At 38.4% G+C, this 72,089-nt stretch overlaps 1 protein-coding gene and 1 pseudogene across 3 annotated transcripts; one reads left to right on the top strand and one right to left on the bottom strand.

Moving 5' to 3' along the window:
* Nucleotides 1-13,801: 13,801 nt before the first annotated feature.
* LOC100400458 (calponin-3 pseudogene) lies at nucleotides 13,802-14,787 on the top strand (annotated as a pseudogene).
* Nucleotides 14,788-22,410: 7,623 nt separating this feature from the next.
* Nucleotides 22,411-71,745, bottom strand: SUCLA2 (succinate-CoA ligase ADP-forming subunit beta). 3 transcript variants are annotated; one of them, XM_035298197.3, is made up of 11 exons: nucleotides 71,290-71,745; nucleotides 67,566-67,746; nucleotides 60,920-61,019; nucleotides 60,581-60,743; nucleotides 50,488-50,616; nucleotides 46,475-46,613; nucleotides 39,433-39,594; nucleotides 39,178-39,320; nucleotides 34,113-34,233; nucleotides 33,614-33,702; nucleotides 22,411-23,187 (listed from the first exon to the last, which is right to left on the bottom strand). In XM_035298197.3, the coding sequence occupies exons 2-11, from the start codon at nucleotides 67,660-67,662 to the stop codon at nucleotides 23,113-23,115; spliced, it is 1,218 nt and encodes a 405-aa protein (XP_035154088.1). In that variant the 5' UTR covers nucleotides 67,663-67,746; nucleotides 71,290-71,745; the 3' UTR covers nucleotides 22,411-23,112. The 3 variants fall into 3 exon arrangements, with proteins under 3 accessions (XP_035154088.1, XP_017826983.3, XP_035154095.1); XM_017971494.4 differs by having other exon boundaries at nucleotides 71,608-71,745; XM_035298204.3 differs by lacking the exon at nucleotides 67,566-67,746 and having other exon boundaries at nucleotides 71,608-71,745.
* Between the last annotated feature and the right edge of the window lie 344 nt (nucleotides 71,746-72,089).

Genomic DNA, 72,089 nt, shown 5'->3' with positions numbered 1-72,089 from the left:
AAGAAATCTAACTTAAATAATCCAAAAAGTGATACAGGATATGAACAAAAAAATCTCTAGTGAAATTGAATACCATAAATAAAAATCAATCACAACTTCTGGAAATGAAGGACACACTTAGAGAAATCCAAAACTCACTGGAAAGTCTCAGCAATAGAAACAGACAAGTAGAAGGAAGAACTTCAGAGCTTTAAGACAAGGCTTTTCAGTTAACCCGATCTGACAAAGCCAAAGAAAAAAGGAATTTTGGGCCTGGCGTTGTGGCTCACGCCTGTAATCCAAAAACTTTGGAGGCCAAGGTGGGCAAATCACCTGAGTTTGGGAGTTCAAGACCAGCTTGACCAACATGGTGAAACCCCATCTTAATAAAATAAAAAAGGAAGAAAAAAAAAAGAATTAAAAAAAATAAACAAAGCCTCCAAAAAGTTTGGGATTATGTTAAACAACCAAATTTAAGAATAATTGGTGGTCCTAAGGAAGAAGAGAAATCTAAAAGTTTGGAAAACACATTTCAAGGAATAATCAAGGAAAACTTCCCTTGTCTTGTTAGTGATCTAGAGATGCAGATGTTATTAGTAAATTTTTGGTGCCACAAAAGAAGTAGCACTCAAATATAAATTTCCTCAGCAAGCAGTTTACTTCTAATAGAAGGATGCACCTCACAGATGGAACAATGGCAAGAATACACCTGGACGAGGGAGAGGAAGGGGTTCTTATTCCTGATGCAGGTAGCCCCTACCGCTGTATTGTTCCCCTATTGGCTAGAGTTAGACCACACAATCTAAGCTAAAATAGCTAATCTAAGTGGCTATTTTAAAGAGAGCAGGGGTACAAGCTAGAGTGGCAAGGTGGGTGGTTTGGCGGTTATGGGACAGGTCAGAGCAGGTGACCAGGGAAAGTGACCAGAGCAGGTAACTGGGATGAGTCAGGATGGAGCAGGGGACCAGGAAAACAGATGTGAACTACTGATTAGAATGGATGGAAAAGGTTGTTTACTGAAACGACAAAGAAGTTAAACGTTAAAATGGAGAATTAAAGAATAAGAGACCTGAACGTTCTGACGTACTGATTCTTTGAAGAGAAACTTGGAGTTCACTATACCTAACACAGATATTAATACTGGAAGCTCAAAGAATGCCCAGGAAATTCACCACAAAAAGATCATTGTCTAGGCACATAGTCATCACATTATCTAAAGTCAAAACAAAGGAAAGAATCTTAAGAGCTGTGAGGCAAAAGCATCAGGTAACCTATAAAGGAAAACCTATCAGATTAACAAGAGATTCCTCAGCAGAAACCCTATAAGCTAGAAGGAATCAGAGTCCTATCTTTGGCCTCCTTAAACAAAACAATTTCTAGCCAAGAGTTTTGTATCCAGCAAAACTAAGCTTCATAAATGAAGGAAAAATAGTCCTTTTTAGACAAACAAATGCCGAAAGAATCACCACCACCAAGCCAGGACTAAAAGAACTGCTAAAAGGAGCTCTAAATCTTTAAAGAAATCCTCAAAATACACCAAAATAGAACCTCCTTCAAGCATAAGTCTCACAGGACCTATAAAAAAAAAAATAACACAATTTTTAAAAAGGTATTCAGGCAACAACTAGAACAATGAATAGAATAGTACTTCACATCTCAATACTAACATTGAATGTAAACAGTCTAAATGTTCCACTTAAAAGATACGGAATGGTAGAATGGATAAGAACTCACTGACCAAGTATATGTTGTCTTCAAGAGACCCATTTCTAACAGAACAACTTGCATAGACCAAGTGTGGTGGCTCATGCCTGTAATCCCAGCACTTTGGGAGGCCAAGGTGGGTGGATCACCAGAGGCTAGGAGTTCAAGACCAGCCTGGCCAACATGGTGAAACCTCGTCTCTACTAAATACACAAAATTAGCCAGTCATGGTGGTGTGTTTCTATAGTCCCAGCTACTTGGGAAACTGAGGCAGGAGAATTGCTTGAACTTGGGAGGTGGATGCTGCATTGAGCTGAGATTGTGCCACTGCACTCCAGCCTGGATGACAGAGTGAGACTCCATCTCAAAAGACAAGGAGGGTGGAAAAAGATATTCCATGCAAATGGATACCAAAAGTGTGCAGGAGTAGCTATTCTTATATCATACAAAACAGACTTTAAAGCAACAACAGTTAAAAAAGACAAAGAGGCACATTATATAATGATAAAAGGACTAATTTAATAGGAAAATACCACAATCCTAAATATATATGCACCTAGCACTGAAGCTTCCAAGAACAGTTACTACCAGACCTAAGAAATAAGATAGATGGCAACACAATAATAGTGGGGGGCTTCAATATTCTATTAACAGCACTAGGCAGGTCATCAAGACAGAAAGTTAGCAAAGAAACAATGGACTTAACTATACCCTGGAACAGATGAACTTAGCAGATACTTACAGTAAATTCTACCCAACAACAGCAGAATAAACATTCTATTCATTAGCACACAGAACATTCTACAAGATAGACCATATGGCAGGGCACAAAACAAGTTGCAATAAATTTAAGAAAATCAAAATTATATCAAGTACCCTCTCAGACCACAATGGAATAAAATTGAAAATCAACTCCAAAAGAAACCCTCAAAACCATGCAAATACGTGGAAATTAAACAACCTGCTCCTGAATGATCATTGGGTCAACAATGAAATCCGGATGGAAATTTTAAAATTCTTTCAATGGAACAATAATAGTGACACAACCTATCAAAACTTCTGGAATAAAGAAAAGCAATGCTAAGAAAAATGTTCATAGATTAAATGCCTACATAAAAAAAATCTGAAAGAGTACAAATAGACAATCAAAGGTCACACATAAAGGAACTAGAGAAACAAGAACAAACCAAACTCAAACTCAGCGGAAAAAAAGAAATAACAAAGATCAAAGCAGAACCAAATGAAATTGAAACAAAAAAAAAGCAACATTCAAAGCAGAACTAAATGAAATTGAAACAACAACAAAAATACCAAAGATAAATGAAACAAAAAGCTGGTTCTTTGAGCAGAAACAAGAAACCCTAAAGGAAATTGATAAATTCCTGGAAATATACAACCCTCCTAGATTAAACTGTGAAGAAATAGAAACTCTGAACAGACCAAGAACAACCAGAAAGATTGAAATGCTAATTTTAAAATTGCCAACAACAACAAAAAAGTCCAGGACCAGTTGGATTCATAGCTGAATTCTATCAGACATTCAAAGAAGTATCAGTACCAATCCTGTTGACTCTATTCCAAAGAGAGAATCCTCCCAAAATCATTCTATGAAGCCAGTGTCACCCTAATACCAAAATAAGGCAAGGACACAACAAAAAAAAGAAAAGTACAAACCAATATCCCTGATGAACATAGATGCAAAAATCCTCAACAAAATTCTAGCTAACCAAATCCAACAGCATATCAAAAAGATAATCCACTACAATCAACCGGGTTTCATACTAGGGATACAGGGATGATTTAACATTTGCAAGTAAATAAATGTGGTACACTACATAAACAGAATTTTAAACAAAAATCACATGATCATCTAAATAGACACAGAAAATCATTTAACAAAATCCACCATCCATTTAACATTAAAACCCTTGGCAAAATTGGCATAGAAGGGATATACCTAAATGTAATAAAAGGCATCTATGGCAAATCCCCAGCCAACATAATACTGAAGGGGGAAAAATTGGAAGCATTCCCCTTGAGAACTGCAACAAGACAAGGATACCCACTTTCACCACTTTTATTCAACATAATACTGGAAGTCCTAGTCACAGCAATCAGACCATAGAAAGAAATAAAGGGCATTCAAATTAGAAAACAGGAAGTCAAACTGTCACTGTTTGCTGATATGATTATATGCCTAGAAAACCCTAAAAACTTATCCAAAAATCTCCTAAAGCTGGGCTGGGCACAGTGGCTCACACCTGTAATTCCAGCACTTTGGAAGGCCAAGGCAGATAGATTACTTGAGGTAAAGAGTTTGAGATGAGCCTGGCCAAAATGGAGAAGCCCTGTCCCTACTAAAAATACAAACTTTAGCCTGGTGTGGTGGCACATACCTGTAATCAAGGCATATCTGAAGGCTGAGACAGGAGAATTGCTGATACCCAGGAGATTGAGGTCGCAGTGAGCCAAGATCATGCCACTGCATTCCAGCTAGGGTGACAGAGAAAGACTCCGTGTGTGTGTGTGTGTGTGTGTGTGTGTGTGTGTGTGTGTAAAATTGCATTTTAGGTTCTGGGGTACATGTGCATAACATGCAGGATTGTTGCATAGGTACATACATGGCAATGTGGTATGCTGCCTCCATCCCCATCACCTGTATCTGGCATTTCTCCCCATGTTATCGCTCCCCAACACCCTAACTACTGCTGACCCTCTCCTAGTTCCCCCCAAAAGACCACAGTGTGTGATGCTCCCCTCCCTGTGTCCATGTGTTCTCATTGTTTAACAATGGCCTATGAGTGAGAACATGCAGTGTTTGATTTTCTGTTCTTGTGTCAGTTTGCTGAGAATGATGGTTTCCAGATTCATCTATGTCCCTACAAAGGACACAAACTCAATGTTTTTTATGGCTGCATAGTATTCCATGGTGTATATATGCCACATTTTCCTTTTCCAGTCTATCATTGATGGGCATTTGGGTTGGTTCCAGGTCTTTGCCATTGTAAACAGTGCCACAATAAACATATGTGTGCATTTGTCTTTATAATAGAATGATTTATAATCCTTTGGATATATACCCAGTAATGGGATTGCTGGGTCAAATGGAATTTCTATTTCTAGATCCTGAGGAATCACCACACTGTCTTTCACAATGGTTGAACTAATTTACACTCCCAACAACAGTGTAAAAGTTTTCCCATTTCTCCACATCTTTTCCAGCATTCGTTGCCTCCAGATTTTTTAATGATCGCCATTCTAACTGGCATGAAATGGTACCTCAAAGTGATTTTGATGTGCATTTCTCTAATGACTAGTGATGATCACCATTTCTTCATATGTTTCTTGTCCTCATAAATGTCTTCTTTGGAAAACTGTCTGTTCATGTCCTTTGCCCACTTTTGAATGGGTTTGTTTTTCTTTGAGATGGAGTTTCACTGTTGTTACCCAGACTGGAGTGCAATGGTGCGATCTCGGCTCACTGCAACCTCCGCCTTCTGGGTTCAAGCAATTCTCCTGCCTCAGCCTCCCAAGTAGCTGGGACTACAGGTGCGCACCACCATGCCCAGCTAATTTTTTTGTATTTTTAGTAGAGACGGGGTTTCACCTTGTTGACCAGGATGATCTCAATCTCTTGACCTCGTGATCCACCCGCCTCAGGCTCCCAAAGTGCTGGGATTATAGGCGTGAGCCACTGCACCCTGCCAGGTTTGTTTTTTTATTAAATCTGTTTTAGTTCTTTGTAGATTCTGGATATTAGCCCTTTGTCAGCTGGGTAGATTGCAAAAATTTTCTCCCATTCTATTGGTTGCCAGTTCACTCTAATGATTGTTTCTTTTGCTGTGCAGAAGCTCTGGAGTTTAATTAGATCCCATTTCTCTATTTTGGCTTTTGTTGCCAATGCTTTTGGTGTTTTAGTCATGAAGTCCTTGTCTATGCCTATGTCCTGGATGGCTCTGCCTAGGTTTTCTTCTAGGGTTTTTATGGTGTTAGGTCTTATGTTTTAAGTCTTTAATCCATCTGGAGTTAAGGTGTTAGGAAAAGGTCCAGTTTCAGCTTTCTGCACATGGCTAGCCAATTTTCCCAACACCATTTATTAAACAGGGAATCGTTTCTCCATTGCTTGTTTTTGTCAGGTTTGTCAAATATCAGATGGTTGTAGATGTGTGGTGTTGCCTCCGAGGCCTCTGTTCTGTTCCATTGGTCTATATCTCCATTTTGATATCAGTACCATGCTGTTTTTATTACTGTAGCCTTGTAGTATAGTTTGAAGTCAGATAGCATGGTGCCTGAAGATTTGTTCTTTTTGCTTTGAATTGACTTGGCTATGCAGGCTCTCTTTTGGTTCAACATGAAGTTTAAAGTGGTTTTTTCCATTTCTGTGAAGAAGGTCAATGGTAGCCTGATGGGGATAGCTTTGAATCTATATATTACTTTTAGCAGTATGGCCATTTTCATGATAGTGATTCTTCCTAACCATGACCATGGAATATTTTTCCATCTGTTTGTGTCCCCTCTTATTTTCTTGAGCAGTGGTTTGTAATTATCCTTGAAGAGGTCCTTTACATCCTTTGTTAGTTGTATTCCTAGGTATTTTATTCTCTTTGTAGCAATTGTGAATGGTAGGTCATTCTTGATTTGGCTCTCTTTAAGTCTGTTATTGGTGTATAGGAATGCTTGTGATTTCTGCACATTGATTTTGTATTCTGAGACTGTGCTGAAGTTGCTTTTCAGTTTCAGGAGATTTTGGGGTGAGACAATCGTGTCTTCTAAATATACAATCATGTCATCTGTAAATAGAGACAATTTGACTTCCTCCTTTCCTAATTGAATATCCTTTATTTCTTTTTCTTGCCTGATTGCTCTGGCTAGAACTTCCAATACTATATTGAATAGGAGTGGTGACAGAGGGCATCCTTGTCTAGTGCCAGATTTAAAGGGAAAGCTTCCAATTTTTGCCCATTCAGTATGATATTGGCTGTGGGTTTGTCATAAATAGCTTTTATTATTTTAAGATATGTTCCCTCAATACCTAGTTTATTGAGAGTTTTTAGCACAAAGGCTGTTGAATTTTGTTGAAGGCCTTCTCTTCATCTACTGAGATGATTATGTGGTTTTTGTCTTTGGTTCTGTTTATGTGGTGGATTACGTTTATAGACTTGTGTATGTTGAACCAGGCTTGCACCCCCAGATGAAGACTTGATAGTGATGGATAAGCTTTTTGATGTGCTGTTGAAATAAGTTTGCCAGTATTTTATTGAAAATGTTTGCATCTATATTCATCATAGATATTGGCCTGAAGTTTTCTCTTCTTGAGTCTCTGCTGGGTTTTGGTATCAGGATGATGTTGGTCTCATAAAATGATTTGGGACAGATTCCCTCTTTTTAGATTTTTTGGAATAGTTTCAGACAAAGTGATACCAGTTCCTCTTTTTACGTCTGATAGAATTCAGCTGTTAACCCATCTGGTCCAGGGATTTTTTTCTTTGGTAGGCTATTAATTGCTGCCTCAACTTCAGCCCTTGTTATTGGTCTATTCAGGGTTTTGACTTCTTCCTGGTTTATGTTTGGGAGGGTGCAAGTGTCCAGGAATTTATCCATTTCTTCCAGGCTTACTAGTTTATGTGCACTGAGTTGTTTATAGTAATCTCTGGTGGTAGTTTGTATTTCTGTGGAATCGGTGGTGATATCCCCTTTATCATTTTTATTGCATCTATTTGATTATTCTCTCTTTTCTTTTTTATTAATCTGGATATTGGTCTGTCTATTTTGTTGATCTTTTCAAAAAACCACCTCCTAGTTTTATTGATTTTTTGAAGGGTTTTCTGTGTCTCTATCTCCTTCAGTTCTGCTCTGATCTTAATTTTTTCTTGTCTTCTGCTAGCTTTTGAGTTTTCTTGATCTTGCTCCTCTGGCTTTCAATATTGATGATATGGTGTCAATTTTAGATCTTTCCTTGTCTCTCATGTGGGCATTTATTGTTAAAAATTTTTCTGTAGACACTGCTTTAATTGTCTCCCATAGGTTCTGGTATGTTGTATCTTTATTCTCATTGGTTTCAAAGAACATCTTTATTTCTGCCTTCATTTCATTGTTTATCCAGTCAACATTCAAGAGCCAATTGTTCAGTTTCCATGAAGTTGTGTGGTTCTGAGTTAGTTTCTTAATCCTGATTTCTAATTTGATTGCACTGTGGTCTGAGAGACTGTTTGTTATGATTTCCATTCTCTTGCGTTTGCTAAGGAGTGATTTACTTCCAATTACGTGGTCAATTTTAAAGTAGGTGTGATGTAGTGCTGAGAAGAATGTATATTCTGTGGATTTGGGGTGGAGAGTTCTGTAGATGTCAATTAGGTCCACTTGGCACAGGTGTGCATTCAAATCCTAGATATCCTTGTTAATTTTCTGTCTTGCTGATCTGTCTAATATTGACAGTGGAGTCTTAAAGTCTCCCACTGTTACCTTGTGGGAGTCTAAGTCACTTTGTAGGTCATTAAGAACTTGCTTTATGTATCTGGGTGCTCCTGTATTGGGTGCATATATATTTAGGATAGTTAGCTCTTCTTGTTGCATTGATCCTTTTACCATTATGTAATGCCCTTCTTTGCCTCTTTTGATCTTTGTTGGTTTAAAGTCTGTTTTATCAGAGACTAGGATTGCAACTCCTGGTTTTTTTTGTTGTTGTTGTTGTTTTTTGCTCTCCACTTGCTTGGTAAATCTTCCTCCATCCCTTTATTTTGAGTCTATGTGTGTTCTTGCACGTGGGATGGGTTTCCAGAATACAGTACACTGATGGGTTTTGACTCTATCCAATTTGCCAGTCTGTGTCTTTTGATTAGGGCATTTAGACCATTTACATTTAAGGTTAATATTGTTATGTGTCAATTTGATCCTACCATTTTGATGCTAGCTGGTTGTTTTGCTCATTAGTTGCCTTCTACTCAATACACAACTTAGTCTGGCTCAGTGAATCTCCACTTTTACATAAACAAAAGGGCAAAAGAAGGAATCAGATGTGCATTTTTCTCAGGCGAGCCTCAGAGGGATGACTTTGAGTTCTGTCTGTCCTTTGTCTACAGGGAATTTCCTTGTGGACAAGAAACTGTGGCTGATTGTGAGGGAGGTATGTAGCTTCTTATCTTTGTTGCTATCTTATTTAGGAATAAAATTGGAGGCAGGTTTGCCTGACACAGCTTCCACTTTGACTTTTCCCTTGGCTTTGTGATTTATTTTCCTTTCATATAAGCACAGAGGAGAATGCCATGGATAGGAGCAATAATAAGCACTGAACGTCAGGAATGCTGGGAGGGGAGTAGATAGGGCTCCAAGTCTGTTCAGTGGCCTCCACAAGGCTTCCACAAAGGCCAAAAGTTTCACACTAACTTAGGATACCAAACACAAGAGAACCAACAGCCTGGGCAATTTAAGTCTGTGGTTTTTTGTGTTGGCCCATAATGAAAACTCTCTCGCAGGCTGAAAAAATGTTCTATATCAATCGAATCACAATGTTTAAGAAAGCCATGACCAATTTGCTAAAAACTGCTCCTTCAGCTGCCCCTCTTCAGCATCTCTCCCAGAGGAAGAAAAAGCATTACACAAAAATATTTGATCAACACTGCCCCACTTCAATAGAGTCATGGCACACCAGACACAAAGCAGGAATCACCTGTCATTTGTTCTAGTTCTTCCTCACCAGCCCACACTGTCATACATCTGGTATCAAATAGTATCGCTTTTTTTCCCTAGTAGACTCAGAGTCATTCAATTGAAAGTTGAAAGTTAGGGAAATGGAAATTTTAAATTTTCTACAAATAAACAAGGATAACTTTGACAGGTGAATGACTGGAAAAGAAAACAGTGCTTTATCTGTGACATTCTCTGTCATGGTTTCAAGAGATCACTTTCCTACCTCCTACTTTAAATAAAAGTCAAATAAAGAGTCCTCCTGTATGTGTGAGTTTCTATACACCCAAGAACATACAGGAAGTTAGCATATGACAAAGATGATATTTTCAAATCAGTGGGAAATGGATCAAATAGGGAAAAGTAAATCTCTTAAGGGATAAGTAAATGGTGTTTGGGAAAGAGATTCGCCATTTGGCAGAGAAAATTTGCATTCATAACTCAAGTTCAGACTTTATAACAAAACACTTAGGCCTTTCAAAATATATCATGAAAACTAGAAATCACAAAAACTAATACATTTGATTATATTTAAAATGACATATGACATATATATAAAATATATAATAGGCAAAAATGGTCAATCTCAAATATACAAAACCTTATTAATATTGGAAGAATAAACAGTTAATAAACAAAGAATATAAAAAGAAAGTCATACACACACACACTTCCACAAATGCCCAGTAAACAGATAAAAGTGCAATCAACATTAAACAGTAAGGACATGGTTTTTGCACATTGGAATTAGCAATACAGTATTATCAAGTATGAAAATATTATTGTGCATTGTGAATGGAAGAGTAACAAAAAGAGACTTTCTGGAAAGCAGTTCATGCTTTTATACAGCTATTCCACTTACAGATTTTTACCCTAAGGAGAAATTATCCATGTGTTGAAAGACATGCACCTGAGTATTCACCTGTTATTTATGTTATAGACATATATACCAAATGTCAATAAATGCAAGACTGGCTTAAATAAACCATGATATATACATTCTCTTGTATGCACAGCTATTAAAAACTATATAGACCTATATTTGATGTCAGGGAAAGATGCTTATTTGACTGAAGAAATGCAGATTATAGAACATTATGTATAATATAATTCTATTTATGTAAAAGTGTATTCATATCTATGCATATATGCTCATATGTAGAGTCAACTAGAAGATTGTTTACAAAACTGTTAACACTGGTTATTTCTGGGTTCTGGCATTGCAGGTGATTTTTGCTTGTCTGCACTTCTTTGTATCATTCCAGTTTTGATGGGGTTTATTTTTTCAATGAGTATGTGTCATTTTGACCAAAACAAAGATATTTTTTTCTAAAATAATGCTAGTTTCATCAAACAAGGATATCAAAAAACTAATAAAAAGATGCTTCTCTGCTTTAAGAATGAATCATAGGTATAATCATAAAGTAGTTGAAGCTTTTCTCCAGTTTCCTTCTTATTACATGCTCAGCTGGCCACTCTGGAATTGCCACTCTCAACTGATGAACTGCAGGGTTTCCTTATAATTTACCCAGTCTCTGGTATGTCTTTATCAGCAGCCTGAAATGGAGTAATATAGTAAATTGGTACCAGAAGTGGTGTGCTGCTGAAAAGTTACCCAAAAATGTGGAAGCAACTTTTGAACTGGGTAATAAACAGGGGTTGGAATAGTTTGAAGAGCTCAAAAGAAGACAAGAAAATGTGGGAAAGTTTGGACCTTTTTAGAGATTTGTTGAAGGGCTTTGCCCAAAATGTTGATAGTAATATGGACTGTAAAGTCTATGCTGAGGAAGTCTCAGATGGAAATGAGAAACTTGTTGGTAACTGGAGTGAGGGTGAACCCTGTAATATTTTCAGCAAAGAGACTGGTGGCATTTTGCCCCTGTCCTAGAGACTCGTGGAACTTTGGACTCAAGAGAAATGATTTAGGGTATCTGGCAAAAGAAATTTTAAGCAGCAAAGCATTCAAAAGTTGACTTAAGTGCTATTAAGGGCATTCAGTTTTATTAAGGGAAGCAGAGCATAAAAGTTCAAAGTATTTTCAGCCTGACAATGCAATACAAAAGAAAATCCAATTTTCTGAGGATTCAAGCTGGCTGCAGAAATTTGCATAAGCAATGAGAAGCTAAATGTTAATCACCAAGACAATGGGGAAAATGTCTCCAGGGCATGTCAGAGATCTTTGTGGCAGCCCCTGCCATCACAGACCCAGAGGCCTAGAAGGAAAAAAAATGGTTCCATGAGCCCAGGGTCCCCATGCTGTGTACAGCCTAGGGACTTGGTGCCCTGCATCCCAGCCACTCCAGCCATGGCTGAAAGGGGCAAATGTAGAGCTCAGGACATGGCTTCAGTGGGTGCAAGCCCCAAGCCTTTGCAGCTTCCACGTACTGTTGAGCCTACAAATGCATAGAAATCAAGAATTGGGGTTTAGAAACCTCTGCCTAGATTTCAGAGGATGTGTGGAAACACCCGGATGCCCAGGCAGAAGTTTGCTGCTGTGGTGGGGCCCTCATGGAGAACTTCTGCTAGGGCAGTGTGGGAGGGAAATGTAGGGTCAGAGTCCCCACCAGAGTTCCTACTGGGGCACCACTTAGTGAAGCTGTGAGAAGAGGGCCACTAACCTCCAGACCCCAGAATCTACTGACAGCTTGTACTATGTGCCTGGTAAAGCTGCAGACGCTCAATGCCAGCCTATGAAAGCTGCCAGGAGGGAGGCTGTACCCTGAAAAGCCACAGGGCAGAGCTGCCCAAGACCATGGGCATCCACGTCTTGCATCAGTGTTACCAGAATGTGAGACCTTGAGTCAAAGAAGATGATTTTGAAGTTTTAAGATTCAGCCAGGTACAGTGGCTCATGCCTGCAATCCCAGCATTTTGGGAGGCTGAGGCAGGTGGACCACTCAAGTTTAGGAGTTCTAGACCAGCCACTCCAATGTAGTGAAGCCCCATTTCTACTAAAAACACAAAAATTAGCTGGGCATGATGGTGCATGCCCATAATCCCAGCTATTTGGAAGGCTGAGGCATGAGAATCGCTTGAACCCAGGAGGCAGAGGTTGCAATGAGCCAAGGTCATGCCACTGCACTGTACTCCAGCCTGGGTGACACAGCAAGACTCTGCCTCAAAAAGTAATAATAATAACATTTGACTACCCCTCTGAGTTTCAGACTTACATGGGGCCTGTAGCCCCTTTGTTTGGGCCAATTTCTCCCATTTGGAATGGTCGTATTTACATTGTATCTAGGAAGTAACTAACTTGCTTTTGATTTTATAGACTCAAAGGTGGAAGGGACTTGTCTCAGATAAGACGTTGGACTATGAACTTTTGAGTTAATGCTGAAATGAGTTAAGACTTCGGGGGACTGTTGGAAAGGCATGATTGCTTTTGAAATGTAGGAACATGAGATTTGGGTGGGGAGAGGGATGGAATGATATGGTTTGGATTTGTTCCCACCCAAATCTTATCTTGAATTGTAGTTCCCACAATTCCCATGTGTTGTGGGAGACCCAGTGGAAGGTAATTGAATCACAAGGATAGGTCTTTCCCATGCTGTTCTCGTGATAGTGAATAAGTCTCATGAAATCTGATGGTTTTATAAGGGGGAGTTTCCCTGCACGAGCTCTCTCTTTGCTTGCTGCCATCCATGTAAGACATGACTTGCTCCTCCTTGCCTTCCACCCGGATTGTGAGGTCTCCCAGCCATGCAGAACTGTGAGTCCATGAAAACTCTTTCCTGTGTAAATTACCCAGTCTCAGGTATGTCTTTATTAGCATTTTGAAAGTGGACTATTGGCAACAAATGAACCAGGAAGCTTAGGCCACTCCTGGCCTTTTCAATACTTTCCCCAACTTGCTAAACTTAGTGATTTCTGTGTTACTATATTAGTGCTGATTAGACAGAAGGACATGCAATGGTCATGACTTCTTTAGTTAATGGCAATTGCTTCACAGATTTACATACCTGTGAGTACCATAATGTTAACCACAACTATTCAATGCTGAGTCTCTTATCCCTAGATAGCTGTTTATAGCCTACTTCCAATTTGTGTGTTTACATCCTCAGAAATTGGAAGTAATGGAGCTTTTTTCAGTCCTACTCAAAATGTTATCTGTAGACTGATGCCAGTCCACAAACAGTTTACAAATCTGCAAGGGATAGACAGGTATTTAAGAGCAAGTATTGGGGAACTGCAGTGTGGGCAGCGAGTGAGGTGGGTGGCAACTGAGGCAGCCAGGCGCTTTGGAGGGACCCCAAGGCTCTGCAGCACCCAGTCTCACCCAGTTGCCCAGGCACCACCCACACCCATCTCCTGTGCTACTCAGAGGAGTGAGTTCCAATCATCCCCCACAGTGGCCACTTCTCAGGGTAGAAGCCAGGAAGCAAAGTGCAAGAGACCCTGGACCCCAGCATAGTCTCTTCCTGCTGCCCAAGCCACCATGGCTCACTTCAACAAGGGCTCTTCCCACAGGCTCTCAGCCAAGGTCAAGAGCAAGATTGCTTCCAAGTATGATCATTAGGCAGAAGAAGATCTTCACAATTGAATAGAAGAAGTGACAGGCATGAGTGTTGGCACCAACTTCTAGCTGGGCTTAAAGGATGGCATCATCCTCTGTGAACTCAGAAACAAGCTAGAGCCAGGCTCAGTAAAGAAGGTCAATGAGTCCTCATTGAACTTGCCCCAGCTGGAGAATACTGACAACTTTATTAAAGCTATTCAGGCTTGTGGTATGAAGCCACATGACATATTCAAAGCAAATGATCTTTTTGATAATGGAAACATGGCCCAGGTTCAGACTACTCTGGTGGCTCTAGCAGGTCTGACTAAATAAAAGGATTCCATACAACCATTCACATTAGAGTTAAGTATGCAGAAAAACAAACAAGACGTTTTGATGAAGGAAAGTTAAAAGCCGGCCAAAGTGTAATTGGTCTGCAGATGGAAGCCAACACATGTGCCAGCCAGGCAGGTATGACAGCTTACGGAAGTAGGAAGCATCTTTATGATCCCAAAATGCAAACTGACAAACCTTTTGACCAGACCACAATTAGCCTGCAGATGGGCACTAACGAAGGAGCCAGGCAGGGATTGTTAGTGTCAGGTACAAGAAGCGATCTCTATGATCAGAAGCTAGCCTTACAGCCAGTGGATGATTCAACAATTTCTCTTTAGATAGGTATCGACAAAGTTGCTTCCCAGAAAATAATGAGTGTGTTTGGACTTGAGCAGCAAGTATATGATCCCAAATACTGTGCTGCTACAACAGAACCTGTCATTCACAATGGAAGTCAAAAAACGGGAACAAATGATTCAGAAATCAGTGATAGTGATTATCAGGCAGAATACCCCAATGAGTGTCATAGCAAATACCAGGATGACTACCCCAGAGATTACCAATATAGCGACCAAGGCATTGATTATTAGATCCACACAGAAGGAGTTCAGTATTTAGCCCATTGTTTTTATTCAGTGAGAATCAAGCTCGCCTTGAATAAGTTTTATCTTGTCTTTCTAAAACACTATTAAGCTTATTATACTTTTAAGAAAAATTGCTTACATACATTCATTGTTATGCCTCTTCCCTCAGTGGTTGCCTTTCAGTGCTGTAACAGTTAAATCCTACAGCATAATCAATAACTCACATATGAAGTAAAAAAGGAATACTGTGAAAGGGAAGTACTCTTGTACAGCCAGTTCTTTTATGCAAAAGTCTATGCATTTTTACAATTTTATATTAAACTGGTATTTTCAAACAATAGGAAATTTTTTTTTTACAGTTTAGTGTATCTGGTTTCTACATGGAAGACTAAACTCACGCTTATTGCTAAACGTGCCCTTTGCCAACTAAATCTAAGATGTAGCATCTTAGAACAGAACCTTCAGCCCAGAATTTCATATCCAGCCAAACTAAACTTCACAACTGAAGGAAAAATAAAATCTTTTATGAACAAGCAGGTACTCAGAGATTTTATTACCACCAGGCCTGCTTTACAAGAGCTTCTGAAAGAAGCATTACACACAGAAAGAAACAACCAGTATTAGCCTTTCTAAAAACATACCAAAAAGTAAAGAGCACCAACATAAAGAAGAATTTACACCAACGAATGGATAAAACAGCCAGTTAACATCAAATGGCAGTAACCCTAAATTTAAATCGACTAAATCCCCCAATCAAAAGACACAGCCAAAACCCAACGGCATGTTACATCCAGTCCTGTTTCACATGCAAGGATACACAAAGACTCAAAACAAAAGGATGGAGAAAGATTTACCAACCAAATGGAGAGCAAAAATAAATAATAAATAAATAAAAAGCAGGAGTTGCAAATCTCGTATCGGATAAAATATATTTTAAAGCAACAAAGATACAGTGGTAAAAGGATCAGTGCAACAAGAGCTAATGATCCTAACACCCAGATACATAAAGACTTAGACTCAATGAGACAGAAAATTATTAAGGATATCAAGGACTCGAACTCAGATCCAGAACAAGTAAACTTAATAAATATTTATAGAGCTCCCTACTTCAAATACACAAAATATACATTCTTGTCAATACCACATCACACCTACTCATAAGTTTAAATGAAACATTGATTGGCCATTATTAATACCCAATTTTTTTTCAGAATAAAGCAATATTTCCATTTACTCTCCCTCTTTCTCTTCCTCTCCTTTACTTATTTTTTTTTTCTTTCCTTCTCTCAAAAAAAGAAATCAACTTGTAAACCTCTAGATCCAGGTTGGCAATGTCTCTCTCATTGCTTGATTTCCTTCCTTCCCTTCCCTCCCTCCCTCCCCCCTTCTTCCGTTCCTTCCTTCCTTCATCCCTTCCTTCCTCCCTACCGTCCTCCTTCCCTCCCTTCCTGCCTTCCTCCCCCCCCAAAAAAAATTTACATATCAATGTTTCTACAGTACCGTTTGCTAATTTTTAAATAAAGCCATGATCAGTGTGCATTTGTGATTATATGTGTACTAATCCTCTTACCTAGTGGAGAAGATCTTTTCAGAGTGGTGTTTCTAAAGGAGCATGTACAAAAATGGGCTGTAGACATTTAGGTCTGGGTGGTGCATTTGCTCTTCCTGTTTGTGCCAATGTATCAATGAGAGTTGCTTTGTTTTCTTCAACTGTATTCATTGCTGCTTTTCTCAGCATAACTTATCCCATTGTATTTTTTTATAAATTTTTTTTGAACAACAAAAAAAGTATTTAGAAACTTTTATAGCAGTTTGAAAGAGCAATTTTATCCTGTTGAATCAAAAATAAGTAAATAAAAAAGTTGAGGCTTTTCTATGCTTTTTTTAAAATTTCACTTTTCTAGTAATTGTTTTTCATAAAAGAATGAGTCCATTACAGAATTTTAATTTCTAATTTTAATAAAATAGTCATTATTTAAAAAAAATATTTTCTCTCAGTTTAAGAGCTGGCTTGCTATAACTTGTGTACAGAAGCATAAATATGGTAGTGTATTAAATTTCTTATCTCTGCCATCACAAACTAGCAGCAATTTCACAGCTTAAAACAACACAAATTTGGCCGGGCTAGGTGGCTCATGCCTGTAAACCCAGCACTTTGAGAGGCTGAGGCGGGCAGATTACGAGGTCAGGCATTCAAGACCAGCCTGGCCAACATGGTGAAACCCTGTCTCTACTAAAAATACAAAAATTAGCTGGGTGTGGTGGCAGGCGCCCGTAATCCCAGCTACTTGGGAGGCTGAGGCAGGAAAATCGCTTGAAACAGGAAGACGGAGGTTGCAGTGAGCCGAAATCACACCATTGCACTCCAGCTTGGGTGAAAGAGCGAAACTCTGTCTCAAAAAAACAAAACAAAACAAAACACAAATTTATTATCTCACAGTTCTGTAGGTCAGACATCTGGATGGGCTTGGCTGGTTTCTCTGCTTAATCTCACAAAACCAAAATCATGCAAAGAGCTGTCAGAAAGTATTCAGATGGTTAGCAAAATCCAGCTCCTTGCACTTGGAAGACAGATCCCCACATCCTTGCTTGCTGTCAGCTAACAGCCACACTCAAGGTCTCTTGCACACAAACCCAACATCTTAGAGGAGGTGCGGGGCAGTGAATTCTTGCCTCCAGCTGTAGATTATTCTCTACTTTTAAGGGCTCGTGTGATTAGATTGGGCTGGCGTGGAAATCCAGGATAATCTTCCCTATTTTAAGGTCCACACCTGAATTTCATCTGCCACGTACCTTTACCATGGAAAGTAATGTATACACTCGTTTCAGGGATTGGGGCATGAATGAATATCAGTTGAGGTCCAGAAGTCTTCATGTATTTGCTTCTTCATATGGGGAACCTGAAAGCTAAAGCCAAAAGAAGGAAGGCTGCAATGACAGAATGACAGACAGTAGTGATGGGAAGGGGAAATCAAACTCCTACAGGCAGCTGTCTGACTGGGCCCTGGGAAGGTCAGCGCCATCAGTCTCACTGGTCCTCGAAGTGGCATTGACTGCTTACTAAGAGCTTCCTGCTGACTGCACAACCAATGAGAACGCCTGGTGAAGACAGGCAGGTTGGGATGGCATGCATGGGAAGCCTACCTCCCACTAACCATGGAAGGGAAGCAAGACACAGGACAAGGATGTCCACCACACAAGACAGAAAGAAACGAAAAACAAAAGCTGGTTACTTGTGAAGAAACAAAAAGCTGCCTTTGATCTTAATCCTTGGGAGTCAATGTCATGAATAACAAAGATCCTTAAATTTCTTTTGAATAGCCATGCGCGGTGGCTCACGTCTGTAATCCCAGCACTTTGGGAGGCCGAGGTGGGTGATCACGAGGTCAAGAGATCGAGACCATCCTGGTCAACGTGGTGAAACCCCGTCTCTACTAAAAATACAAAAAATTAACTGGGCGTAGTGGCACATGCCTGTAATCCCAGCTACTCAAGAAGCTGAGGCAGGAGAATTGCCTGAACCCGAGGTGGAGGTTGTGGTGAGCCAAGATCACGCCATTGCACTCCAGCCTGGGTAACAAGAGCGAAACTCCGTCTCAAAAAAAAAAAACTTTTTTTCTTCTGAATAGAAGAGGAAGCTGAAAGAGGGCGTGAAAAAGGAGAACAAACACTGCCAACACCTCAGTCGGGAGAGCATTGCAACATGAGTCCAATCCTGGCGTTCGAGGATGCATGGTTATTACCACTTCTCTTCTGCATCATCACAAATCTCCCTCCTTCATTTCCCAGTGTTCCATTCAGGCTGTCACTTTGCAGACCAACGTTATCTTATCCCTTCACTTTCACTTTTCATTTTAAATCAAGCTTTAATCAAAAATGTATTTGCCAACCTTTACATTTTTGTTTGTTTTTTTAGACAATAGTCTTGCTCTGTCACCCAGGCTGGAGTGCAATGGCACGATCTCGGCTCACTGCAACCTCCACCTGTGGGTTCAGGTGATTCTCCTGCCTCAGTCTCCTGAGTAGCTAGGACTACAGGCAGCTGCCACCATGCCCAGCTAATTTTTGTAGTTTTTAGTATATTCCGGGTTTCACCATGTTGGCCAGGCTGGTCTTGAACTCCTGACTTCAGCTGATCCACCTGCCTAGGCCTCCCAAAGTGCTGGAATGACAGGAGTGCTCCACCATGCCCAGCCTGCTTTTCCTCATTTTATATTACAGACCTCTAAATCTTTTTTACCACTACACGTTATAGAAATCTAAAAATTGATTTTACCACAGGACTTTCGTCAGCCCTTTACATTCTCACAGGACAAAAGAGCATGACTAACGACACACCATCCAACATTTACATCCATCATTTTGCAACTTCTTTAAATAGAATTCTTCACAGGATGGAAACAACTCACCAAAATATTAACAGCTTCATTGCTCTGCGGGAGTTTTAAGAGTTGGTTTCTTTCTTTGGTTTTTGCCTGCTTATTTTCCCCCTTCACATGCATCTGCTACCAAATGCCAGAATCAAGCCAGCTTAGTCTAGGCTTTGCAACTGCAAGGTTAATATAATAGTCAAAACTGGTTATACTCTTAGCACAAATCATGGTAGTCTAGGATCTACTCAACTATACCTTAAAGAACTCAAATGTTAAAATAGGCTTTTTTCAAATGAAGTGGGTAGGGCCACAAGGAAGCATGTATCAGCCCTACATAAAGACTACTCAAGGTTGTATGTATTTTAGGAAATGAGATGTAAGGGTGTATAAGTAGCTACCAGTTGGTTGTTTAAAGTCTCGATTTCCCACAATCATTCTCCATAATCATTCTTGCCAAGACTAGTTACACCATTTCAATTCCACTGGTTTTTTTAGTGCTTATCATACTTGACTTCTGAGCTCCATTAGACACCATTGATCACTTTGTCTTTGAAATATTCTTTCCTTGCCTTCCCTAATACTTTGTTACAGTTTTCCCCCTTCAGCCACTTAAAACAGTTTTGGCTGGGCAGTGGCTCACACCTGTAATCCCAGCACTCTGGGAGGCCCAGGTAGGTGATCACCTGAGGTCAAGAGTTCAAGACCAGCCTGGCCAACGTGATGAAACCCCATCTCTAATTAAAAATATGTATATATTAGCCAGGAGTGATGGTGGGTATCTGTCATCTCAGCTGCTCCAGGAGGCTGAGGCAGAAGAATTGCTGGAACCCGGGAGGCAGACATTGCAGTGAGCCAAGATTGCACCATTGCACTCCAGCCCACGTGACAAAAGTGAGACTCTGTTTTAAACACACACACACACACACACACACACACACACACACACACACACACAGTTTGAAGCCAGTGCACTCTTCTTTTTGCATTCCAAGCAACAGAAGTCTTCCAAGCTCCTAGCAGATTCAAGGTACCATCTGTCCTAGAAGCTTAGACTAAACTCTGAGTTAATTCAACATCCACTGTTTGTTCTTTCAGCTTCCAAGCACAAATTGTGATGGTTTTGAAACAAGTTAACAAATTCTTTGATGCTTCTCTCTTTAAGAAGTGTAGCTTAATTTCCCTCTCTTGTAGTTTGGATTTAGAGACTCATTTCTAATAAATAGTGTAGCAGAAGTGACAATGAGACTAGAACACAAAGGCACTGTGGCTTGCAGGGGTACAGAGTGGAGATCCAGCTGCTATGTGGCAAGGACACAGCCCTGTGGATAGGTCCACATGGTAAGAAACTGAGGCCTCTGGACAAAGCCGTACAAGTAAGCCACCTTGGAAGTAGGTCACCCAGGCTCAGTGACACCTTCGAATAACTGCAGCAGTAGAACCAATCCCAGCTAAACTGATCACAAACCCACAGTTATAAGATATAAGTAAGATAGTAAATGATGTTGTTGGAAACTCACTATGTGTTTGGGGTCTATCTGCTATGCAAGAATAGATAACTAAAACACTAGCATTACCAATAATATGCATTTATATCCTCTCTGATATAGTAAGCATTGTTTTTAACTCCTAAGTAGACTTTGAATAAGGCAAATGCCAATCTTTTGAGAGTTAATCACTGGCTAGTATTCTTTAGAATGAATCTTTAAAAAGTAAAAACTGACTGGACTTTTAATAACTTTATCACAATTTTAAATAGTTTATGGCTCTGATACTCTGTCATATATATGTAAACTACCGAATATATATTTGACTAAAAATACATATTTTGTTTTCTATATATAAATTCTCTCACATATTCTTGTTCTCTTCCCCTACTAAATAACTCCACTGATGAGAAAAGAGCTAAGGAGACTGAGGTACACTAACATTAAAACTCTTATTCCAACACAGAAGGACTGCTTGATGCTAGCCTGGGCAATGTAACAGGACCACATCTCTATAAAAAATAAATTAGCTGGGCATGGTGGCATGGACATGTAGTCCCAGCTGCAAAAGGAGGCTGAGGCAGGAGGATCATTTGAACCCAGGAGAGTGAAGCTGCAGTGAGTCATGACTGTACCACTGAACTCCAACCTGGTTGACAGACTGAGACCCTGTCTCAAAAAACAAAAAACAAAAGAAACACTCATATAGCTGGTAAGTAGTGGATCCCAGACACAAACCAGACAGTCTACTTTCAAAGTCTTTGCTCATAATCACTATGTTTTGCTGCCTCTCATAGTATATACATCTGATCATATTTTAAGAACATCACAATAGGTAAAAGTTCTTAAATCCATCAGTATGGTTATAGTCTACTGCGTGGTCAATATTTCCTTCCATGGCATTAGTTAACTATCAATTTTTATGCAGTAGCAAAAGGTTGGTATGTACATACACACACACACACACACACACACACACACACACACACACATATACACATATGGATAGAAAAAACAATGTGTCTACAACCTGTTTAAAAATATCCATCTGTTTCCTGGACACTGCATAAAAATTTTTAAAGTAAAAATATATTAAATTAAAAAAAAGAAAAAAAAATCAACCTATTACCACATAAAAACATCACACACATTTAGACATGTCTAAGACCAAAAAACAAACTAAGCTTCTCTTCCCCAGTAAAATAGTTAAGAAAAGGCTTTGAAGTCAGGAATCCTGGATTCAATCCTCCCCTCTGTTTCTGTTAGAGGATAGACTAGATGGCACACACATAAATAGTAGACTTCCAGTGAACTATCTATCTATAAGTAGCTGTATAATATGTATAGCTGGCTAGGTGCAATGGCTCATACCTGTAATCTCAACACTTTGGGAGGCCAAGGCAGGACTGCTCGAGCACAGGAGTAAGAGACCAGCCTAAGCAACACAGTGAGACCCTGTCTCTAGCAAAAAAAAAAAAAAAAAGTTGTGTATCGTAGTGCCTGCCTAGAGTCCCAGCTACTTGGGAGGCTGAGGTGGGAGGATCACTTGAGCCCAGGAGACAGAGGTTGCAGTGACCTATGATTATACCACTGTACTCCAGCTTGGGCAACAGAGCGAGACCCTGACTCAAAAACAAAAGAAAACAAATCACCGCCATGCCAAGTATATAATCTACGAATTGGTTATATTAGATCTCTATAGTGCAATAATGAACACATCAACTTCTACTGTATTTACTTCAAGACAAGCAAACAAAAACCATTACTCCAAATCACACTGGGAGATTTTTATTAACTTAAATTGACATTCTTAATTTTGTCTACAAGTCCTTGGTAAATATGTCTTTATTTGAAACAAACCTACAGGTGTTTCTTAATACCACAGAATCAAAAAGACTTGCGGTTATCAGTGTTTCTAATGATTAAAACAATGTTTACATAATTACCGTTACTTCATCAAAATACTTAGAATAATATTCTGAGGAGTGTTTGAAAGCTGTTTATAAATAGTGATTGATACATTTATTATGCATTTGGTGCTGAAGATAAACACTTTTTACATAAAACATTGTTTTAACATACTGCTCTACTAATGAGGCTAGTTATTGGATATACTGTATTTTAACACTAAAGAATAAAGTTTTATCTTCATATTTATTTTATTTATAGGGCTCTTATCAATGAAGAACTTTGTATCCAACAATAATAAACTGGCATATTGTAGGTTACATTTTGTAGAAGAAGAAAAAAGACTGGTTGCGACAAAAGAAAGAAGATACCAGCATTATTCATGCTTCGTACAAACAGTTCATTCTGAATGGTAGAATTAAATGCAGACCAAGTGCTTTTAAGTGTTTATGTGCCTAGATGGAAATTACAATCTCCACACACTAAAAAGAACAATAACACAGAACACAGTATTCTTAATGATTACAGCACATGTAACATCTTCAGCCATCCACTGGGTTTTCATATCATATTGGCAACTGAAATTTCACATCCACATGTGCTTGCTTTGCTAAGGTCACTATTTCAGAGAGCTTTACTACCTAAAAGAAAAGAACAAAGAATTTTCACCAAAAGGTAAATTCAGAACTATAGGTCAATGCAAAATTAATGTTCACTCAATCTTTTCCATTTAAACACCTGGGCTATTCTGACGTTGCTATAAATCACATTACATTCTTATAAGCAAATGACACTCTCAAAAGATAATGAAAGTCTGACATTCATCATAGCCCAAATTTCAATTACTTTCTGATTAAGCTGTTATACCACCTGTTAGGACTATATATATATATGTATTATACAAGATTATATATGTGTGTATATATATCTTATTCTAAATTTTATCTTAAAGACAGAAAGAGTGAGTGTTTTGTTGGATACTTGTTTTGAAAGAAGTATACAATCTTAAAATATTGGGATAAGAGTTTGGGTCTAGTAGTTAGTATTTTACTTTTTGTCAGTAAGTTAACAATTGCTAACCTGAGTTCCAATCTATCTAAAATATCCACCTGTTACCATAAAAAACATTATACAAATTTAGACATGTTTAGCACCAAAAAAAAAAAACAAACCCTCAGCTTCTCTCTTCTCCAGTAAAATAGTTTCGAAGTTAGGTATCTTGGATTAAAATCCCCCCTCTGATGCTTATGACATATAAACTTGAATAAGGTAACTTATCTAGCCTGTTTCTTCATCTGTAAAAATGGAAATTTTACCACCAAACTCATATTAAATGAGATAATCCTTGAAGAAAACAGCTTAGCATTGCATGCACAGTAAATAATAAATGGTAGTGACTGCTTATATCATCACATTCAATATTATTATTGTTATGACTTCTATAATCTCCCAGTCAATAAAAAACACTGTATTCACAACTTAAATCAACTGTTCACATTTACATCATGATCTATTTGATCAAGGTCCTATCAGCTCTTCTCCTTTTCCATGTCCTCCAAGCTTTTTTTTAACTCAAGCTTTCATTGCAAAAAAGTATACTTTCAGAGACAAGTTATAACCTACAAGTTATAACCTATTTATTACCTTCACCTTACCTCATATCTAAGTATTGCACTAGATGGACTCCTACTATCTCTCATCTCTTCCCTTCAATATATCCCACATCTCAAAGTCAAAACAGGCTTTCTGAAATATTTACTCCTACTATTCCCTTGCCCAAAATCTTTAATTTTAACTCAGTTTTGAGTTTAAAATGTTCTGTCTCTAAACTACAGTTAAATTTTATTTACCAGTAAGTACTTTCCCAAACAAGGATATAAAACTTTTATTATTCTTGTGACATGACAGCAAATTCAAGAGTCTGCCTGGGTGTGGTGGCTCATGCATGTAATCCCAGCATTTTGGGAGGCTGAGATGGGCAGATCATATGAGGTCAGGAGTTCAAGACCAGCCTGGCCAACATGGCAAAAACCCATCTCTACTAGAAATACAAAAATCAGCTGGGCATGGTGGCACACACCTGTAGTTCCAGGTACTTGGGAGGCTGAGACACAAGAATTGCTTGAACCAGGAGGCAGAGGTTACAGTGAGCTTGAAATATCTTAGTTTGGCTGTGATGAATACACTGAACAATCCTACCAATTCCATTTTGCCCACCCTGAGCTATGTAGGGCATTCTGTTCCAAGAGCTTGTGGTCTAAGACACCTGGCATCTTTGTAAACAATTTTCTGAGAAACGGGGCCCACTGGCCCATACATCCTGTACCTGTCCTGAGTAAAAAACAACTTTAAATAGAATTTTGTTGTTAGGAATCCCCCCTTCCCCTAACCTGCTCCTTCTGCTTCTATAATAATCTGAATAATACCGCCCCTTGACCCTAAACTGGTATAAAAATGTTGACCACCCTTTGTTCTTGGCCAAGAGGTTTGAGCTCTCACTGACTCTTGGGCACTGGCCATTAAAAGTGGACTCTGGAAAGATGGCCCTTTAGGAGCAGCTCAGGATTGCAGCTCCCAGTGAAAGCGCAGAGGGTAAGTGGACACCGCATTTCCAGACGGATCTTTATTGCCCACAGACCAGGAGATTCCCAGGTGGAGGAGCCCTACGGGTCATCAGCGCTGCTGTTGTGGCCAGCATGGCTGTTTCAGCCGGCGTGGCTGTTTCGGCCGGCGTGGCTGTTTCGGCCGGCATGGCTGTTCCGGCTGGCGCGGCTGTTTTGCCAGCGCCCCGGCTGTTTTGCCAGCGCCCCGGCGCAGCACCTCTCCATACAAAATACACTGGTCTGGTTGCCCTTTTAAGCGGGCAATTGGCGCTCCAAGAAGGCAGATTTGCCCATTCACCTGATTAAACGGGTCTGAAACAGGGAGCCAGGAGATTCCCGGGCAGTGCCGTTGTTTCAGCCAGCGTAGTGGGTCGCCGCACGGAAAATCACACAGATCCCAGCGCCCTTTCAGCAGGCGACTGGAAGACCTGGGAGAAAGTTAACCATTCAACTTAAAAAAAAGGCTCTGAGGTAGGGAGCCAGGTGATCAGGCTTGGCGGGTCCCACCCCCACAAAAACAAACAAAACAGCAATTGGAAACACTCGAGATTGAGAGTTTCATGGCAAGCACAGCTGACCCCAGGACAGTGCAACTCGGTGGGGGAGGGGCGTCCTCCATTACTGAGGCACTCCACCACTATGGAGGTACTCTGCCATTGCTGAGGCAGCCTGCCGTTGCCGAGGCAACCCGCCATAACAGACAGAGTCCGCCATTACAGAGGTGAGCCACCATTGCCGAGGTAGTTCTAACCACACCCATATAAACAGGACTACAGGGAAGCTCACATGGCAGCAGGGAGGAGCCCACAGCAGCTCAGCAAAGCCTCTGCAGGCAGACAGTGACTAGGCTGCCTCCTTCCTGGGCAGGGCAGCCCTGAAAAAAAAAAAAAAAAGGCAGCAGCACAACGGATATTCATAAATAAACCCCTAACTCCCCAGGACAGAGCACCTGGGGGAAGAAAAGTAGGTTTATGAGTTCTGCTGCAGCAGACTTAAACATACCTGCCTAGCAGCTCTGAATGAACAATGAAGCTCACAGCTCAACACTTGAGCTCCTATAAAGAACAGACTGTCTCCTCAAGCAACTCCCTGACCCCAATATATCCAAAGAGTCACCTCAAAAAAGATTGATCAGACTGACATTTGGCAGGCATCATTCTGGGACAAAGATAGCAGAAGAAGAAACTGGTAGCAACCCTTCCTGTTCTGCAGCTGCTGCAGGTGATTCCCAGGCAAGCAGGGCCTGGAGTGGACCTCAGCAGTCCTAAAGCAGAGGGGCCAGACTGTTAGAAGGAAAACTAAGAAACAGAAATAACTTCATCATCAACAACCTGGATGTCCACTCAGAGACCTAATCTGAAAATCAGCAACTACACAGACGACAGGTGAATAAATCCACAAAGATGGGAAGAAACCAGCGCAAAAAGGAGGAAAACACCCGAAACCAGAACACCTCTCCTCCTATAAGGGATCACAACTCCTCACCAGCAAGGGAACAAAGCTGGATGGAGAATGAGTGTGATGAAATGACAGAATCAGAATTCAGAAGGTGGGTAATGAGAAACATCTGTGAGCTAAAAGAATATGTTCTAACTCAATGCAAAAAAACTAAGAACCTTGAAAAAAGATTTGAGGAAATGATAACAAGAATGGACAACGTAGAGAAGAATATGAGTGAATTGATGGAGCTGAAAAACACAACACGAGAACTTCATGAAGCATGCACAAGTTTCAATAGCCGAATTGAACAAGCAGAAGAAAGGATATCACAGGTCGAAGATCAGCTCAATGAAATAAAACGAGAAGGCAAGATTAGAGAAAAAATGCACAAAAAGGAATAAACAAAGTCTCCAAGAAATGTGGGACTATGTGAAGAGACCTAATCTACATTTGATAGGTGTACCTGAATGTGACAGAATGAATCCAAGCTGGAAAATACTCTTCAGGATATTATCCAGGAAAACTTCCCCAACCTAGAAAGGCAGGCCAATATTCAAGTCCAGGAAATACAGAGAACACCACAAAGATATTCTGCAAGAAGAGCAACCCCAAAACACATAATCATCAGATTCACCAGGGTTGAAATGAAGGAGAAAATGCTAAGGGCAGCCAGAGAGAAAGGTCATGTTACCCACAAAGGAAAGCCCATCAGACTCACAGCAGATCTCTCGGCAGAAACCCTACAAGCCAAAAGAGAGTGGGGGCCAATATTCAACATCCTTAAAGAAAAGAACTTAGAACCCAGAATTTCATATCCAGCCAAATTCAGCTTCATAAGTGGAAAAATAAAATCCTTTGCAAACAAGCAAGTACTCAGAGATTTTGTCACCACCAGGCCTGCTTTACAAGAGTTCCTGAAAGAGGCACTACACATAAAAGGAACAACCAGTACCAACCACTCCAAAAACACACCAAAGGATAAAGAGCATCAATAGAATCTGTATCAACTAATGGGCAAAATAGCCAGCTAGCATCAAAATGGCAGTATCAAATTCATACATAGCAATATTAACCCTAAATGTAAATGGGCTAAATGCACCAATCAAAAGACACAGACTGGCAAATTCACTAAAAAGCCAAAACTCATCGGTGTGCTGTATCCAGGAAACCCATCTCACATGCAAGGATACACAAAGGCTCAAAATAAAGGGATGGATGAAGATTTACCAAGCAAATGGAGAACAAAAAAAAAACAGGAGTTACAATTCTTGTCTCTGATAAAATAGACTTTAAAGCAACAAAGATCAAAAGAGACAAAGAAGGACATTACACAATGGTAAAAGGATCGATACAACAAGAAGAGGTAACGATCCTAAATATATATGAACCCAATACAGGAGCACCCAGATATATAAGGCAAGTTCTTAATGACCTACAAAGAGACTTAGACTCCCACACAATAATAGTGGGAGACTTTAACACTTCACTGTCAATATTAGACAGATCAACCAGACAGAAAATTAACAAGGATATCCAGGACTTGAACTCAGACCTGGAACAAGCAAACCTGATAGACATTTACAGAACTCTCCACCCCAAATCCACAGAATATACATTCTTCTCAGCACCACATCACACCTACTCTAAAATTGACCACATAATTGGAAGTAAAGCACTCCTCAGCAAATGCAAAATAACAGAAATTATAACAAACAGTCTCTCAGACCACAGTGCAATCAAGTTAGAACTGAGAATTCAGAAACTAACTCAGAACCGCAGAGCTTCATGGAAACTGAACAACTGGCTCTTGAATGTTGACTGAATAAACAGTGAAATGAAGACAGAAATAAGGAAGTTCTTTTAAACCAACGAAAACAAAGACACAACATACCAGCATCTCTGGGACACATTTAAAGCAGTCTCTAGAGGAAAATATATAGCAATAAGTGCCCACATGAGAAGAGTGGAGAGATCCAAAATTGACACCTTATCGTCAAAATTGAAAGAGCCAGAGGAGCAAAATCAAAACAACTCAAAAGATAGCAGAAGACAAGAAATAACTAAGATCAGAGCAGAACTGAAGGAGACAGAGACACAAAAAACTCTTCAAAAAAAATCAATAAATCCAGAAGCTAGTTTTTAGAAAAAATCAACAAAATAGACCACTAGCCAGAATAATTAAAAAAAAAAAAAAGAGAGAGAGAATAACCAAATAGATGCAATTAAAAATGATAAAGGGGAAATCACCACAGATTCCACAGAAATTCAAACGATCATCAGAGAATATTACAAACAACTCTATGCACATAAACTAGTAAACCTGGAAGAAACTGATAAATTCCTGGACACTTGCATCCTCCCAAGCCTAAACCAGGAAAAAGTCGAAACCATGAATACACCAATAACAAGATCTGAAGTTGAGGCAGCAATTAGGAGCCTACCACACAAAAAAAGCCCAGGTCCTGATGGGTTCACAGCCAAATTCCACCAGACACACAAAGAGCAACTGTTACCATACCTCCTAAAACTATTCCAAACAATCCAAAAAGGGGAATCCTTCCCAAATCAATTTTATGAGAACAACATCATCCTGATACCAAAACCCGGCAGAGACTGAAAAAGAAAAGAAAACTTCAGGCCAATGTCCATGATGAACATAGATACAAAAATCTTCAATAAAATACTGGGAAGCCAATTACAACAGCACATCAAAAAGCTTATCCACCATGATCAAGTAGGATTCATCCCAGGGATGCAAGGCTGGTTCAACATACGCAAGTCTATAAACGTAATTCACCACGTAAACAGAATCAAAAATAAAAACCACATGATTATAACTGATGCAGAGAAGGCCTTTGACAAAATTCAACAGCCCTTTATGCTAAAAACCCTCAATAAACTCAGTATTGATGGAACGTATCTCAAAATAATAAAAGCTATTTACGGCAAACCAACAGCCAATATCATACTGAATGGGCAAAAACTGGAAGCATTCCCTTTGAAATCTGGCACTAGACAAGGATGCCCTCTCTCACCACTCCTATTCAATATAGTACTGGAAGTTCTAGCCAGAGCAATCAGGCAAGAAAAAGAAATAAAGTGTATTCAAAAAGAAAAGGAGGAAGCCAAATTGCCTCTATTTGCAGACAAAATGATTGTGTATCTAGAAGACCCCATCGTCTCAGCCCCAAATCTCCTGAAACTGATAAGCAACTTCAGCAAAGTCTCAGGATACAAAATCGATGTGCAAAAATCACAAGCATTTCTATACACCAATAACAGACTCAAAGAGAGCCAAATCAAGAACGAACTGCCATTCACAATTACTACAAAGAAAATAAAATGCCTAGAAATACAACTAACAAGGAACGTAAGGAACCTCTTCAAGGAGAACTACAAACCGCTGCTCAACGAAATAAGAGAGGACACAAACAGAGTAGGCAAGGATTTCATGAACAAAACACCAAAAGCATTGGCAACAAAAGCCAAAATAGACAAATGGGACCTAATCAAACTCCACAGCTTCTGCATGTCAAAAGAAACAGTCATTAGAGTGAATCGGCAACCAACAGAATGGGAAAAAACTTTTGCAGTTTACCCATCTGACAAAAGGCTGATATCCAGAATTTACAAAGAACTCAAACAGATTTACAAGAAAAAAAACAAACCAGCCCATTCAAAAATGGGCAAAGGATATGAACAGACACTTTACAAAAGAAGACATACATGAGGCCAACCAACATATGAAAAAATGCTCATCATCACTAGTCATTAGAGAGATGCAAATCAAAACCACATTGAGATGCCATCTCACGCCAGTTAGAATGGCAATCATTAAAAAATCTCGAGACAACAGATGCTAGAGAGGATGTGGAGAAATAGGAACACTTTTACACTGTTGTTGGGAGTGTAAATTAGTTCAACCATTGTGGAAGACAGTGTGGAGATTCCTCAAGGCCTTAGAAATAGAAATTCCATTTGACTAGCAATCCCATTACTGGGTATATATCCAAAGGACTATAAATCGATCTACTATAAGGACACATGCACACGAATGTTCATTGCAGCACTGTTTACAATAGCAAAGACCTGGAACCAACCCAAATGCCCATTAATGATAGACTGGATTGGGAAAATGTGGCACATATACACCATGGAATATTATGCAGCAATAAAAAATGATGAGTTCGTGTCCTTTGTAGGGACATAAATGAATCTGGAGAACATCATTCTCAGCAAACTGACACAAGAACAGAAAATGAAATACCGCATATTCTGCAGAAAATGAAATACCGCATATTCTGAATCATAGGTGGGTGATGAAAAATGAGAACACATGGACACAGGGAAGGGAGTACTACACACTGGGGGAATACGGGAGGGACAGTGGTGGTGGGGGAGCTGGGGAGGGATAGCCTGGGGAGAAATGCCAAATGTGGGTGAAGGGGAGGAAGGCAGCAAAACACACTGCCATGTGTGTACCTATGCAACTATCTTGCATGTTCTGCACATGTACCCCAAAACCTAAAATGCAATAAAAAAAAAAAAGAAAGAAAGAAATGCAGACATAATTTCTTTCTGTAATCAGACTGTTGGTATTCTTATTATAAAACTGTCATATCTGTACTAAGGGACATAGCTTAAATAAATAATTATGATAGTATGGCATGAAAGAAGGCAGAAACAAATGTCAGATAAGAAAAAAAAAAATCTATATTCCTGGACTTCCACTGAAAATATCAGTATAAACTCAAGTATTATCTGTTTTTAAAAATACATATTTTCTCAGACTTGCCACTTAAAAGCCCAGAAACAATAATCAACCCAGTATCCACGAATACTCATAAAGCCCAAATTGTGGTCTCTAAATACCACTGGGCTGATTCAAGTCTGACTCAAGAAATGTAAAGATGAGCCTGAAACATTTCATCTTAACAGAGAGAGGGCATGTCAGAAGGATGCAGCAGTTAACCTGAGGAGGCGTTCCCAATGGCCAAAGGCTGGACAATTTCAATCAGTAACAACTTATATGAACTGAACATCAAATGTTTAAATCATGGGTTCAAAATAGTCTGCCAGTAGAGCACACATGTACGTGTGTGTGTGTATACACACACACCTGAAAATAAAAAATAAAAACAAAAAAAGCCTGGGTCACCTTTATTAAACATAATAGAACAATCATTATTTTGAAAACCGGTTGATAAATGCAAAGAATCAGGTAATTATCTCACTTTTCCTATGCAAAATGTACTCCATGGTAACAAATGGTTGAAACGCAGAAGTTTTACTTTTTAGAAGCATTACATGTAATAAGTGAAGAATGGCAGAATAGCACCACTTTGCAACACAAACAAAATACTGGATCTAAGTTATCATGTCAATGGCTAGTAATGCCACAGAAAGTTCTAACACTGTATACCTTTTGATTAAATTAGACAATACCAGCTATGAAATATTCTTGTTCCCTCCTCCCCAAAATCAAATATGAAAATGGTCAAGCCTATAGACTGAACTCTCAGTTTATAGAAAATAGAGAGGGCAGAGAACATATTAAATAAATGACACCCTAAAGATGCAACCATTAAAATCCAGACTATGAGAAACTTAACAGGACCATGAATCTGGATTTTTCAATGAATAAACCACAGAAAAAAAATTTTTTAAAAGAGGAAAACAGATTAAGAAACTTAGTGACATTATTAACCAACTGCAATGCAGAGCCTTATTCTGATCCTAACAAGGAACTTAGACAAACGATATGAGAGAATCAGAAATTTCAACAAGGACTATATTCTTTTTTATAAAACATAATCATAATAACATTACCCCATCTAAAACAAGTAACAGTAATTCCTTTATACCATTATCAATACCTTTATCTTTTATAGATACATGATGACAATATATGAAATGATATAACGCCTGGGATTTGCTTGAAAATAATCATAGTTGTGGAAGGAAGTAAGACTACAGATGAAACAAGATTGGGCAGGAGCTGACTGTTGTCCAAGATGATCACAGGTATAAGACATTCTGACAAAGATTCTCTCCTTGACCAAACTCTCTTTTGTTTTCTTCAATATGTATTTATTGAATATATATATATATATACACACACACACACACATATTTGAATATATATATATATATATATACACACATATGTATGCGTGTGTGTGTGTGTGTGTGTGAAGACAGGTCGTGCTATATTGCCCAGGCTAGTCTCAAACTCTTTTTTTTTTTTTTGAGATGGAGTTTCGTTCTTGTTACCCAGTCTGGAGTGCAATGGCACGATCTCGGCTCTCCGCAACCTCTGCATCCTGGGTTAAGGCAATTCTCCTGCCTCAGCCTCCTGAGTAGCTGGGATTACAGGCACGCGCCACCATGCCCAGCTAATTTTTCGTATTTTTAGTAGAGACGGTGTTTCACCATGTTGACCAGGCTGGTCTCGATCTGTTGACCTCGTGATCCACCTGCCTCGGCCTCCCAAAGTGCTGGGATCACAGGCTTGAGCCACTGCACCTGGCCTCAAACTCTTGACCTCAAGCAATCCTCCTGTGTCAGCCTCCCAAAGACTACTCTTAACTGTCTTTTCAACTTGGCCCTAACGTTTAGACTTTTGTATTTTTCCCTGCAGAGTCCAATTTTAGCAAGAATCTTGCTTAAGTCAGTTTAGCCAGGATCCTCCCTTACCCATGATGTGTCCTTTCAGTAATTTTCATCCACTGCCTTCTTCCTTGATTACAAATTGCCACTTTTCCTTGTTGTATTTGGAGTTGGGCCCAATCTTTCTCCCCTACTGCAAAACTCCACTGCAGTAGTCTCTATGCTTATTGCAACAGTCCACCTGAATAAAGTCTGCCTTAGCATCTTTCAACAAGTGTCATAAATAACTGTTTTCTTTAACCATTCATTATACTCATAATATTTAGCTGAAGCACAAATTATTAGCTGTATTAATAATCAGGTTCATTTTAGAATTTGTATATAAATCCTCCTTAGATTAACATAGCCCATTTACCATTCTAGCAGCTTCATCCAAGTCATCACAAGCAAGTATTTTAAGTCCACTGTCTGCTATCAGTGCCTTAGCATCATCGACCCGTGTACCTGTAAATAATTTATGCAGATATAAATGTTTTAAATACACACATAAAAGCATTTGAAATTTTTGCCAAAACATGGTACAAGAATGAAACCTCAACAGAGGAGACTTCCATCATTTAGTATAAATGCTTCTAAATCAAAGAAAATACTGTAAAAGCCCCGGTAATTCAGGCAAATCAGAATTCAAGACAAATCACAACAAATAAAAAGTATATCAAATTATACCAAGCAAAACTATATACATTTTTGCCCCAATGTTAAATTTTTTTTAAAACTGTAGTTTTTAAATTTCATATTAGGTAACACTTTCAAAGACACAGCTATTTTAAAACTACATTTTAATGAACTGAACTCCATGGAAATGTGAACTTTTAAGGAATTAGGAACAATTGCAAGATACCTTTTACACTCACCTTGTAACCGTACCACAACAGGGATTCTAATTTCCAAATCTTTTACTGCCATGACTATACCCTGTGCAATAACATCACAGCGCATAATTCCTCCAAAAATGTTGACCAGAATAGCCAGTACCTATGAATAAAACGTTCTGATAGATTAAAATTTAAAAGAAATTTAAATTCTTTTCCCCAAAAATACTAGTATATGTGCTTCATGATAAACATTAATTTGACAGAAAGATTTTCAGACCAAACCACCATACCCTCCTCTAGCTCTCTTTATTGAAGCCTGTGTAGTCCACTGCTCACCAGGACTTATTTCCACCTCCTTGGGTAATTTCAACACCTGGTTCACATTTCCTTCTCTACTATATATCATATGAATAAGGGAATCTAATACCATTTACTTTCTCCTGTTAAACTTGGCCATTCACCAACAGGACTACCCCCAGATCATATTATAAGATAGTCTCATGAGCAAGATCTCCAATTTAGTGTTTGTCACCTATCATTTCTTCATCTATCCTTGTAGGAAAAGGGTGTGTTTCATGGCAAGAGTAACACCATCTTGAAGCGAAACTGCCATAATGACCAATATTTGACTACTGCAGAGCAAGGCCTTCTGCGGCAAGGTCAAGAAACACTGCCTGTAGCATAGATAACCCTTATAAAGAAACAATGCCTGTAGCATAAATGACCCCTCATAAAGATGTTTACCTAACTTCCCCAATGGTCATGAGTTTGACAAGAGGGTCTGAAACATGACCAGCTGCACAGGTGTTACCAAAAAAAAAAAAAAAAAGCTCACTAATATGAAGGATACTTTCTGGAGGGCAAGTGTGGGGATCCACCATCTCACAGCTGCCCAAGCCATAGCTTCTGTTTTTAAGTCCCTACATAAATTTAGTTTCTTTCTGAGAACTGGATTTGCCAGCCTCTTTCTTTGGCCTCTCAAATCCCTTGGCCTTTGAAGGTAGGTGTGCATAAACTGCTCAATGCAAAATAATCCCTGTCAATGCAATCAACTTTTCACACAAACTAGGCCCTAAGATTCACCCAACTTCTGTATGGCCCTCTTCTGGCTACATTTCACATTCAAATCTCAGGGCCTGTTTTGGTCAGTATTCTTTCACCATCACAATGACAGTTCTGAGTCAGTTTTCTCCGATCCTTTCCAAATAATCTTCCTTTTTTAAAAAAAGAGGGATTAGTTCACTCAGCTACACCAGAGCTTCTCAAACAGTGAGACTGAAATGGGCTGCAGAGGGCCGGGCAAAGTGGCCCATGCCTGTAATCCCCCCAGCACTTTGGGAGGCTAAGGCAGGCGGATCACCTGAGGTCAGGAGTTTGAGACCAGCTAGACCAACATGGCGAAACCCCGCCTCTACTAAAAACATAAAATTAGCTTGGCATGGTGGCACATGCCTATAATCCCAGCTACTCGAGAGGCTGAGGCAGGAGACTCGCTTGAACCCAGGAGGCAGACATTGCAGTGAGGCGAGATACCACCACTGCACTCCAGCCTGGGCAACAAAGAGAGAAATTCTGTCTCAAAAAAAAAAAAAACAAAGAACAAAAAAAAATGGGTTGTAGATACACCAAAATATTGTTCCCTTCAATTCTTGGGGCAGCTAGGAACGTTCTAGGGCAGCAGGAGCCTCAGGGCCAGTGAACTCTGACTACAAGCAATCTCCATCTACCTCGAAAGCCCCACCGAAATATCTTCTGGGAATGTCATGCCATGAAAACAGTTGAGACACCCTGAGCTATACTACACATTGTTTACCTTACCACTATTATTCCCAGACCTTCAAGAAATGAAGCTCTGGAATTCATAATAGACTAGAACTAATAGTAGCCTTTGGCATCTCTCATCTCTCTCCTTCTCTCCTCATTCTGGATAGTTTTCATATTTACCACTAGGCACCATCAAACACTCCAGTCTTATTGGATCTTTACTCTACCAAGCCACTTTCACCTGTAGCCCATTTAAAGTAATTACTACCATGAATAAATCCTAAACTAGACCAGAATGAGTGCCCTCTAGAATATCAAATGTATAAATCTCATTCTCTGCTCAACCTCCTCCCCTTTCACTTTAATGCCTTTTACCTCTAGTTCTATCATACCCAATCTTTTCCTCTTAAAAGCCTCTAGTCCCTCAATCCCTTTGTAATCTTCTAGTCTATCAGCTCGTAATGGATCTGACTTCCTTCACTATAGAGCCTGGAATATATGACTGAGCAATTGACACTGCCACCTGCCTGCTCACTTCTACCATACCTATTCTTCTGCCATGCTACTTCAAACAATGCGTCTTTGGATGATTCCAGCCATAGTTTATTCAAGGAAAAGTAAAAACTCAAACAAAACTGATAACACTAGCATAACCTGAAGAGCAATAAAATAATGATTCATCAGCAATCCTCAACTTCGTATGGTTTAACTCTATTCATAAGCCTCCTATCCCCACTCAAGCTCTCTAACTTTTAGCATACAACCTTCCTTTCTAGTAGCACCTCAGGAAAGAGTAACCACCCTTCCAAAGCTAACCTGAAAGAGATGATTATCTCCATTTACTTACTATATTGTATTTCTTCAGGTCATCATGCTTCTAGCCACATTCACTCTCTTTATTTTCAACCCTCTTTTCTTCCTCCAACTAGAAACAGCTCATCTTATTGATCTTCTCAACAAGCAAGAAAACATACATCACAAAACTCTCCTCAACCCTACTGCCTTCGGCTCATAATACTACACCCCTTCCATGCCTTTGTTTAATAAGAAAAAAGTCCTGGAAGAGTAATCTCTCCTGGATGTCTCTACTCCCTCAATTCCTCATCAGATCAATCCATTATAATCTGGCCTATGCCCCGATCTGTTCGACTATTCTTACTAAGGTTCCCACTGGTCTCTTTCAGTCCCTACTCTGTCTGAATGCTCCCCACAAGCATTTGACATCGTCTCCCAATGCCTTACTTCTCAAAACTCTTCACTTCGGCCCTTCGAAGTCACCACTCTCTCCTGATCTGCTCCTATCTCTGTCATTTGTTCTCTGTTTTTCATTTGTGTTTTCCTTCTCTATTCAACCCTTCAACAAGAATGGAGGGGCCAGGTTCCATTCTTGGTTCCTTATCTCACTTGCATGGATCACCTCACCAACTCCTGAGACTTCCAACTTTTCTCCACTATAGGAAATACAGTATCTTTTCAACGAACTGTCTACTAGATACAGTCACCACAATCCAAACTTGACATTCGTCTGAAATACCTATTCCTTTACTTTGCCTCTGACAGTATGAAAGGCATCACCATCCAGTGATTCTCCCCAGCCCAAAGTCCTAACGTTAACTTAAACAACGCTTCTATGAGGCTCTCAGGAAAGAAAAGAAAAAAATGAATTTAAGGAACTCATCTCAGAAACGCCTCTAAATTAGGTTCGTTTGTTTCTTTGCTTTCTTCTTACTGATACTGTCTTTGTCAGGGATCTCTTCCATGACAAGAGAATTCATAACAAATGAATTCTCTTCCGAATTGATCTCTCCTGTCAGTGTCTCCCTACTCTTCGTTTCACTCTCTACTAATCTTCTTCTAAAATTTTCTTTAAAATAAAAAACAAAAAGACAGGGGATAAATATATGTATTTGTGTATGTGGTGGGGTAGGGAGTTAAAAATCCAACCTCCTTAACTACAGATATAGGGATCTTCACAAATGTGGTCGCAATCTGCTAACATCATCTCTTATCATTTATCCCAATAATGCCGTATTCTTTACATAATGAACATAATGGCACTCTCTGGATTCCATGTCTTTGTATATTTTCTTCCTCGTGCCCTCATTTAATTTTCAAGACTGCACAAAGTAACATCCATTCAGTGAAGGCCACCCTGATTCTCCCAGTTATTGTCTCTGCCTTCTGTCCTCCATCACCCCACTAAAACTGCAAGTAACTTAAGAGAAGGGCCCATGTATTCCCAAGTCCAAGCACAGTGATCATCACAAAATATATGGCCAATTCAATGCTATCTACATTGACAGAGTGCGTTCCCATTCTATTTCCAACTCTGATGCCCATCACGTCAGTCCCCTATACTGTAACTCTTCATATACTTTTCTCCATTTTTGCACCTCGGCCCTAAAAGCCATGCTTAGAAAAATAAGCAACTAGAATTCTAATTCACCTTAGTAAGTTAGATAATTAGATTGTCTTTAATACTATGCTTCTCAAGTCAAAACAAGCTACAGATAGTTCCCATAAAATGTTTACATTTTTTGAGTAATTATTAAACAAGGGAAATAACACACATTTTACAACTCATTTTAGTTCAATCCTCTTTGCAAAATTAATTAATATGGAAAATAAGTCTGTAGACTCAAAGGGAAGGCAGTGAAATAAATTTCTATTTTAAACAATTCTACGGTCTAACACCACAAATAAAAATATACATTGTCAGCAGCATCACCAATAATAAATATTGATTAATGACCTACATATGTTCTGGGCATTTTACCAGACACTAGAAGCAACAATGAGTAAGATATGATCTCTAACAATGAAGAATTCTCAGTCTACATCCAGTATGTACTAGGCATTTTACCAGACACTAGGAGAAGCAACAATTAATGAGATATGAACCCTAACAATGAAGAATTCTCAGCCTAAATCCAGTAAGACTAGTTCCACAGAGATTATTATCTTTTTTGAAAGCCTTACAAAATATACATTGGCTGCACAATAGATATATTCCTTAACAAATATCTAGTGATTAATAATACATAGGTCTTTTGAATTATGATAATTAACATCCCTTGTACTTTGATAATCATTAATAAATACATAGCTCTAAATTATGGCACATTTATAATGACAGATTAAACAAACATTAAAATGAATGTTTTAGAAGAGTATCTTGGTGAATTGCAAAAGAAATTCAAGATATGGCAAAAAAGGACTCAAAATATATATATTAAAAGACACATATATGAATTCTAAGATATAAAAAACACACATTTTTTTCAATGTATTTATTTTATATACTTATATGATATAAAAATACATCAAGCAGTGCCCTTACCTTTTTATCTGAAGTGATAAGCTTAAACGCTTCTGTTACTTGATGGACTGTAGCACCACCACCAACATCAAGGAAGTTGGCTGGAGTCCCTCCATGAAGTTTTATTATATCCATTGTGGCCATAGCCAAACCAGCACCATTTACTATATGGGGGAAATGATTTGTATAAGCAACAAACATAGAGAAAATAAATTAAACTTAGTAAATCCTAATTAAACTTAGTGAATCCAACTATAACATAAAAACACATGGTACCTAGGCAGCCTATATTTCCATCAAGGCCAATGTAGTTGAGATTTGCCTTAGCAGCATCTTTGTCTCTTTCATCTTCCTGGGTCCAGTCTTGTAGATCAAAGATTTTCTTTTGGCGATAGGCTGAATTAGAGTCAAAATTGATCTTTGCATCCATACACAATACTTTGAAGGGAAAAAAAGAAAATGAACTTAATTTCAAGGCAGATACAATAAAGTATCAAATAGTCTTTCATTTAGGGAAAAGACACATTTTAATTTTGTTATTTACTGAAAGTATTTCAATTTATGTTCACCATGAATTCAAACTGTTCCTTAAAAAAAGAGTCACCTCTCTGACTTCACCTTTAGCACTCTACCTGTTCCTCACTCCAATCTAACTATAACATTCTCCTTGCAATTCCTGAAAAAATAAAGGGTTGAAAGAAGTGAGCAATTTCAGCAGCTGTCCAACACAGGAGACAAAGTTTGGAGCCCAAGTAAGTTAAATACCAATAAAAAAAATCAATATTCTTTCAGAGGAAGATAATAGAATTCATTCTTTCTACCGTATCTCCCAAAATGTATAGAAAACAAGTCAAAATTACCAGATCTGTAATGAAACAGGAAAATGTGACCACTAGTAAAGAGAAAAAACAGTCAACTGAAACTAAACCCAAGGTAACCCAGATTAGGAATAAAGAGGAGACTATCATTAACTTTTTAAAACATGTTTAAGGATTTAAGAGAAAATATGGTCATAATAAATGAACACACAGGTAATCTCAGCAGAAAATAAAACTATAAAAGGGAACAAAATGGAAAATCTAGAACTAAAAAGTATGATATCTGAAATGAAAAATTCACTGGATGAACTTAACAGCAGACTGGTGATGGGTCGGTGAACCTGAAGACAAAGAGAAATTATCCAATCTGTAGAAGAAAAAAGAAAAGAAAAGAAACTGCACCTCAGTGGCCCCTTGGACAATATCAAGAAGTCTAACATGAAACTGGAAGAAAAGGAGAATGAGTCAGGAAAAAAGTGATGAAAGAAAAAGATATCAAGCCAAAATTCTATATCCAGTGAAAATATACCTCAAAAGAAAGACGAAATAAAGACATTTTCAGACTAATAGCAACAAAATTCATCACTAGCAGAACTATGCTAAGAGAAATGCTACAGAAAGTTCTTCAGGTTCAAGGGATAATAACAGATGGAAACTTGAATCTAAAGTAGTGAATGTCAACAAGGGGCAGTTTGTCCCATTGGGGACATCAGGAAATGTCTGGGGGCATTTTTGGTTGTCACAAATGGAGGTTGCTACTGGCATCTGAATGCTACTGGGTAAACATCCTGAAAAACATCCTACCAAGCACAGAACAGCCTCCCATAACAAAAAAATCAACCTACCCTAAAATGTCAATAGTGCCAATGTTGGTAAATCTTGATCTATGGGTAGGAAAGAACAACAATATATGAGCAAATTGAAATCAACCCAATAGTCCCATAGATTGTTCTTCTGGATAAACAGTGAAATTGACCTTTCTGGTCTTAAAGTTTCAAACTTGTATTTGTTTTATCTGAGTTCCTTCTTCAGGAAGGGACGTTCAGGCCTCTCAAAAAAAAAAAATCTATCAAAGAACTGAAACTCATCAGATCACCACATCCAGACAATGAGACTCTGGACCCCTCATTCATCATGATTGCTTCCTTGACCCTCCCTAGTTCCTTTTTTTTTTTTTTTTAACATATTGTTACATTTTTTTCCCTGCTGTATAAACCCCTAGTTTTAGCCAGTTAGGGAGATGGATTTGAGACTGACCTCCTATGTCCTCAGTTGCAACACCTGATTAAAGCCCTCTTCCTTGGCAATACCTGTCATCTTAATAATTGGCTTTCTGTGTAGTGAGCAGCAGGACCTAGACCAAACCCCCGGTGTTTCTGTAATGGATTTTTGTTCATTGACCAGGAACATGTTGCTTGTGACTCAGCTGATACGGTCCAGGAGTCTCAGAAGCCCTCCTAAGCAGCTGCCTGCCCAATTTTGGCTGAAGGTATCGTTTCTCTCTGGCCCCAACACAGCTGGCCCCAACCACCTTCCTTATTGCCTCATTAAAACTGTCTCTGAAACCTACCATCAGCATCCATATAAGTGAGTGTCGTTTGTGGGTCCAGATATCAGGATTTGCTCCTCTCAATTTGGGAAAGTTTTAAAATAATTTTCATTTGTAGGTTGAACAAGACCAAATGACTGAGAGAGGGAAGCACCCTAACTTTTAGTATGAACATTCTTGGGGGCTTTTTTTGTAATTGTGGGTTGTTTCCAGGCAAGTGAATATCTTTTGTGGGTACCAGACAGTGGGATCAGCTCCTCTCAATTTGGGAAATTCCTAATAAATTTTGGTTTGCAGTTGACTAAGCCCAACTGATGGAGAGAAGAAGCACCCCAAGTGTTTCAGTGTGGATATTTTTGGAGCTTGTTTGTTGCTATAGCAGTTGGATTGTGTTTGGGTAATTGTATGTTTTATATAGTCATAAGAAATTAGAATTTGGTAAAATGATACACTTTTGCAACACTGTTTGGTCCCAGCATTGTTTGGAATCTGGAATTTGCTGTTGAATGAAAAAGTAGGATGGAGTTGCACGTATCCAGGCTTTGGTGCTACTATACTATGCAGGGTTGGGCCTGGTTAGTATGTGATATTCTCCTTTGATGAAGTTTGGCCAGTGTTCTGGGGAGGACCATGTAAAACCACTGAGTTTGTCCTGCTATCTCACAGCTAGCGTTCCAAGGTAAACACTATTGGATTTTCATTTTTGTGTGTGTATATACATGTCTAAATGTGTTTATTTGTATGTTCATTTATTGTTATGTGTTGTATCTACCAAACTGGTTTATAAGTAAGAGTGCCCATAAATTAAGTAAATAAGTTCAAGCAATTTTTAAGTTCATATGACTTAAGTAAACCTTTACTAAACAAGCTAGCTTTAAAATTGTTGGTAAAATGAAAATAGAAATATCTTCAGAATTGTCAGCATACATTATTGCCTAGATTTGACATCTGTCTCTGGGAGATATTTTGAGGTGTCAGGGTTTGGCATATAAGGTTATAAAACTATACACCCAGCCAAAACAAAGATCTGTTTCAGGTCAAAGGGACATGACAACTAAATTCATTGTGTGATAAAGGACATTACTAGGACACCTGCCTACTTCTTAATATGAATTTTGAATTAAATAATATTTTCTCAGTATTAAATTTCTTGGTTTTAATAAATGTAGTCAGGTTATATAAGAGAATGTTCTTGTTTTTGGATACTAGGAGAACAATATCTCCATCTTACTCTCAATGGTGTATATATATTTATACACACACATGCATGTGCATACAGACAGAAAGAGAGCAGAGAATAAAATAGGGTAAAATGTAAACAAATGGCAATGTTGAGTAGAGGGAATTTAGGTGTTCCTTATACTATTTATTTCTGTATCAAAATTAAAGATTAAGGGGGAAAAAAGGCCACATGGTACCATATTCATAGTGAGGAATGATTTAGTTCAGCAAAACATCACCCGTTAAATTAATGCTGCTGAATTGAAAAAAATCGACAATTCTTATCCTTTTTTACTTTCTATATAAATTGCACAAGGATCTACTCTTGGACGGTTCTTATAGAGTTTTTAGTTAACCCTTAGATAATTACATTTAAGTTATATAGGCTGGTGCAAAAGTAATCGACCTTTTTTTAAAAAAAATGGCAAAAACAGCAATTACTTTTGCACTAACCTAAATATTAATAAACTGAACACTTTTGAGTATTCCTCACAATGAACACTACATTCCTTGTAGTTGTTCAGTTTGAAATATTTTCTCATTTCCATTATTAATTCTTCATTAATTCATAAATTATTTGAAAGTATTTTCTTGAAATTAAAAGAAAATAGGCTGGGTGTGATAGCTCACACTTGTAATCCCAGCACATTGGGAGGCTGAGGTGGGAGGACTGCTTCAGCCCAGGAGTTGGAGACAAGCCTAGGAAACATAGTGGGAGCCTGTCTCTACAAAAAAATTTTTTTAAAAATTAGCCAGGCATGGTGGCATTCACCTGTAGTCCCAGCTACTCAAGAGGCTAAAGAGGGAGATTCGCTTGAGCCCAGAAGGTTATGGGTACAGTGATCTGTGATTGTGTCTTGTACTCCAGCCTGGGCAACAGAGCAAGACTGTGTTTCAAAAAATTAAAAAATATAGTATTTTATATCAATTTCCAATGTTATTGCTTTGTGTTTAAAGACCATTATCTATGTTATGAATTCCTGGATATTTGTTGATACTTTTTAATTTGTGACTCAATATTTCAGTTTTTTAAAATCTGTATTTGGATTTTAAAAAGTGTTTTTCTAAATGTTGGGTAAAGGGTTATATACATGCCCATTAAATTTTTTTAAAAAGGCGGGGATATGAGGAACACCTAGTGAAGGCAGCAGTCCTTGTGAGGCCTCTGGAGTACACTCTAGGGATCAAGGCAGGTTTACTGAGGAAGCAGCTGAGGGCAATTCTCCAATAGAAAAATAGCGTGAAATCCCTAGGAAAGAGATTTCTTAGGCAGAAGCTCTGTAACAGGCAGTAGAAGCAGCCACTCACAATACATGCTCACAAGCAAGTGTGGGTAGACTATCAGTAGAACCCATACTCAGTTCACACTGAGGTACCAAAATCATGGTGCTCAACAGGGGAGATCACACACGGGTCGTTCTCACCTCTGGAAATCACGAATGCATTGTATCAAAATTAATTTTTGCTTGGAGTTTCTCCGGTGTTTAAGTCCACAGGGAAATAATCAGGATAACTAGTATTCTGGTGAGACCAGTATCTGTCTACTCTCTTTCACTCAGATATCACTGAGTTTCTCCCATAACCTTTGATAAAACTAAGGCCAAGGTTCTGGGAACATAATAATGCTTTGAATAATTGTTCCCGATGAATGGCTAGGGTTTTGGGGTGTTTTTTCCCCCAAAATTTGGTAATTGAGGAGTCAAACCTGTGACAAATTTATATATATATATATTTACTTCTTTAAATGTGAGGTACATAAGAGACTTAAAATTCAAACAATAATAACTTCTGAGACCATGAAGAAACTCAACCCATTCCCATGCAAAATAGTCCAAATTGCCATGACTCAAAGAATCCCACTCCACCTAGAATTTGTAATTCCTCTAGCTAATATTCAGTCAAACAATAAATTAGAGAGAATATTAATTTATTTAAACTTCTAACTCAAAGAAGAGAATTTGACTTGGGACTTCTGTTCTCAAAGTCCTTTGGACTTTATCACATTTGGACTTTAAATTCCAAGTGTGTCTTTATGCAGTTTAGTATTAGAGTTTTTTAAGAGTACCTTAATGCCACAGTTTAATCTGACTGCAGAACTTTAGCTTTACTAGAAAGCTTTAAAAAAGAAAATAAAGTTCTCACGGCAGAACCTTTACTTTAGCTTCACTAAAACTAGAATAAGATACTCTAAAAAATGAAAAGTAAAGCTAAAGTAAAATCTTGATTAAAGACTTAAAAGTAAAAAATGAAACAATTAAAAAATAGAACACCTCTGACTAAACAAACCCAAAAGAAAAAATAGAACACATTGAGGATTAATATTTACTGACCTTAAGATGAAGAAAAAAAAAATCTCTCAGCATAAAAGTAATGGAAGTCGGCCGGGCGCAGTGGCTCACACCTATAATCCTAGCATTTTGGGAGGCTGAGGCAGGCACATCACCTGAGGTCAGGAGTTCAAAATCAGCCTGGCCAACATGGTGAAACCCCATCTCTACTAAAAATACAAAAAAAAAAAAAATTGGCCAGGCGCGGTCATTCGCGCCTGTAATCCCAGCACTTTGGGAGGCCAAGGTGGGTGGATCACAAGGTCAAGAGATCAAGACCATCCTGGCCAAATTGTGAAACCCCATCTCTAATAAAAATACAAAAATTAGCTGAACATGGTGATGCATGCCTGTAGTCCGAGCTATTCAGGAGGCTGAGGCAGGAGAATCGCATGAACCTGGGAGGTGGAGGTTGCAGTGAGGCAAGATCGCACCACTGCATTCCAGCCTGGCAACAGAGTGAGACTTCATCTCAAAAAAAAATAAAATAAAAATTTATCTGGGCATGGAAGTTCATTTCTGTAGTCCCAGCTACTTGGGCAGCTGAGGCATAGGAATTACTTCAACCTGAGAGGTGGAGATTGCAGTTAACCGAGATCACATCATTGTACTCCGGTCTAGGCGACAAAGCAAAGCGAGACTCAGTCTCAAAAAAAAAAAAGTAAGGAAGTCAAAATGAGATTTGAGTACATACAAAAACAAAAATATTTCCCCAAAAATCAAATAACACTAAACAACAAAGGAAAATCTCAGAAAAAGACTCAAGCCAAATGACAGACAAAAGATTGACATCCTTAATATATAAAGACCCCACAGACATAAAGAGTTCCCCAGGATACGTTATTAAGTGAATAAAGAAAGATGCAAAATGTATACAGCATGCAATCTATATATACCCAGATAGCTAATTCCATAAAATTACAGCTCAATCACCACCACACTGGATACACTAACGTAGTACTACCCAATAAAACCTTATGCAATGATGGGAATGTTCTATATGTGTGCTCTCTTTATATGGTAACCACATTTAGCAACTGAATGTTTGAACCATGACCAGTGCAATTAAGTAAATCAATTTTTAAATCTTATGTAACTTTAATTAATTTTAATTTAAATAACCACATGTGGCTGATAGTCACTGTTTTGGGCAGTGCAGTTCTGACCCCTCTGTCTCTATAAGGTGTTTTATTTATTTATTTAATTTTGTTTTGTTTTTTGTTGTTTTAATGGGTTTAATAGTTTGTTTTAATGGGTTTAATATTTATTCATAATCATTCTATTTGTTATAAAATAAGCTTCTACATAGGTAGAAGTTTAAATTCTATGAGTTTAAATTCCATGGGAAGCATACGACAGAGGAATAAATGCATAATCATGTTTGACAAAAGAAGATACTTTACCAGCTCCATCTGAATCTTCCACCATTGGATTTATTTCTATCATGGTTGCATCGTATTTCAGAAAAAGGCTGTAAAGCTTGACCATGTTTTCTGCTGCTGAATCCACAATATTAGGTGGAAACCCCATCTTCTGTGCAAGCTGAAATCAATATGTCTTTTATTACAGGTAGTTTGCATACGTCTAATAAACATTATTGTAAATAAAGAAACCTTGCAGGCCAAGCACGGTCACTCAAGCCTGTAATCCCAGCACTTTGGGAGGCTGAGGCAGGTGGATCACCAGGTCAAGAGATCGAGACCAACCTGGTCAACATGGTAAAACCCCGTCTCTACTAAAAATACAAAAAATTAGCTGGGCATGGTGGCGTGTGCCTGTAGTCCCAGCTACTCAGGAGGCTGAGGCAGGAAAATTGCCTGAACCCAGGAGGCGGAGGTTGCGGTGAGCCGAGATTGCGCCATTGCACTCCAGCCTGGGTAACAAGAGCGAAACTCTGTCTCAAAAAAAAAACAAAAAAAAACCTTGCAGTTTATCACTTAAATGATAAACATGAGTCATTTATAGTCAAACATTAATCACTGAAATAGCAGCTACCATTACTAAATGGTTAAACAAAACTTTTTATTCAAAACCTTCAAAAGGTAGATATTATGCCCATTTTATAGATGAGACTCAGAGAGATGCCTGGATTACAGGTCCAGTGTTTATTTCATAGTCTCCATATTGTCTAAGCTTTAAGGCCAACCTATGCTGAAGGAAGAGGCTTATATTTTATTAAAACTATATATAAAATATTGGCCAGGCATGGTGGCTCACACCTGTAATCCCCGCACTTTGGGAGGCTAAAGTGGGCGGATCACTTGAAGCCAGGTGTTAGGGACCAGCCTGGCCACCACAGTGAAACCCCATCTCTACTAAAAATATAAAATGTGGACTGTCAACCCCAATGGTCCAAACAATGGCCAAAATATCAGAAGACCCTATTTTACCTTTTATGTAATTTATGAAGAGTGTCTACCAAGCAATAAGAATACATATCATATAGTCAAAATATTAGAAGACCCTATTTTACCTTTTATGTAATTTATGAAGAGTGTCTACCAAGGAATAAGAATACCTATCATATAGTCAAATGAGCATTATGCCATTCATTCAAAAATCTACTGACCACCTAAAATATTCCAGGCACTGTGCTAGGACAAAAAGATAAAGGTATTTAACTTTATAATAAAGGAATTTATAGTCTTGAGCAGATTCCCAATTAGAGATACTCATAGAGCTTTTTAAACAATACATTATCAAGGCCCCAACTCAGAAGTGCTGGTTTGCCAGTTCTATACTGGATTAAGCATCTATCATGTTTAAAGTTCCATAAGCAATTCTGAACCACTAGCACGGAGGACACGTCCATATATTTATTCTAACAGTGCTGCCACAGCTCAGGAACACTATGGAGAATTCTTTCCTCTTTTTCAATTACTGTTTAAGGTTGCCACACATTCTTTTGATTTTCAACAACAAAAAATATTAAATTCTTTGAAAAAGATTTTTGCAAAGAGTCAAATGCCAATAAATAAAGTGAATGATCAAGCTATGGCTGGGCACAGTGGCTCATGCCTATAATATCAGCACTTTAGGAGGCCAAACAGGGTAGATCACTTGAGGCCAGGAGTTTGAGACCAGCCTGGACAACATGGTAGAACACTGTCTCTACTGAAAATACAAAAATTAGCCAGGTGGTGGCACATACCCATAATTCCAGCTACTCAAGAGGCTGAGACAAAAATTGCTTGAACCCAGGAAGTGGAGGTTGCAGTGAGCTGAGGTCGTATCACTGGACTCCTGCCTGGGAGACAGCGCAAGACTCTGTCTCAAAAAAAATAAAATAAAAAGCACTAAGGAATATAAACTTCTGTTATGATTTATTTCAAATAAAGAATAATATGAAAGTACCATGTTATTATGACAGTTTTTCACTATGTCACAACTCACCTAAAAAAACAAAAACTAAAACTAAACGTTTAGGTTTAAACATTTGAAAAACTACAACATAATTCTAATCAATCAATTATGACATCAATTTGCTAATGCTAGGCACGTCTTCCACTCATCACCATCATGCAAAATGCTATAATCTTAGATTATTCCTTCATGTATTCTTGTAAATCAGGTATTTTCCTCCTCTTCTAAATTTCACTCTCTAGTCATCATCTTCACCTAACTACCTAATAAATCAAATCCATGCCTTTTAAGCCATTGTATCATTTATCTGCCAAAATTATTTGCTTTATTATCCATCAGAAACATTTCTCTAGCTCCTTTAAACCTCTGTGCCAGTCAAAATTCTTATACTTTCTGTACTTCAATACCATAAACTTGTTCTGACATAGTTTTCTCATTAAGAAATATTCAACTTCAAAGTTCAATATTCAAATTTTTCTTTTAAGATGAGTCATTAGGCCAGGCAGCTCATGCCTGTAATCCCAGAACTTTGGAAGGCCGAGGCAGACAGATCACTTGAGGTCAGGAGTTCTGGAGCAGCCTGGCCAACATGGTGAAACCCCAACTCTATTAAAAATACACACACACACACAAAAAAAATTAGCCGGGCATGGTGGTACATGCCTGTAATCCTAGCTACTCAGGAAAATAAGGTGGGAGTATTGCTTGGACCTGGGAGGCAGAGGTTGCAGTGAGCCGAGATCACTCCACTGCACACTCCAGCCTGGGTGACAGCGAGACTCTTCATGTCAAAAACAAGCAAACAAACGAAAAGATGAGTCACTTACTTTTATATCCAAAGCAAACAATTTAATTCAATAGCAGCATTACAAATATTACCAAGCAGTTCTCACAGACCATAATATTAACTCAAAGGTGGCTTTTTTTTCAGTGGGGGGATGAACAGAGGGAAAGAAGCACACAAGGACAATAGAAAAAGCTAGCAAAACTGAAGGCAAAATTTTATTGTTGAACATATACAAATCAAAAGAAGGACCACAGCATTCACTGAATTCTTAAAATCTTAATTCTTAAACCACTGCTCTATCATGTAGATATGTAAGACAGTGTCCCTTCCATTCTATAAAATTTATAGGAAATAAAGGGGCGACAGGAATATTTTAAATGTTTAACCATTTTAAACCATGAAGATATAATATCCAGACTATGAAAAACAATGAATGATTGTTCATTGTTAATTTAGTTGTTGATTCTTCAACGACTAAATTGAAAGAAAAAAGACAAAGAGAGCAAAAAGAGAAATCTGTAAGTTATAAAAGACCTGTGAGACATATCAGTAACAATGAAAGGTCTGGGCGCGGAGCTCACGCCTATAATCCTAGCACTTCCAGAGGCCGACACAGGAGATCACCTGACATCAAGAGTTAAAGACCAGCCTGGACAACATGGTGAAACCCCACCTCTACTGAAAAAAAAAAAAAAAAAAAAAAAAATACAAAAATTAACCAGGCATGGTGGCACACGCCTGTAATCCCAGCTACGTGGGAGGCTGAGGCAAGAAAATTGCTTGAACCCGGGAGACAGAGGTTGCAGTGAGCCAAGATCGCACCACTGCACTCCAGCCTGGGTGACAAAGCAAGACACCACCTCAAAATAAATAAATAAACAAAAAATAAATAAATAAATAAAAATAAAAAAATAATGAAAGACCTTATTTGAATCCCGAGTCAAGCAAATTGTAGATGAAAAAATGATTTGAAACAACTAGAGAAATCTGAATGACTGGATAAGTGATTACTGTTAATTTACTAGGTATAGTAATGGTATAGTGACTCTTTTTAAAGAATCCATATTGAAATATCTATGGAGCTATAAAAAAAATTGTAAATAATTCCAAAACGTGCTATATCTTGTTTGTGCTTCAAACAAGATATAACTTGCCTAACACTCAAAAATATTTTAAAAGTTTTGACAATTACTTCAGTTGTACCATTATTTTTAATGTCATAATTCTCTAATCATAAGCTGGAAATTTTTCAGAAATACAACATACCCGGAGAGCTTGTTCCTTTTTGATGCCTTCCACAATATCAATAGGTTCTTTAATTATTGCTTCAGGAGTCTCAGCAGCAACATCTTCAATGTTGACACCACCATGTGAACTTCCTATTAATACAGGACCCTGGCAACAAGAGGAAACAACCAAAACTCTAGATTTATTTTACACCCATGGATGAAACTTTAAAACTTACCTGTGCACACTATCAGATATGAGCATCTGTTACTCTCTACTTACATTTTAAAATTTCCTTGAGAATTTATCCTCACATCTCCAGCACAGTGACCTCTTATAAATATTCAACTAAAGTAATGAAAAAAAGTTAAAAAAAAAAGAAAGAAAACAATGGCTTGCCTGCAAGAAAAATAGATTTAAAATACACACAAAAACTTACACCGCAAGAGCAAAGACTTGGAACCAACCCAAATGACCATCAATGACAGACTGGATAAAGGAAATGTGGGATATATACACCATGGAATACTATGCAGCCATAAAAAGGATGAGTTCATGTCCTTTGCAGGGACATGGATGAAGCTGGAAACCATCATTCTCAGCAAACTAACACAAGAACAGAAAACCAAACACCACATGTTTTTTCTCATAAGTGGAAACTAGACAATGAGAACACATGGACACAGGGAGGGGAACATCACACACCAGGGCCTGTTGGGAAGTTGGGGGCAAGGGGAAGGATAGCATTAGGAGAAATACCTATTGTAGATGACAAGTTGATGGGTGCAGCAAACCACTATGGCACATGCATACCCATGTAATAAACCTGCACATTCTGCACAGGTATCCCAGAACTTAAATTAAAAAAAAAAAAAACTTATACCAAATATGTAAATACGTATATCTGAAATATAACCTATGCATTTTTCATAAAAACTGAGGGGATGTTAAAAGTATTGCTTAAAGCATTTAAAAAAAAAAGCCTAAGAAAAGCTCTAGCCCTACAGCAAGACAATGAAAAAGAAAGCTCGCCAGGCGCAGTGGCTCATGCCTGTAATCATAGCACTTTGGAAGGCTAAGACCAGAGGACTGCTTGAGCTCAGGAGTTCAAGACCACCCTTGGCAACATAGTAAGATTCCATTTCTACAAAAAATACAAAGAAATTAGCCAGGCATGGTGGCATGCCCCTGTAGTCCCAGCTACACAGTAGGCTGAAATGGGAGGGTGGCTTGAGACTGGGAGATTAAGGCTGCAGTGAGCTGTGACTACACCATGGCACTCCAGCATGGGCAACAGAACAAGACCCTGTCTCAAAAAAATAAAGTAAAATAAAATAAATAAAAGAGAAAGCTAACAAGTTTGAAAGGATATAGCTCTGGCTATTACCATGAACAATATGAGAAGATAAGGTATCAATACTAATAATTATTTACCTTTAAGTTCTTGAAAATCAAGAAAAAAATTATAAATTATCTAACAGCTCTACTAATTTATGCATGAAACTAAAAATAATGTTAACATAAAAAAAAGAGGCATGGTAAAAGTGTATTACTAAAGATTATTTACTGACATAGGAAAATACTGATCTGCAGTGGGTTATGTAGTGTATGTTTATATACAGTGTTATGTATGAAAAACCCTAGGGATACAAAACCCTAGATTGTATCCTCAATTGTATTATGTGTTTCAACATGCTCACTATGGACAGAAACAAACAAAAAAGAGTGGGAAATAAAATATTAAAAGACTTTTGTTATTTTAAATGCAACTATTTTCCAAAAAAAGTTTTGTTTTTACAATGAACACACTGCTGTTTTGGTATCGGTACCATGCGGTTTGGGTTACTGTAGCCTTGTAGTAGTATAGTTTGAAGTCAGTCAGCGTGATGCCTTCAACTTTGTTCTTTTTGCTTAGGATTGTCTTGGCTACATGGGTTCTTTTTTGGTTTCATATGAAATTTAAAGTAGTTGCTTCTATTTCTGTGGAGAAAGTCCATGGTAGCTTGATGGGGATAGTATTGAATCTACAAATAACTTTGGGCAGCATAGCCATTTTCATGATATTGACTCTTCCTATCCATGAGCATGGAATGTTTTTCCATTTGTTTGTGTCCTCTCTTATTTCCTTGAGTAGTGGTTTGTAGTTCTCCTTGAAGAGGTCCTTCACATCCCTTGTAAGTTGTATTCCTAGGTATTTTATTCTCTTTGTAGCAATCGTGAATGGGAGTTTACTCATGATTTGGCTCTCTATTATTTGTGTATAGCAATGCTTGTGATTTTTGCACATTGATTTTTAGTTTCTCATTATTTTATATTATATTGGCTGTGAGTTTTCTTATATGGCTTCCTGAATAGCTGAAACTACAGGCACCTGCCATCACACCCAGCTAATTTTTTGTATTTTTAGTAGAGAGGGGGTTTCACCATGTTGGCCAGGATGGTCTCGATCTCCTGACCTTGTGATCCACCCACCTCGGCCTCCCAAACTGCTGGGAGAACAGGAATGCTGGGATAACAGGCGTGAGCCACTGCGCCCGGCCCATACTTTTTAAAAATATAATACAAGTGGCTGGGCAAGGTAGCTCACACCTGTAATCCCAGCACTTTAGGAGGCTGAGGCGGGCAGATCACAAGTTCAGGAGTTCGAGACCAGCCTGGCCAACATAGTGAAACTCCGTCTCTACTAAAAATACAAAAATTAGCTGGACGAGGTGGCGGGTGCCTGAGGCTGAGGCAAGAGAATTGCTTGAACCAGGGAGGCGGAGGTTGTAGTGAGCCGAGATTACACCACTGCACTCCAGCCTGGCGACAGAGACTCCGTCTCAGAAAAACAAACAAACAAAATATATATAATACAAGGTTAGAGTTATCAAAACAGCATGATAATGCATAAAAAGAGACATATAGATCAATGGAATAGAACAGAGAACCCAGAAATAATCCCTCAGGTACATGGTTAAATGATTTTCAACAAAGGTGCCAAAGCTACCTAAAAGGGTAAAAAGAACAGTCTCTTCAACAGTGCTGGAAAAATTGGATATTCACATGCAAAAGAATGAAGTTAGACTCTTACCATATACTATATGCAAAAATTTACTCAAAATAGCTTAAAGTCCTAAACTTAAGACCTGAAACTATAAAACTCATAGAAGAAAACAGGGAGAAAAAAGTTTACAACATTGGATTTAGCAATGATTTCTTAGGTATGATACCAAAAGCAACAGGTAAAAAAAAGCAAAATTTGACAAATGGAACTATATCAAACTTAAAAACTTCACAGCAAAGGAAATAATCAACAAAGTGAAGAGGCAGAAGGAGAGAAAATATTTGCAAACCGTGTATCTAGTAAACAGTAGAAATCCAGAATATGTGAGAACTTCTACAGCTCAAATGGCCTGTAAGCATATGAAAAGATATTCAGTGTCACTAATCACTGGGGAAATACAAATAAAAACCACTGTGAAATATAACCTCACACCCTGTATGATGGCCACTATAAAAGAAATAGAAAATGAATGTTGGTAAGGATGTAGAAAAACTGGAAGCTTTGTCTGCTGTTAGTTGGAATATAAAATGGTACAGCTCAGCCAGGCACAGTGGCTCAGGCCTGTAATCCCAGCAGAGGTCAGGAGTTCAAGACCAACCTGGCCAACATGGTAAAACCCTGTCTCTACTAAAAATACAAAAATTAGCCAGGCATGGTAGCACATGCCTGTAGTCCCAACTGCTCAAGAGGCTGAGGTGTGAAAACTGCTTGAACCCAGGAGGTGGAGTTTGTGGTCAGCGGAGATCACACCACTGCACTCCAGCCTGGGCAACAGAGCAAGACTCCATCTCAAAAAAATACAAAAATTAGCAGGGAGTGGTGGCAGGTGCCTGTAATCCTAGTTACTCAGGTGGCAGAGGCAGGAGAATCACTTGAACCTGGGAGGTAGAGGTTGCAGTGAGCCGAGACTGCACCACTGCACACCAGCCTGCGTGACTGAATGAGATTCTGCCTCAAAAAATAGTGCCAGGCGCAGTGGCTCACACCTGTAATCCTAGCACTTTGGGAGGCCAAGGTGGATCACCTGAGGTCAGGAGTTCAAGACCAGCCTGGCCATCATGGCAAAACCCCATCTTTTAAAAAACAAATAAATAAATAAGTTAATTAATTAATTAATTAAAATGGACAGCAGCTATGGAAAACACTATGGAAGTTTCTCAAAAAATTAAAAATAGAATTACCATAATATCCAGTAATCCCACTTATATATATATATATATATATATATATATATATAGATAGATAGATAGATAGATATATGGATATATATCTATATATCCAAAAGAAATGAAAACAGGATCTCAAAGAAATATTTGAATATCCACATTCAATGCAGCATTACTGACAACAGTCAAGAGGTAGAATCAATCTGAAGGTCCATCAAAAGATGAATGGATAAAGAAAATGCAGTATATACACAAAATGAAATAGTGCTCAGCCTTAAATAGGAAACCTTGTCATACACTACATCATGAATAAACCTTGAGGACATTATGCTAAGATAAACCAGTCTCAAAAAGACAACTAATTCAGGTAACTAAAATACTCAAACTTTTAGAAATACAAAGTAGAATGGTGATTACCAGGGGCTGGAGGGAAGGGGAAGAGGGAAAAGCTGTTCAATAAATAGTTTTAATTTTGAAAGATGAAAAAGTTCTGGAAAAAATAAAAAAAGGATTTGGAGAACTGTTCTGGAGATCTGTGGCACAAAATGTGCACAAACTGCTTTATTCTCTTCTTTTTACCAACATTCTCCTTCCTTCCTTCCTTCCTTCCTCCCTCCCTCCTTTCTTCCTTCTTTCTTTCCTTCTTTTCTTTCCTTCTGAGTATGCACTATTATACTGCACACAATTTAAAACGAGTAAATTTTTTATGTTTTTAGACAATTAAAAAAAAAAAAAACTCTGAACACCAAAAGCTTGGGGAGCTTTGGGTTGGCAATATTCTGCATACTGTCATACCTTAAGATGCCAGGAGGATAAAACATTCCTCAAAACAGTGGAAACTCTGTGTTTGGGAACCCTCCCAGACCTTGTCCTATGTGTATTTTCATTTGGCTGGTTATGATTTTTATATCCTTTGGCTATAATAAAACTGTAATCATAATTTCCTGGGCTCTGTGAGTTGTTCTAGGGAATTATCAAACCTCGAATTTGTAGCTAGCTAGTCAGAAGTAAGGGTAACCTGGAGACCACCAAAACTGAGGCTGGTGTCAAAAGGGCAATGATGTGCAGGCTCTTAGTCTTTGAAGTTTGGCTAAACTCTGAGTACTTGGTATCAGAACTCTTTTCAATACAAAAAGAAAAACTGTTTTTAAATAAAAATTCATTGAGCCTTCTGAGGTTAAAGACGAGAACATTAGCAAATCTAGGAGAAATGTTTGAAATGATGGTCTCATTTTCAGTTCCTCTATAAATTTCAAATGAAAGGGTATTCTTCAGTTCCTCTCTAGCAAGACATTTCATAATTACAAGCTTTTACAAAGATCTAAAAAGCAGGAAAAAATTCTGATTGAAGAACCAACTCAATTTTAGTCATGCTACTGAAATAGAATATAGACAAATTAGATTAGATCTATAGATAACTATAAAATATAATTGTATTCAACAGGAGAGGTACAGACCAACAAATCTTTAAAATATTCTAATATTTTAGTTTTCTTTTCCTTTTTATTTTAGTTTTACTTTCTCTTTTTATATCAACTGTTAAAAGAAATGAAAAGCCACCGAGAAGGCAACACTAGTTGAGGAGAAAAGTTAATATTAAATTCTCACTAAATTAAAAATTAAGTCTTCAACAATTGGTTGTAAGTTAGGGGGAAAAAAAAGATCATTCATAGCAGAAAGTGGAGTCTCTATTCGTCTTAATTTCACAACCAATCAGAAAAGAACCAACTTGCATGTGTAAAAAGGGGTTAAAAAATGACTATAGTTCTGCGTTTGGTCATCACTGTAGAATGAATAGCTATTTCACATTCAAACAATCTGGTTTCACTTTTAAATCTTAGTAATAAACTTTCAAAACAATTTCATTTCAAGCAAATGGCTGAAATTTCAAATATACTAATAAGGCTACTTTTCACTTTATTAACCTAAATGATTCTTCTCTTGTTGGTATTTTTTAAAATTTGCCTTAAAATAGGCTTTAATGTAAAAGGTTTAAATGACAAAGCAGCCATATGATATAATAAAGATCTATAGCCGGGCATCATGGCATGCACCTGTAATCCCAGCTACTCGGGAGGCTGAGGCAGGAGAACTGCTTGAATCCAAGAGGCAAAGGTTGCAGTGAGCCAAGATGGCGCCACTGCACTCCAGCCTGGGAGACAGAGCAAGACTCCATTTCAAAAAAATGAAAAATTAAAATAAAACATAAAGATCTGTATTTAAAAATATATATATAGGAAAGAAAATTAGAATTCTTACAGCACATTTTATAACTATTTCAGGGAATGTCAAAAACTGATAACAGGAAAATGTCCCACTCATTTGCAGCAGACTGCAGTGTTTTACCAGAAAAATAAAGTAGTAAATGTGATTTATTAAATAGACTTGCCTCAGCCCAAAAGTACCCAACAGGCACTAGGCAAATGTTAAGAAGTCTAATCTAACAAAGGTATCACACAGAGAGTGAGTACTTAAATTCATTTTCTGGCACACCAACCCCATGGAAGATATGCCACAGAATCAGGATATGACAGGTTGTCAGGAAGACCAGTAGAACCTATGATACATCTCCTAAAAACAAGTAACAAAAGCAATTGTTTTTAGTTTTGTTTTAGTTTTGCTTTGCTTATTCTTTTTTTTAAAATTCAACTTTTAAGTTCAGGGGTACATGTGCAGGAAGGTTGGTTACATAGGTAAACATGTGCCATGGTGGTTTGCTGCACAGATCATCCCATCACCCAGGTATTAAGCCCAACATCCATTAGCTATTCTTCCGGATGCTCTCCCTGCCCTCACCACCGCCACTCTGCCCCAGTGTGTGTTGATTCCCACCTTGTGTCCATGTGGTCTCATTATTCAGTTCCCACTTATAAGTGAGAACACAGGGTGTTTGGTTTTCTACTCCTGAGTTAGTTTGCTGAGGATAATGGCTTCCAACTCCATCTATGTCCCTGCAAAGAACATAATCTCGTTCCTTTTTTATGGCTGCATAGTATTCCATGGTGTATATGTACCACATTTTCTATATCCAGTCTATCACTGATGGATGTTTAGATTGATTCCATGTCTTTGCTACTGTGAGTAGTGCTGCAGTGAACATACAGATGCATTTATCTTTACAATAAAATGATGTATATTCTTTTGGGTATATACCCAGTAGTGGGACTGCTGGGTCAAATACTATTTCTGCTCTAGGTCTTTGAGGAATTGCCACACTGTCTTCCACAATGGTTGAATTAATTTACACTCCCACCAACAGTGTAAAGGCATCCCTTTTTCCCCAAAACCTTGCCAACCTCTGTTGTTTTTTGACTTTTTAATAATAGTCATTTGAGTGGTATGAGATGGTATCTCACTGTGATTTTGATTTGCTTTTCTCTAATCATCAGTGATGAGCTTTTTAAAAAATCACATTTGTGTTGGCCAAAAGTATGTCCTTTTTTTTTTTTTTTTTTTTGAAATAAGACTGGAGTGCAGTGGCACAATCTCAGATCACTGCAACCTCCACCTCCCAGGATCAAGCGATTCCCCTGCCTCAATCTCCTGAGTAGCTAAAATTATAAGTGTTCACCACCATGCCCAGATAATTTTTTTTACTTTTAGTAGATACCGGGTTTTACCATGTTGGCCAGGCTGGTCTTGCTCTCCCTCAGGTGAGCCATCCACCTCAGCTTCCCAAAGTGCTGGGATTACAGGCATGAGTCACCACACCAAGCCTATGCCTTCTTTTGAGAAGTTTCTGTTCATGTACTTTGCCCACTTTTTAATGGGGTTGTTTGCTTTTTTTCTTGTAAATTTAAGTATCTCATAAACTTTAGATATTAGATCTTTGTCAAAAGGATAGAATGCAAAAATATACTCCAATTATGCAGATTGCCTGTTCACTATGATAGTTTCCTTTGCTATGCAGAAGCTCTTTAGCTTAATTAGATCCCATTTGTCAATTTTTGCTTTTGTTGCAATTGCTTTTGGCATTTTCATCATTAAATCTTTGCCCGTGTCTATGTGCTGAATGGTATTGCCTAGATTTCCTTCTAGAGTTTTTTATAGTTTTTGGTTTTACATTTAAGTCTTTAATCCATTTTGAGTTAATTTTTGTATATGTTGTAAGGAAGGAGTTGAGTTTCAATTTTCTGCATGGCTAGCCTGTTCTCCCAGCACCGTTTATTAATTAGGAAATCTTTTCCCCATTTTATCAAAAGCAATTTTTAATGATGAGTTAATGTCCATGCATGGGGCATTAACTCAATCAAAGGTGTTCTTTTTTAGTTTAAATAGCTAACTGATTTTTGTTGTTCAACAGAGATCTGCCCAGAGGGATTCCCCAAAAAAATAGCTATACCCCAAAAAGTAGCATCAACCAACACATTGGTCTAATGTGATAATATCAAAGAACATTACAATGTCTTGGGTCAAACAGTTTTACCAGTACTATAGTATTTTTAACCTCAATTATTATAACCATGTATTACTTTTGCAATTAAAAACATAACTAACAAAATGACAGATGCTGATGTATAATGTCAATGAAAAAGAAAAATAAAATGTTGTGAAAATAAGTGAATGTGTAAAAATATAATTATGTAAATTTGTGTAATATATGAGTTGCTGCCACGGATTTTTAAAATAACTTCCAAACTAAATTCTATCACATAGAATATCACTTAAGAATAAAACAGTGCTTTTTATTTTATATTCTGAGTGGATTTTTACTACCATCTAGTGTTATATCTTAAGAAATACTTCCTTATAAAAATTAAAAGTTGTAAAAGACCTTTTATATCACTCAAACATTAAGATTTAATTGTAAGTAAAAAAAAAAATCACAATACAGAAAGTTGCTATTTTTTAAAAAGTTGTTTTACATAAGAAAATTATTTTCATGATCTTTAAAATGGGTGTTACTCTAAATTCTACATCAAATCCTTACTGGGGCTTTCAAATATATACCCAGTTTGCTTCAAAAAACAAGCTAGTTAACACACAGATTCAGCCTGTAAAACCTAATACACTCAAAAAACAGATAATTCTAGTATAAAATGATTATCAATACTCTTTCCCAAGTTCCAGGTCTATAAAGGGATTTTCTCTTCACCAGAAGCTTTATATTCAACATTTTAGGTTCCATAAAGAGAGGAGAGCTAAGCTAATGTAATACTCCTTAAAACCATATTGTCTGCAACTTAATGTCAACCCTCAATTTATCAAATTTTGAATCATTTAGTGAAACAAACCCCAAAGAGAACAAAAAAACCCAAGAGGTTGAGAAAACAGAAGATGAAGCATGGATAAATGTTATTCTAGTGGGTTCGGCAACTTTCTCTTTGGTTAGAATATTTCACTATGGGCCAGGCATGGTGGCTCACGAGGTCAGCAGTTCAAGACCAGCCTGGCCAACACGGTGAAACCCTGTCTCTACTAAAAATATAAAAATTAGCCGGGCATGGTGGTGCACGTCTGTATTCCCTGCTACTGGGGAGGCTGAGGCAGGAGAATCATTTGAACCTGGGAGGGGGAGGTTGCAGTAAGCTGAGACTGCCACTGCACTCCAGCCTGGGCAACAGAGAAAGACTCTGTCTCAAAAAAAAAAAAAAAAATTTTACTTGCTAGATATTATTTTCTCAATCCGGAGATGATCCAGAGATTATTTAAGCTGCTTTTAGTGAATTAACAATTTGGGCATCCCAAGAAATGTATTACAACAGAATTTTTCCTATAATTTTAAAATCATAATATTATACATCAAATTTTATGGCATTAACGAAGCTGTTTTTTTAAATGACATAAATATTGTGCTCATGACATACAGATTATAGTTTGTACTTTTTAAATTTTCCCCACATAAATAGAAACAATAATCAACTTGTGAAACTGAATGTCATAAATGCATCCTGTATGTATAACGTCTACAATTACTCACTTGAAATGACCTTTCCATTGTTATTGCAAAGTAGTACTCCCTCCTGGGATATTTTCGCTCACAGACCAATACTTGATTGCATATTCTGCCCTTTTCTCCCGTTTGCTTGGTAAACAACTTTTTCCCAATCATTTGTGAAGAAACAGCTTTTGCTTCTTCTGGACTAAAATAAGAAAAAGAACTCAAATTCTTCTTTCCTCCAGTTGAGAAAAAGCAAATCCACATAATAGCCAAAATTTTATCTACTATTGAAATTTCAGTATTTTCATTAATCCAATAAGCAATCTTTAATCAATCTTTAACAAAGATGATTTGTCTTAAAAAAAAAAAATGACTTACGAGAAAACTATCTTCACTCCTCCTTTGAGGCCACTTTCAAATGTTCCTTTTCCTCTACCACCAGCTAAAACCTGTGCCTTTATCACAACATCTTTTGAACCTAGAAGAAAAACACTTCTATTAATTATGAAGCATGGAACAGCATGTAAGACATAGTATTTTGTTATTTAACATACAGAGAGGTATTATTAAATCAAGTCTAATTTGTTTACAATGTCAAAAAATGAAGCATTCTATTCATGTAGATTTATTAGATTAGAACACTAAAATAATCAGTCTAAAAGATCCACAATTTAAAAAATAGTTACTTACATTAAAGAATTTCTTAAAGTAAATTGAAAATAATTTAACCATTCCTTGACACTTTAAATATCTAGTACTTTGGAAAGTATTAAAAGTACAAAATTGAAACTCATATCTTCCTAACACTTCCTTCCCTCTCTATTTCACATGTAAACTTGCTGTCCTGAGAACACTTGAGTTATATATGCTACAGCAGGAATATGCCATGACTTGGGGGATACTACCATTATCAGTATTGAGATTTATACTGTCCCACTAAGAGAAAGTTCTATTAATATACATTATTGAGCAGTACTGCATGAGGAGTACTATCAGGAGTTATTAAGGTTTCTGTATTAAAAGATTTCGGAATGCTATGCTTGAAAAGCTTATGCATATTTTTAAATAAATGGACTGAATTTTTCTTCTTCAACAAGTAAACTAATTACTATCTATCCCTTTTCCTCTCTTTTCTAATTTGCTGTGGAAAATCAGCAAACTAGCTGTTTAGCCTAGATACCACTCATTCATGATCAAGAGTAAATGGGCTGGGCGTGGTAGCTCAACTCCTGAAATCCCAGCACTGTGAGAGGCCAAAGCAGGCAGATCACATGAGGTCAGGAGTTTGTGACCAACCTGGTCAACATGGCGAAATTTCAACTCTATTAAAAATACAAAAATTAGCCAGGCATGGTGGTGCACATCTATAATACCAGCTACTTGAGAGGCTGAGGCGAGAGTATCACTTGAACCCAGAAGGCACAGGTTGCAAAGGTCCAAGATCACACCATTGCACTGTAGCCTGGAGGACGAAGCAAGACTCTGTCTCAAAAGAGTAAATGTTCTGGGTAATGGATATCTGAAATGCCCTGACTTGATCATTACACACTCTATACATACAACAAAATATAACATGTACCCCCAAAATATTATGTATCAGTTAAAAAATAAGAGTAATACCTCTTAGAAAGGCATTCTCTACCAGACAGGCAGGATTTCAGAGCCTCGTCATTTTGCCTCTCATAGCATTTTGCCCAACTATGCATTATGGCAAAATAATTAATCTTTGAGATCAGGGCTAAAGGTCTCATTTTATTCATTATAACCCAAGCACAAAGCAGTATCTGGGATATAACAACTACTCCATAAACATGATTTGAGCAGACTGAAGAAGCATCCTCTACAACTGGGATGTCGCTCCCTGATGCACTTGCCAAGGAGAATGAGGGGGGCTCCCACCTAATCAGATGAACCAACCAAATCAGTGTGGTAGGAAATGGAGTTTGAAACCAAACAAAAACTAAAGTGTACACATTAACAATTATTTTAAAAAAACATTTAGAAAATTAGTGATGTAACCATACACTGGGGGCTGTCGGGGGTTGGGGGCTAGGGAAGGGATAGCAGCGGGGTGGGGAGATAGAGGAGGGATAGCATTAGGAGAAATATCTAATGCAGATGATGGGGATGGATGCAGCAAACCACCATGGCATGTGTATACCTATGTAACAAACCTGCACGTTCTGCACATGTACCCCAGAATTAAAGTATAACAATTTTAAAAATGAGTCATGTAAGCCTTCATCAGAAATGCTTGCTATTTAAACCAGATGATGACCCTATGCATAGTCAGCCAAGAGAGTATTTTAAAAAACTTATCTTTCTCAAACCCCACTTCCATTCAGTCAGGAAATCATACTGGTTCTATCTTCAAATTCATCCAGAATGTTCAACATTCCTCATCACCTGCAGATTAGACTCTGGTCCCAACCACCACTATCTCTTACCTATATAACCTTAGTCCCCCATAGAATATTCTCAAGGCAGCAGCCAAAGCAGGCACACCATTCCTCTACTTAAAACCTTGCACTCAGTGCCAATTCCATTCAGAGTAAATGCCAAAAGTCCTTAAAATGGCCTAGAAGACCCTATAACACCCTCCACACCTTTACCCTTTTTATCTCCTAGGCCCTCCTTGCTCACTCCATTCCAACTGCAGTAGTCCCCTCACTATTCCTGGGCATGTTCCTGCCTTCAGGACTTGCCTCATAGGAGACCTATGCTAATTCAACCTAAATAATTATAAGCTTGCTTGGCTCAGAAGTACACCGAACTAAACTGTATTATTGGTGCAGTTAATCAGAAATAAAGCAGCAACAGGAGGCCTAAGGTAAGACCATCCCAGAGCACAGTAACACCAGGGAACACCTCCGGATAGTTACTGAGCAAGCAAGACACTGCTCTGGTCCCACGAATGCCTTCTCAACAGGCGGACTGCATAAGTGCTTCATAAAGGTTTATGCAAAGATCTCTGAGAAGGGAGGGACATCTGCTCACAAGATCTGGGAGGGTCTTTGCAGATGGGAGCTGGCAAGGAGAAGAAAAGCCTTCCGGGGCAGAGATCACCGAACACCTCAGGCTCTGCCTAGTTTCTTGGAATATGGAGTGATTTTAATTGCCCTCTGTCCTCAATACTCAGAAGATAAAAGCCCTTTGATGCATTGGGTGTGGTCAGACAGAATGGCCCCTAATTTGATAAACTTCTGTTGCAGCCATACCCTGGTAACTATCAGTGATAAACTCAGAGTACTAGTTTAGCATGTCTTAGAAGGATCTCAAGTGCTGTTAAATGCTCAGAGTACTAGTTTTTCACGTCTTAGAAGGATCTCAAGTGCTCTCCACCCAGCTCTTATCTACTCCTTTACTGTCTCTTTCCACACCCATAAGATCAATGAGATTGGAGCCCAGAGCTCGGGGCCAACTTGCCTTGGTCCCCTGGACCCATGCTGTAAATTCTACTCTTGTGTCTCTGTCTTTATTTCCTTTCTCAATCCCTTGTCACCGCGGGACTAAGGGCACCCACATATGGGGTTGGGCTGGTTCCCAACAGTGCTACCTTTAGTCACTCACAAACATTTTAAGCCTTGCTTGTATATAGGCATATAACTAATAAATATTAAAAGACAAAAAAAGAAGGTAAAGTCCTATTATATGCCATTAAAAATTGCCCTCTAGGCTGACATTCATTAATCAGCACCCTTTACATATCTCTATTCAACCAGATAGGGATTCTGATTTAAATGTACTAGAAGCCAAACTATCTTTCCATAGTCAATAGGGAAATCACTAAAATTCTGCTAAATCTGTGCCCAGGAGCAGGGGCTCATGTCTGTAGTTCCAGTACTTTCAAAAGCCAAGGGCAGGTGGATCTCTTGAGCCCAGGAGTTTCAGACCAGCCTGGGCAACATAGCAAAAATCCATGTCAACAAAAAATACATGGTGGAGCACACCTATAGTCCCAGCTACTCAGCAGGCTGAGAAGGGAGAAGTCACTTGAGCCCAGGAGGTTGAAGCTGCAATGAGCCATGATTGCACCACTGCACTGCAGCCTGGGTGACAGAATAAGACATTGTCTCAAAAACAAAAACAAAACAACAACAAAAGTTCTGCCAAATCCTTACTAAAATCATATTTCCTTGAACTATGAACTGTTAAAAAAAAGATAATTTGCTCTCAGAACTGACCCCAAATTGTATCTACTACATTTATCTGGGCTAACAACCATCCCTTTGATAATCCATTCCAGAAACTTCATGATCTTTCAAGCTCACCAACCTTCATTTTGGGGACTCATATAGTCTTTTAAAATATTAGATTTCTTTCCAGCCATCTAACCTCAATCATTCACAACAGGTAAGACTTGCCTCCAGGACAATGCCTCTCAACTGTTTTCACATCATCATCATCATCACACATGCAGAGAAAATGATGGACATGGTATGAAATACCAGGTAAGGCTAGGGCTATTCAGTGGGAGTCACCAGCTATAGGACTCAGTGGCCCCAAACCCCATACTAACTCAACTTCTCCTGCTGCCACAGGACTGGGGAGAAACAGTAGTTTGGCACACCTATAAGGCATTTATGCCCTATTATACTTGTTGGGCAAAGCGGTGGGTTAAGAGTTTTTAAAAAATGAGAATTAGCATTTTGTGAATTTTGCAGAAACTCAGAAAGCAAAAACCATCCTCAAGTAATGAAAAATCAGCATTGGGAATTGTTAGCGAGATGAATAAAACCAGGCATATTTCTAAGGCCCCTCATTTTTGACCGTGTGCAACTAGATCCCATAATCATTATCTTTTGATATTAATGACTCACTAAAAACACAAAATTGTCCTCCATGTCTTCAGTTTCTAAATTTATCTTTTAAGAAGTAGCATTTCTGCTCCTCTAGATTTAAATTTCCTTAATTATTAGTTTCACTCCCATACTATAATCATCATTTGCGTTATTCTTTGACAAAAACACACTTTCTAAATGAACAAGGTATCTGTTCCAAGGGGCTCAAAATCAGAGCTGCCTACCTGCTTCTTACTACTTGTGAGTTCTGGTCCCAGAGAACTTGCCAGAAATACTCATAGTTACAGTTTATCCTGCACATATTATTTCTTTCTTCTGTACCTAAGAATCATTAAAAGTTTTTATAAGGTATAAAGAAATCAAAACAGATTGGCATCTGAATAAATCCTATTAATTTTATGAAAAACTTTTTATGCAAATTATTCTTCTGAAAAAACAACAGAATTTGACTAAATGAGAAAATATATAGAAAACTAGTTAAAGAAACCAATTACAGTAATCAAAAAATAGCCAGGCACAATGGCATGTGCCTACAGTGACACCTACTTGGAGGCCTAGGTGGGAGGATCACTTGAGCCCAGGAGTTTGAGACCAGCCTGGGCAACATAGTGACCCTTTCTCTAAAGAAAAAAAAACTTTTTTAAATCTGAAAAATAAGGAAAAAACAGTTTTTACAGACTTAATTATATATAAATCAGGTTCCTATTAACATTAACTGTGCAGAAGTTCCAACTATAGGTCACCATTATTTAGCAAAAATTTCACCACAATTAGCATGAACCTATACAAAGCTTTTGCTTAATAAAAAGTTTGCTTGTAATCTGATTTAAAATAATTTTTTCTGATTAACCACAACAAAACCAAAAGTGAAAAATCATGCTTCCAAGTCAAGGAAATCATGGCCATCTCATTCAAAAACAGACCTTATACGACAGTTTTCTGAACTTGTATATATCCTTAATTTTGAAAGAAAAATCCATTCTAGAAAAAAATAAGTATTACCTAAGATGCTTTTAAAATTTCAAACATTTTTAAATGTTCCTTATGTTTCTTAAAAAATATAAAAGCAAAGTATTCACCAAATCATATTTAAAGCGATATTAATCAAATGGACATAGAAGGGAGATTAATTATGCTAAAATACGTAAAATTGGTGGGATTTAAAATACTGCTAAAAAGAAAATACAGTGTATAGCTAGCACATCATCTCATTATTATGTTTTCATGCTAAATATTTATTTTCTGAAGTCAAAAATTCTTTTTTGATTAAGAGATTAATTCAAATTAACAAAAGCTAGTAAGGCTTCTATTATCAACAAAGGAATCTATTAATAAACATGGAGAACCGGGCCAGGCGCAGTGGCTCGCGCATGTAATCATAGCACTTGGGGAGGCTGAGGCGGGCGGATCAAGAAGTGAGGAGTTCGAGACCAGCCTGGCCAACGTGGTGAAATCCCATCTCTAATAAATACAGAAAAATCAGCTGGGCGTGGTGGCACACGCCTTTGATTCTAGCTACTCAGAAGGCTGAAGCAGGAGAATTGCTTCAACCCAGAGGCAGAGGCTGCAGTGAGCCAAGATCACACCACTGCACTCCAGCCTGGGTGATAGAGGGAGATTCCATCTCAAAATAAATAAAGAAAAACATGGGCAACTATTAAATTCATTTAATATTTACTGATTAAACGTTTACTGATTACCTAAGCATCGGGCATTCTTCTAAGATTTTGGGATATATCAGTGAACAAATAAGCAAAAGAAACTTTGCTCTCATGGAGTTTACATTCTAGCAGTCTACTTTTTGTTCCCCTTTGGTTCCATATTTTTCATGTCAAAAAACGAGGGGGAAGCTCTCCTTATAAGCACATAAACAGCTAAGATTTTTCTTCACCATTTCCCTGAACAATCATCACAACTGTCATCCTTTAAGCACCAGCGTAGTAGCAGAATTCCCTTCCCCATAATTATATTCCAACTAAAAACAGGACTTCAGCTTCCTAATGACAATATAAGTGACTCCTAAGTCACCAGCACTATAGGAACTCATAATCGTTTTAATAATAATTTTAGAATTTCAATAATCATAAAGTTCCACTTTATATTTTAAGCAAAGAAAATATATATTTTTTAAAAAAACCTAAAAGTTGTTATCAAACCAAAAATAAACTTCAAACCTCAGAGTTCTCATGTCAAGGTGGCAAAAGATTTTCTTAATTTAGTACCTAATTTTTTGGCAATTGCGTAAGCTTCATCTGGTGACTTTGCCACATATCCTTTGGGAATGGAGACACCAGCTTCTTGCAATAATTCCATACTCATGTATTCATGCAGTGAGAGATTCCTTTGCTGTTGCTGCTGTACTTGAAGTCCATGGTTATTAAACAATCCAGAACTTCCCAGAACCTAGAAAGATTGGGGACATATATATATGACAGTGATTTGACAGTCAGTCTTGTTAACTACTTGGTTCTTTATAACAAAACTGTTATGCTGAATTATCAAAGTACAATATTCAGAGTACCTAAATTACAGCATAAAACTAAAAGCTAGCCTATCAGCTAAATGTCACTGTTACCACTGTAGTTTTAACTATTTCCTCATCATCTCTATTCCTTATTTTATATTTCAGCTTCACTACCCTATGTCCAATGATCTACAGGGCAGTTCTACCTCAATGCCAAATTCAGCAGATCTAAAACCAATCTCATCTGTTCACCAAACCACAATTCCTTCCCAATTTTCTTCTCTCTATCATTCCTCCAGCACCTAACAAGTCACCTGGCACTAGTTATGTAATAATATAATGATTTGGTACCATTACTCTTTCATACACTTGATACTCAAAACCATGGCTTCACCTGTAGTGGATGTTGCAGTATGCTGCCCAGATCCTCCCCTACCCCAATGCCCCCACTTCAGGACTAAGGCATTCCTAACCCTAGGGGCTGCTGCTGGGGGTGCTGGCTGCTGACAGGTCTCAGCCAAGAGCTCTCATCCGAGTCTACTAGCCCAAATTCACATCTCCTTCCCACTGGCAGCCTGTACCCAATGACTGGTCAATGGAATCACACATGTAAGTGTTATCCATAAATTTCCATAATCTCAATACAGAATGCAGTATATTGAAACATGGTTCATATGAAACATACAATGTCATAAGAATTAAATTTAAAGAAGTCATATAAACAATCCACTTATTAAAGTAGGTTCATAAGCTTCTGCATCAAAATTACCTGGGTTGCTTGTAAACTGCAGATTTCTGAGAGTCATTCTCAACTGCGCAATTAGAATCTCTGGACTAGGCATTCATAACAAGCCACTCAGTTGATTCTTTAAAACCCTATAGTTTGAGAACTACTAGTCTTACAAATCAATCATATATAATAGCAACTTATTTCTGATTCATTTAGCAAGCTAAAATCCTGGATAACATTTGACCTAAGTAGCTCAATTCCTTGATTTACTGTCACTTCAATATTAAAAGCCACCAACCAAGCTGGGCACAGTGGCTTACACCTATAATCACAGCTACTCCTGAGACTGAGGCCGGAGGATCACTTCAGCTCAAGAGTTTGAGACTGCAGTGAGCCATGGTTTCACCATTGTCGTCCACCTTGGGCAATAGAACAAGATCCTGACTCAAAGTAAAAAAAAGGAAAGACGGACAGAAGAAAGAGAGAGAGAGAGGGAAAAAAAAAAAAAAAGAAAAAAGCCAACAACCTCTCAAACTGTTTAGTATACCTCCACCTTCTGACTCAGAAATCCCATTCCTGGGTATATATCAACAGAAAAGAGTCCTTACGTCTACCAAAAACACATATAAAATGTCCAGAGCAGGGAAACCCAAAGCTTCGGCCGCGGGACCCCGAAAAAAAATGTCCAGAGCAGGCTTATTTCTAACAGACAGAAAACAGAAATTAGCTGATTGCCCATCAGTAGGAAAATGGATACATTCTGGTATATGTATATAATAAGATACCACAGAACAATAAAAAGAAAAAAAAGTGCTACGGCTCACACATCAATGGATGAATCTTACAAACATAATGTAGAGGGAAAAAAGCCAGAAACAAGAATATATACTTCCATGATTTCTTTTTATAAAGTTCAAAACCAATGGCCGGGCGCGGTGGCTCAAGCCTGTGACCCCAGCACTTTGGGAGCCCGATGCAGGTGGATCACAAGGTCAAGAGATTGAGACCATCGTGGTCAACATGATGAAATCCCGTCTCTACTGAAAATACAAAAAATTAGCTGGGCATGGTGGCATGTGCCTGTAATCCAAGCTACTCAGAAGGCTGAGGCAGGAGAATTGCCTGAACCCAGGAGACAGAGGTTGCAGTGAGCCGAGATCGCACCATTGCACTCCAGCCTGGGTAACAAGAGCGAAACTCCGTCTCAAAAAAAAGAACACAAGGTTGCTAGCATATAAGTCACTAGGTGGCACCTAATTGGCTAGTTGGATCAGAGAAAATATCATATGGTCTGATCCCAGTTTAAAAAAAAATTAAATGTCTATAAAGGACACTTTGGGGACAACTAGAAAAATCTGAATCTAAAACTATATATATTCATGTTATAGCAATGTTGAATTCCTAAGTGCGATCATTATATTGTGGTTATCTGGGAGAATGTCCTTATTCTCAAAGACATATGCTGAAATATCTATTTTCAACAAAGATACACTAGGCCAAAGATACCAAGAAATTGGAGGAGGGTCAGGGATATTTAAAAAATGTTGAAGACAAATTGCTAAACTAAATGTGTGACCTTGAACAAGTTTCCTAAGACTCTGTACTTCTGTGTCCTCATCCACAAAAGCAAAGCGTTAGACTAAGGTCCTTCCAAACTCTAGAGCTGCATTTCTTAATACCAGGGTAGAAGAGAGCAACTGTTATAAAGAAAATAATATTAGACATTTTCGTATGGAGAAATGAAGGTTTTTAAATGAATTCCAAAAAGATAAAGATTTTGATTAGGATGAAAATGTATTTGTCACCAAATTCCCCATTTTCTAAAAACTAAATAGCACTCTTGAAAGACACACAAGAAGGATTTTCAAGGTCAAAAAGTCACTTCTCCTATTGGGAAGCAAACACACAGAACTCATTACCCCTAGGCTAAAAGTATGAACAACTTTAAAAACGGAAAAATAAAATAGGGGCCCAACTTTAAAAATGAAAACAAACAAACAAAAAAGTAGGGGTGGGAGGGTCCTATATCAATTCAGAATATGATGTGTCTGAAGAGTTACCTCAGGAAAAAACCCTAAAACTCTGGAATTGACTTAGGAGACCAATGATGCCCTTTCACAGTTATTTGTTGTCAAAGCTGGAAGGAAGACGTTTATGTTTTTGAAGCTATAGTGCAGACTCAAGCACACAGGCTTTCGAATCAGACAGCTCTGGTATTAAATCTCAGCTTTCATCGTACCTCCTGTTCGACCTACTTAAGAGAAATTACTTGCTCTCTTAACCATAATACCTTCATCAATGATGCAGGTATTGAATGACTCCCTCACAGTTGCTGAAAAGCCTGAGAGACTACACATAAAGCGCTTTGCACATTATCTGGCCCATGCACATATTCAAAACAAAGCCAGTAGCTACTATGCTATATATAGCCTATCCAGAAATTAGGCTATACAAAAGATTATTTCTTACATCTTCAACTGGTTAGGTAGAAAACATAATCTCATTACTGTTATTAACAAACAGAACAGTATACAACTACTTGAAGGAGAGAGGAAACTTTCCTGCCTTGCCCCAAAGAAGGCAAATCAACACACTGTTGCTCCTCTGACATCATTCCCACCTATGACAGCTCCCAAGAAACACAAAAGTACATTTGAAGGGCATTCCCCCCTGCCCAAAGAGGGGCCGCGCAAGTCTCAGCCCACCGTGTCAGACGCAGGAATGGCAGCAGAAACTCTCAAGACCCCCTTACCTCCACTCAGAGCCCACCTGCTCCCCGCTGGTCCCTCAGAAACCGCAAGAGCAGCCACTGCCGGGCCGCCGAGGCTCCTCGCAGACTAAGGGCTGGAGCACAGCGGCGCAAACGTGGGCCTGCTCGTAGTCCTGGCAAGCAGCACTCCCGAGCAGATCGCCCGAGGGCCCTGCAGGGCATCCAGAAAATGTCACTGCCGGCGAAGTGACCCCGAGCCAGGCCACAGTACCTCTCACATCTCGCCCGCAGAAGCCAGGTCTCCTACCTCGCCCTTTCTCCTGCAGACCCGCGAGGTGAGAGCGGGCTGGAAAGCATTACCTGAGCAGCGGCCCGCAGGGCCGACCGAGGCCGGTGGTTCCGAAGGGTGACGGCAGCCAACAACCGGCCGTAGAATACGGAGGCCGCCATTTCTAAGTCGGGCCCCGTCCCTTCGGCGCCGCGCGCAGGCGCACAAGCGCCAGGCGGCCCAAGGCGCAGCCTCTCTGCAGCGCTCACCAACGCCCCTCCTCGCCCCGCCGTCCCACCTGTTGAGGGGGCGGGGCCTCGGGTTAACTCGGCAGCTGCCAGACCAGCTTCCTGGAGAGCGTGAAGCAAACTTTGATCTTTGGAACTGGGCACCGCAGCCCCAGTATTTGACCTGCGGCCAGAAAGCAACCTAAACACTTCCTAGTAATTTGCAATGGAAAGTTGACCAGCGCCGCCACTTGTGTGATCTTAAATTCTCTGAGCCTCAGTTACCTAATGTGTAAAATAGGTTTCATTCAAGAAATGATTACCCGAAGTATGTTTTGTACTAAACA

This window comes from Callithrix jacchus, chromosome 1, assembly GCF_049354715.1.
Source record: "Callithrix jacchus isolate 240 chromosome 1, calJac240_pri, whole genome shotgun sequence".
In the NCBI taxonomy this organism is placed as follows: domain Eukaryota; kingdom Metazoa; phylum Chordata; class Mammalia; order Primates; family Cebidae; genus Callithrix; species Callithrix jacchus.
This window is presented reverse-complemented; position numbering and strand designations above follow the sequence as displayed.

Excerpts from the sequence above, each read along its gene's own strand:
- SUCLA2 (XM_017971494.4), bottom strand. The coding sequence starts at position 71,697 with ATGGCGGCCTCCGTATTCTACGGCCGGTTGTTGGCTGCCGTCACCCTT. Across the intron at positions 67,747-71,607 it reads CCCTGCGGGCCGCTGCTCAG|GTTCTGGGAAGTTCTGGATT; the intron begins GTAATGCTTTCC and ends CAATCTTTCTAG. Across the intron at positions 61,020-67,565 it reads CGCAATTGCCAAAAAATTAG|GTTCAAAAGATGTTGTGATA; the intron begins GTACTAAATTAA and ends TTTTTCTTCTAG.